Source organism: Melitaea cinxia, chromosome 1 (genome assembly GCF_905220565.1).
Source record: "Melitaea cinxia chromosome 1, ilMelCinx1.1, whole genome shotgun sequence".
In the NCBI taxonomy this organism is placed as follows: Eukaryota; Metazoa; Arthropoda; class Insecta; order Lepidoptera; family Nymphalidae; genus Melitaea; species Melitaea cinxia.
Genome location: NC_059394.1, coordinates 10,749,961 through 10,822,049, shown reverse-complemented (window position 1 = coordinate 10,822,049; position 72,089 = coordinate 10,749,961). Strand labels below are relative to the sequence as shown.

The window sequence follows — 72,089 nt, the reverse complement described above, 5'->3', positions numbered from 1 at the left end:
TTATGAGCATTTTTTCAGAATCTAATAATAAATGTTGAATTATAAAATACGGATTCTTAGTTAATAAGGTACTGTCTATGAGGAAGATTAGGTTTCTATAAAACGTTTGAGTCGCTAGTGTCAAAATACCCTAGCAGCATCGAAATCAGACACTGTCTGTCTGTCGCAGAAGTCTCCAGCCGAGCGCGGTCTGAGTGTTAGTCCCGTAAAGAAGCAGTGTTCATTATAAAGCTCACTTTTCACAATTACTTAACTTTTTTTTGTGAACTTTAATACAACGTTTCCTGTACATTTTTGTGTACGTATCTTTTTACATCACTTAATATTATTAAAAAAGCATGTTTTATATAATATGGTGTGCGTTATTTTTTACAATAGTTTAACTTCAGACCGGCAGTTCTAAAATGTCAAGAATTGCTACGATGGTCTGGGACTGATAGCTTTTCGTTGTTATAACGATATTAAATATGCAATAAATGTATCATACATATATTAAAAATATTCATATATTCATATGTGAAGCGAAAAATTTGTACCCCTTTTTACGAAAATTACGCGGACGGAGGAGTATGGAATTCGCACACTTATAGTTTATATAGAAAAGAGGTGCAGGATGCTATTTTATTTAAATTATACACAAAAAATACATTAAATCGATAAAAAAAGATTACACACACTACCATGTATTTGACACGCACATGCATATATCCTCTTTTGTTTAATATTCAAACTTATAATTTAAATTAGATGTGCCCGCGACTTCATCCGCGTGGAATTTAACAAAAAAGTTATTGTTCAGTTCGCAGCGTTATAAAATAAACAAATTTCTTAAATAAAAGTAGCAGTAAGTTCTTCTCTTTACTCCATCAGCTATCTGCCAGTGAAAGTCCCATCAAAATCGGTCCAGGCGTTTCAGAGATTAGCCGGAACAAACAGACAGACAAAAATTGTAAAAAAAATGTTATTTTGGTATATGTACCGTGTATACATTCATATGCATTTAGTAAAAAGCGGAAAAGTAATTTCACTTGAAACAAATTGGAAAAATTAAAACGTTCGAAAAATAGTTATTGTATGTTTGAGTGAAGTACACTTAAAAAACAGGTTTAGAGTGCGGCGTTACTTTAGTGAACTGTAACTATATCGGATATTTTGAGATAGATTTACTTGTGATATAAATGTATGGAAATATCTCACACTGATTTAACCCAGGAAAACCAGTCAAAACTTGACTAAAATTAAAGTAGATTCAAAAAAGGATATTGTTTGGTAAGGGTGATCGAAAGGTGCTGATGTCATCTACTACAGCTGTCCCACAGATTAACACCTTTTACACAATTTTGATAACTTTTTATTATAAAAATATATTTACATTACACGTCACGTTGTTTGTCCGCGACGGGCTCCTAAACTAATTAGCCGATTTTAATCAAATTTACACAGCGTGTGCACTTTGATCCAACTTGAAAGATAGGTTGTATTTTAGTTTGATAGATGTATGTAATTATTATGTTTAAGAAAAAAAAATAAGGCGGTACGAAGTTCATCAGGTCAGCTAGTAGTTTTATAAAATTCAAGACAAATGTAGAAATTAATATAATAATATTTTATAATGTAAGTAATATTTTCACTACTTACATTAGTCGGTATTAGTTTTAATTTTTATTATTGTAATTCGGTATGAAACAAATAATATTTCAACTACAAATCAAAAAACTAAATGTTCTAAAAAAGGACGTAATCAATTATTTTCTCGCACACTAACCTCAACTGTCACTAGACTAGTTTTTGCTTTGCTCGCGAAATATTAAGCTTCAAAGTGATTTTCAGTGTGTTCTCCTTTCTCTTATTTTACACGTCGATTAAAAGTGCTGATATTAAAAATTCCACACCAATTTTTGAACTTCATAAATAACGTACTGTCATCGTACCTTACGTTTCTGTATGAAGTAATTAAAAAAAAAAAACGAATTCATTTTAACTTAGAATTTTTTATCACACAAAAACGACTCATCACGAATATATTTCAATAAAAATGTAATTAATTACTCAAATAACATAAATTCCTCTCGTGGCCATGCATCGAACGAACCATGGTTGCTGTAAAGTATCCGAAATGTTAAATAGCATTAAAAAAAAAAAACTTAATAAACCGCGATAAAATCCAAAAAGTGGTTTCATTTTAATTTTGTAATAATTGTAAAGTTAATAATATAATAATTGGTAAATTGTGTAGCGAAGTATTAATATTAATTGTTTTAAGCTTTATGTATGTAACTGTTGTAAAGTTCACTTTACTCAAGCTGCTATAAAACATAATGTTTTAATAATATAACACGGTATAAAAAAGTAATTTAACAGACCCATAATAATTTCAAGTTATCCACTCTATGCAGCCGCACTGGCTCCACACGTATCGACTCGTCGTTCCTGTGGGCCTAGCCAGTGAGGTCGAGAGGGTGGCGCAGAGCTTAGGTAACTCTGCGTTTTCCTGAAGAGTATCCTAGGCAACACACTGTCTTTTTGATACTGTCTAAATCGTCTGCAATAGACGGATTAAGGCCAATGATGATGATGATGATGCTACAGACGAGAAAAATTCAATCTCAATGTGGCACGCAAAGAGGTATTTTTAAAATAGTAAAAGTAATTTAATAATAATCTTGATAATGCTAATTCCCATATACACGGATCTTTTTATTTGTCACAGCACTGGCTGTTGTGCTTGAGGTCGCCGGTTCGATCCGCGGTCATGACAAATATTTGTATAAATGTATGTCGTGGTCTGGGCGTTTGTGCTTGTGTATTGTATGTTTCCGGACCCCCAACATAGTAAAGCCTAGTAGGGGGCTAGGAGGTTTCCGTTGAGTTTGAGTGTTTATTTATTTATTCACAAATATATAAATAGAAATAGGGATTACTTGAAATTGTTGATGTATTATTTTATAACACAAGTTCTACATCATTTAGAAAAAATAATACTTATTATGTTGATAAGATTACGTATTAAGTTAAAGATTAAATTACAACCTAACACAGAATTAGGAAATGTTAGAAGTAACAATTGCGGGATCAGAGCTTTGTCGCAACGAGCGAACTATTGTTCCGCACTACAAGTTTTTAGAACTGTCTATTGTTGACAGTAATGAACGACTTTTCATGGAAACTGCTGTCTCAACACACATATATGTTCAGACTGTGGCTTTTATTTAAACATATTTCTAATTATTGAACGTACCTACTTGTACTTCTTAGAACACGTGAGCGTAGCACAAAGTGATACATATTTATAATATTTGTAACATAAAGGTACTAAGGAACAGTTTCGTGTAGCGCATTAGAGTGACATAAATAATACAAATCAGTCTGATACAGTCACTACATGTACTGAAACTTATACTTAACCGTGTGGTCTATTCACTTACCAATGACGTGTCAATAATCCAGCTAGAATAGTTTAGTATTTTTCCGAAATTAATCATTTTTTTATTATTATTTTTTATTTAAAAAGCTACTTCAGCAGGCTCATTTCTAGTTACACATTGTCTGTCATAAATTTTAAAATATACGTCTTAATTGTATACTTCATACATATAAAGTCGTAAGTATTTTTATGTAGTTCAGTTTTTTTTAAATTTCGAACTACTTAACATTTTTTAATATCATATCAATAATCGACCGTTCCAGCGAGGATCGAACCTGCATCTCCGACTGACCGACACGGTCGGATTGTTGATATGATATTAAAATATGTTTAGAATTTTCTAATGTGTGGGTAACACAAAAATAAAATCGTACAAATTCGAAGTACTTGTTGGACATACGCTTCAGCCTAATATCCCACTACTGAGCATAGGCCTCTTTCCCTATGTAGGAGAAGGATCAGAGCTTAATCCACCATGCTGCTCCAATGCGGGTCGGCGGATATATTCCCTACTATGAGTAACGATCGCTATCAGGTATACATACATGATAACAACCGGGACCGACGGCTTAACGTGCTCTCCGAGGCACGGTGGGGAGACCCACAAGGACTGCACAAACACCCAGACCACGGCAAACATCTGTATGACCAATACAAATGTTTGTCATGTGCGGGGATCGAACCCGCAACCGCTAGCGCAACAGGTACAATCCATGACTGTAACCGCTGCGCCAACGCGGCGTCCTGTTGGCCAGATATCAAATATCTTTTATACACTATAAGGTCAGTAAGAATAAGCTGTATGATATAAATTGATAAAAATATCCACCAATACAAAGACAATTAAAAAAAAAAGACTACTAATTGACAATCAATACTTTTATTAAATGTGTATGTGCATAAAATATTTAACCATAATTTACTATTTATCAGGCTTTTAATTGTTAGAAATAAATAACAAATACACATAATTTAAGAAGTGTATGTGCAGGCTGTATGAAACATTATAAAACCTTTTCTAAGTGTGATTGTGGTTACGATCTCCTTTTTTGTAGCAGCTCGGTCACTTTCGAGGTGCAGGCCGCAGGATTCGCCATTTATGCCGTTGTGTTGATCTAGCTTTGCTAGACTGATAAATTATAGAGATTAAAATACATATTTCGTATTTCTATTCTATATATTTCAGTGTACAAAATACATTTTTCGTCCGTTTAAAAAAATCTTCTTTTAAATTTACTGATAATATGACTATCGTTTTCCAAACTAAATAGATTATTAATAGAGCAATCTTGATTTTATTTTAATTGTCACTTACATATTTCATGTACTTAACGATATGATTATTTAGTTAGTGAATAAAATTATATTTTATTATATCCTTGATCTGATAGTTGCAAGCCCAAAAAAAACCCAACTCATTTGATATGTGTTTGTATTACATATCAATATATACATAGTGAAAGCTTGAGAAGGAGTAAGAGTAAGTAATATCCTTTAAAAAGCGGACACAGGTCAGTAAAATGAAGCATGCGAAGCACGTCTGGTAGCTCGCGTCTCACGTGACTGGTTGCTCTCAGTGCAGTTTCAGAATGCTTGTATACGTGTCCTTTGTGAGATTGTTGCTAAACTGCCCGCCTGGCTGGGGTATATAGTTATACATGAAGACGTTTGTAACTTCCTCCGATGTTTCCCTTTTGATATTGCTTTATGTACAAGAATGAAAAATTTAAAGAACCGTGATATTATCATTTTCCTATTATTATTTTTTTCTAAAAATCTAAACTTTATACTTATTATGAACATTAAAAATAACAAATAAAATCGTTGACATATTTAGATCTCAGAAAAGAATATTTTTGTAGCGATTGTGTCGGATACGGCGAGAACTACAAGCGGCTTATTGATGCATTTAAAAGGAAGGAAACTATTGAGGACCTAAGTATCTTTTTCTTTGTAATACTCGAAGTGTAACGAATCACTATTATAAGAGAAAATATAATCCGTAATAAAAGTAAAAAATAAACTGTAATAAGACGGACCATAATTTAATATAAATATCAAATAAAATAGAAGAATATTGTCCGTGTTTATTATACGAATCATCATTACAGCCTATACAGTCCACTGCTGGACATAGGCCTCCACAAGTTTACGCCAAAAATAACGTGAACTCATGTGTTTTGCCCATAGTCACCACGCTGGGCAGGCGGGTTGGTGACCGCAGTACTGGCTTTGTCGCACCGAAGACGCTGCTGCCCGTCTTCGACCTGTGTATTTCAAAGCCAGCAGTTGGATGGTTATCCCGCCATCGGTCGGCTTCTTAAGTTCCAAGGTGGTAGTGGAACTGTATTATCCCTTAGTCGCCTCTTACGACACCCACGGGAAGAGAGGGGGTGGCTAAATTCTTTAGTGCCGTAGCCACACAGCACGACGATTATACGAATAAGTATTGAGAAATGCTCTTAAATGATTAAGCATTCTTTATTAATACATTATAAAGTGATTGAAACAACGTATAAATCAAATTAATAAATTTTTACGACATGAAAGCTCATAATTTATTATGGGAATATAAAATTTCAATATTCATTTTACTTTACTCTTTTCATTTTTAATGTGAAATGGAGAACGGTGACGCTTTTCGCCATACCATTAAATGAACAGCACTTGAGTCTACAGTTCACCGGGTCCACAGTACTATCAGTTGATATGCATTTAATTTGCTCTGCCTTTATGCTGTTCCTATTAAACTTCCATTTTAGTCATGTTTTAATGCGCTCGGGTACTAAATAATGTTCAAAATTATATTTATTTTAAAATGAATTAAACAATGGTTACGATTTCTCAAGTTTTTATTTGCATGGCACCTTAGGCTTTCTACCATTTTATTTATTAGTATTTGGTTTTCAAGAATATGAAATAAGTTTCGAGTGGCGTATCATTTCTTTACAAAGAATCGATTTATTAATCAATTCCATCGATAGAGGGTATTACGAGTATAAAAGAAATTGTATTTTTGAAAATAATAACTTGATTAATTAATGTCAAATAAAATAAAGAATTCATATTACTCACTAAAGCCCATATTGATTTGGTTTATACAATACAACGCACAGGTACAACAGAATGATAGACGATGATATTCTCTCGCATTATTTCCCTCGGGCCATCAAGCCATTTTCGTTTCGCACCAGATTCTTTTAGTTATATTCAGCGGATTAAAGGTTATCTTTGATTTTAATAATAATTACATGAAAATTGTATTATAATGATAATAATAAGAAACTATTTTTACTATTCAAGTATAAAAGTCTAGATTGGTCTGATTTTGGACTATAAAATAGGTTCAAATTCTAATTATGGTGATTAAAAAAAAAAAAAAAACGCTCCATCTGAAACAACGTACGCACAAATACATTGCTTTTGAAAATATTGTAGATAGAAGAAAGGAATTGACCTACTTATGTTGCCCGATTTGCGATTTTATTAGGTATATATACAATGATATAATTAAACACCTTGTTAATTGGCACAAACGCACCAAGTAGCTGGACAAAGATCCACTCTCCTATGAATGAAGGTAGTCCGTCACACCTTTCTTCTGCATATTAGGAAATGTATATATTTCAGACTTTTATTTTACGCATAGAAAGTAAACCTGCAATGTCAGCCCTGATTTAAATTGTGTTTTGTACTCTAAATAATTTTCCGTTAATTTTTTAAATTAGTGGCTCGTGTTGTCGAAACAGTTATTTTTAAACGGTTTTATTTAGCTCACCCCGTTTGTTTTATTTTTTATTCTTGGGTCAAATTTAGTAATTCAAATTTCACCCTCTTCCTGTCAACCGATTAATCTGAAATTTTGTATACACTTTGGATTTTGGTGACAATACAATTATGTTTATTCATTATCATTATAAATTCAAGATGGCCGCCGCTACAAAATGGCGGATAATTTATGTTTTATTAATCCCATCAATATGGGTATCAAATGAAAGGGCTCAACAAGCAAAATACAATATACTATAAAAAATTGAAATCCAAGATGGCGGCCGCTACAAAATGGCGGATAACGTAGGTTTTATCAATCCCATCAATATGGGTATCAAATGAAAGGGCTCAACAAGCAGAATACAATATACTATAAAAAATTGAAATACAAGATGGCGGCCGCTACAAAATGGCGGATAACGTAGGTTTTATCGATCCCATCAATATAGGTATCAAATGAAAGGGCTCAACAAGCAGAATACAATATACTATAAAAAATTGAAATCTAAGCTGGCCGCCGCTACCAAATGTCTGATAACAATTTTTTATCAATCCCACCAATATGGGTATCAAATAAAAGGGCTTGACAAGAAGAATACAGTGCACTATACAACCTCAATATTTAAGATGGGCCTTGCAATAATGAAGCACTAAATGAATTAAACAGAATGCGAAATAAAAACTAAAAACTAGAAAATAAAAATAGGTAAAAAAACTTTTTAAGTTAAACGGTTTTATGTTAAACATACATTGCAATGTTTAAGATAAATGTACTAAAAACCAAAAAATAATAAAATAGATACAGTCGTGGGAATTATAAACATATGCATAGACTAGACTAAAATAAAACCGTGGGGCACGTCAATTGTCTACAAATTATCGACTTAATGTGCGATACAAGAATCGTTTAATTCGTCGTTAAAATAGGCAGTTGGCCCGCAGACGGTGAGGAAATTACTTACTATTTTCTTGCTCATGGAAATTCCAATAGTTATACACTCCATGTAAATAAAAGAGATGTTTCAACTAGTTTATCGTTGGACATTCACACTGCTGGCTGGCGAGGAATCGTTTCACTGCTCGTAGTTTGTCTTTAATCGACAAAACATATGATAAAAGTACTACTCGCTCACCACTATGAAACCCTAAAACTCGCTTATAATCGAGCTTGCTAGCTTGTTTCCACATTCTAGCCCTACTTAACTGAGGTAGGGCACAGCAGGAATTTCCTGCTCAAAATATGGAGCAGCCCGACTGGGGTAGTACCTCGACCTTACAGAAGATCACAGCAAAATAATACTGTTTTCAAGCAGTATTGTGTTCCTGTTGGTGAGTAAGGCGCTTGCGATGCTTCTGGTGTTGCAGGTGTCTATAAGCTACGGTAATCGCTTACCATCAGGTGAGCCGTACGCTTATTTGCCGACCTAGTGACATAAAAAAAAAAAAAAAAAAAAAAACTTATCACACGTCCATCGTTGTCGGTTGAACAACTGCCTAATTATAGTGTAACATTACAAAACAAACATTTTAATCAACGATTGTAGACAATTGACGTGCCCCACGGATTTATTTTAGTCTAGTCTATGCATATGTTTATAATTCCCACGACTGTATCTATTTTATTATTTTTTGGTTTTTAGTACATTTATCTTAAACATTGCAATGTATGTTTAACATAAAACCGTTTAACTTAAAAAGTTTTTTTACCTATTTTTATATTTATTTTTATTGATTAAACTTTATCTCATACACTAAAAAGAAGATACATTTTAGAACGATTAGATACAAAAACAAATAATGTATGCAAAGTTATTTTACTTATTTTATTTTGCGCTGTCTACAATATCTACCTTGCAATATATCTTTGACTTTATTTTATACTAGCAGCTTGCCCCGGCTTCGCACGGGTATTTAAAAAAAAAATTAATAAAATGCATATGGATGTATGTATACACGGTCATATCCCAAAATTATTATTTTTTTACAATTTTTGTCTGTCTGTATGTTACGGCTAATCTCCGAAACGGCTAGTATAAGAAGTAACTTAGACTACTTTTATATTAGAAATTTATTTATTTTATAACGCTGCGAACTGATAAATAACTTTTTTGTTAAATTCCACGCGGACGAAGTCGCGGGCACAGCTAGTATATATAAAGATTCACTTGAAGGAGTCCTACAATAGCTGTTAATCTGTTAATATAGAAGTCTTATAATTTATAACTATTAATCTAATATATAAAATTCTCGTGTCGCGGTGTTTGTAGTTAAACTCCTCCGAAACGGCTTGACCGATTCTCATGAAATTTTGTGTGCATATTGGGTAGGTCTGAGAATCAAAGAACATCTATTTTTCATCCCCCTAAATGTTAAGGGTAGTCCACCCCTAATATTTGTTTTTAATTTTTAAATAAATTATTTAATTTTAATTTTTTTGATACAACATTAAAAAATACATACGACCCTAAAATTTCAATCCTCTACAATCAACCCCTATTTTTAAATAGCGCTTAGCGGCAAGACAACGTTTGCCGAGTCAGCTAGTCTAATATATAAAATTCTCGTGTCGCGGTGTTTGTACCCGACTAGAAAAAAGGTCATGCTCAACCAGATCATGTATCTGGACCGGATCAGGATAGAATGAGGCATGCCAGATCCGGTAAGCTCTATCAGGACCAGGTCTGGTCCAGACAAGGATAGCCTGATGTAAAATATAATCAAGTATGCTAAGGCATACTGGATCAGGTCCTGGTCCGGTCCAGATCAGGATAGCCTGATGTAAAATATAATCAAGTATTTTAAGGCATACTGGATCAGGACCCGGTCAGGATAGCCTGAAAGAAATTACGCGAACTGACCCTGAATCGCGCTATTAATGTTTTTAAGCGCACTTAGTATATATACAGTTATCAGGACAGTCTAGCAGGGAGTCCATTTCTACACAGTAGAGCAGTCGTAAGTAATAGGAATAGTTAATTAGTAGTTAATTATTAGAAGTTAATAAATAAAATTTAATTAATTAATAACATGAAAATAATTAATATCTAAATTAAGAACATAAACAAATAGTACATAGGAAACAATAAACAAATAAATATCATAATAATTATGTTAAGTAACATATTTTTAATATCAATTCACTTGTTTTTTTTGTCAAACAGTTTTTTCAAGAATATACATTCATGATTTTAAAATAACTGGACTGGCTGATCAAGATGAGATGAGATTACCTGATCTGGACCCGATCAGGAAATCTCATCTCATCCTGATCAGGTCCAGACTAATCATCTGCGTTACATGCCTTATCTAGTCCTAATCAGGCATGCCTGGCACGGTCCTTCTAAGGAAGACGAAAAAATTTCTACTCAGGAAGGTGAAAAAAAAATTGTTATTATTATAATACTTTGTATTGTTAATAAAATATATAATTTTCTGAAAGCATTCACGTTCAGTTGACATTTTGATTCTTAGGTTACTAATTAATTTTTTTGAATGATATAGTTAGTGTAGATAATAGGCAAATATAGTCTAACAATAAATTATGCTATGAACTTATCTTAACAACCATAAACATGATAAGAAAATGCCTTTATTGACACATAAATTAACAAACTTTTTCACATAAAGATTCTCGAAACTATCAGAGGTCGTAAAAAGACAAAAATATTGACATAAATGAATAATCATTGTCACTCATATATATATATATATATATATATATATATATAAATGAATGTTGCTAAGCGCATAACTCGAGAATGACTCGACCAATTCGGTTAATTTATTTTTTTTGTATATTCCTGAAGGCCCATGTAAGGTTTTAATACAAAAAATTAAAAAAAGTTAATTTTTTTTTAATATTAACTTTTAACCGAACGAAGTCTGTCTGGGCAGCTAGTATATCAAAAAAATGCTAACGTAAATTGAAGGTTTCCAGATAATTTTATCATTACAGAACATAATAATTGTATTTGCTCGCAAACGAGAAAAAAAACCGACTTCAATTACATCGACAAGTAATACAATGCAGGTAGACGAAAAAATAGTCAAGTAAATACACGTTATCAAAGATTACTTAAAAAATTGTAATCAAATCTCAATGAAATTTAAATCTAACCACGTGGTAAACATCAGTTTTTGATTAAATTATATATCATCAAAATCGGTACACTCTGTTAAAAGTTATGCGGTATAATACGAAATAATTAAAAAAAAAATTGTCGTAATCGGTCCACCCAAAGTTCCGAAAGTTCTGAAGTAGCATACATAAAAAATACAATCGATTTGAGAAATTCCTCCTTTTTTTGAAGTCGGTTAAAAAGAATATTTTAAACAACAGTTTTTATACACAGCGGTGTCAGAGTGGATTTAAAGCAACACACTACAATAAAAAAATATTTTTACGCTACAAAATATATCAGTATAGCGATAAAGTTCAGTCTATAATTTTATTTCGATATTCAGTTTTCTAAATTTTATTTAAAATTACAAACACTTTACAGCAAATTACACTTACGACCGTGGTTTGTGTCCTCATAATTATGAAAAAGACCGATTTTCGATTAGTGCGTAAAGGTAAAAAGATTTCTCTTAAAATCTTTTAACTGTATTCTCTTTTTGTAATAACAAATTTCTGTATAAAAGCAATAGTGTGGTGATATGCACTTGTTTGACGTATTTTTATTCTATTCACTTACGTAATTCGTAGCATTATAATATAGTTTTAGCTGCCTGCGGTGTCTTTGTAAATTTTGCTACCTGCATTAGTTTGTTTCAATTAAGTTTACACGTCAGCACACACTTTACGAATATTTTATTTTGAAATTTGAAAAGTTACTTTATAAAAAGTTACGTCAACTGTCAATGTCAAATAATTTTCGATGTACCACAAATCTTAAATATCAATAAAAAATATCAATAATAATATAAAAATCTTAATTATCTTTTTTACTGATGAGCTTTCATTAAAATTTCTAATCAGGTTTTACTGATACATCAAGAACTTCCATATTGAACACAAAGAATCACAGCATTTGATTAAAAAAATCTTATGAAGAAGCGATTACAATATTATATTGTTTCATTACACATTCGTTGATATAAGTCTATTGTTTGATTCAGTATTACGTCATTGTGTCAGACAAGATGATCAATTACTGCAATTTGCGATTAATTATACTATCCACAAGTCACCGCAATTATATACCACCAATTAACATCACATTGTTGCTGTGTGGCTACGGCACTAAAGAATTTAGCCACCCCCTCTCTTCCCGTGGGTGTCGTAAGAGGCGACTAAGGGATAACAAGGTTCCACAACCACCTTGGAACTTAAGAAGCCGACCGATGGCGGGATAACCATCCAACTGCTGGCTTTGAAATACATAGGCCGAAGACGGGCAGCAGCGTCTTTGGTGCGACAAAGCCAGTACTGCGGTCACCAACCCGCCTGCCCAGCGTGGTGACTATGGGCAAAACACATGAGTTCACGTTATTTTTGGCGTAAACTTGTGGAGGCCTATGTCCAGCAGTGGACTGTATAGGCTGTAATGATGATGATGAATTAACATCACTATTACTAAGTAAACATGTAACAAAAGCCTAGACTTACTGTGTATAATCACACCCCTTATTTATTAATGTCCAATATAAAAACCTTATTTACATAATTAAATTTGAGTCGTTTGAGTAACATATACGTGTAGGTATATGTATAATTTCTAATTTTCACGTATAAAATCATTACGTTTTTTTAAATATCATCATTGATATTTTTAGGTATTAAGAAGCCTAAATGCAAACTATTTTTACAACGTCTGTTTTGAAACTTCTTTTACATTATCATTAAACAAATTTATAAATTAATGTAGTCAGTGGTTACATTTTAGTTATCTTTTATAAACCCTCTTAGGGTATAAAATATTTAAATATCCAAGTGCTCATTAACCTTTCATATCAAACTTCTATCCAATATTTAATACTTCAGAGCCTACCGACCAAGGCTGGCCTTTGTCAGAATCTGTGCTAAAATGGTTAAAAGAAAATTAATTAAAAAATAAAATGTACTGAAAAAAATAAAATCTATAAGCCCGTGCATACTGTGCTTGCAGTTACAGTGCTTTTTGCTCCACGAATGTTTGATTCGATTCTTACCCAGTCTAGGTGTAATATGTTTTTATTTGTATATCTATTAGTTACATGTAAATTTGTTTGGCTAGCCCATTGGCGCAGTTTATGCTCCCTGCTTTCTGTTCCGGGGGTTGTGGGTTCGATTCCCATCCCGAGTCTGGGTGTAATATATATTTATATATATATATATATATATACTCATTTTTATATGTATTATTTATATGTATTTTTATCGAAAAAAAATGTAGGTATACGCATTAAACATATATAAGCATTAAGTTGCTTACTTTAGGAACAGATGACTGTGTGTGTATGCTGTAAATATTTATTTATTTATTTAACTATATATACCAAAAATAATGTGGATTTATCAGTTGACTATTACCGAAAACAGGCGTTACACAGGCGAATCACATTCGTAATTGTGCCTAAGGACCAGACGACCGTGTGTACATTTAAAATATTTACTGATTTATTTTAAAGTGTGTAACTACGATAATCTCTTTCATTAAGTACGAGAAGTGCGTGGTGACACATAGCATATGGCGTTTATTCTCCCTTATTGAAAGGGCCGATATAATTGGAGACTCGTATAAAGACATTAATAACAAAACAGATGTACGAGGGAGACCGCCTGTTCAGAAAGTGAAATATATCCAGTATTTATTACAAAAACGTAACAGAAATGGTCAAATAAGATTTACGTTTCATAATTGTCAGACAATAATTACAAAAACATATTAACTGATTTACCGTAATTTATAAATTAAGAAAAAAAAACTACAAGATGATTTGTTTAAGACTTGGCTGCAAGATATTTTTCTTAAATAAAACTAAAGAAAATTTGAGAATAAATGAAATAAATTTTTAAAACAAATATTTTAACTACAATAATTAGAATAATCAATTTCTAAGGGGATACTCTCTCTCTCTTTCTATCTTCACTAACTTATATCTCCCTCTCAATTTTCGTTCGCATCGCCCGATCACACTTTTCGTATTGCTCTCGTCACGCATTCACCAGCTTACTCCCCAACTCAAGCGTGTGTGAAGAAGTTTTACTCAAAAATATTCGTAGAAAGAAAGAAAGGTCACACAGATCGAAGTTTTTAATCTCCAACGTATTTACGTCGACTCATAAGTGGGTACTGAGTAAAGTTAATTCGTAGTTTTAAAAATGAAATGAAAAAAATTATTCAATTTTTTACATAAAAATATCAAAGACTTCACGAATAGAATCTTAATCGATAAAGCTGAAACAATGAAATTATTTATTGCAAAATATTTTGTAAGGGGAGCAAAGGCTCGCTGTAATTGGATTAAAATTTTAGCACTCGTTGTGGCTGCGAACATTGATTTTTGATTTACTTTGTAGAACCTCAAAAATAAGGGTGAAATTTATAAAATTTTGTATTATATCGTGCTGTGTAAAAATTCTCAAAATAAATAGACATAATGACATAAATTGTAAAAATAATTAACAACACATTCATTCAGTGATGAAAAGTAGGTAGATAGAAATAAATAAAAAAAACTAAATAAATAAAGCGTGTGTGTGTGTAATTCACATAAGGCAGAAAGGAAACTTCTGAAAAGTCGTAGGAAGGTAGGCCGTTGCGGTTAGTTATATCAACGATGATCACAGTCTCGTGAAAAAGGTTGTAAGCGCCATGCGAAACGCGTCGCCTACGCGTATTAAGTAGTATTGTATTTTATATCATTCTCTCCCGTACATTTATGTGTTTGTTTCTTTATTGTGACGAATTATCGTTTCATCGAGTTTCAAATCACAACGATTCCAAAGAAGTTTCACTTCAAAAATATAAGAAAATTTTACTTTTCTACATTCAACTAAAATAATTATAATAGCGGTAGATTGCGGCCATATTGCGGCAGTTCGTTACAAGTTTGGTAGCTCGTGCCTAAAAAAAATTATTATCTAGTTGGCCGAAAATAATACTAACAGATAATAAAGTTTAGCTATAATTGTGCCTGATTTGACTTTATCACTTTTTAAAGATATTTTTCATACTTTCGTTATTTTAGTAAGTTTTTATAAGCAAACACTTGCTGCGCGTAGGCGTCTAAAATATCGAAAAATTGCGGGATCGGTTTCCGCTGGGATGTATATTTGTATTTAGCGATCGTTACTTATAGTCGGGAACATAACTGCCAACCCGCAGTGGAACAGCGTGTTGGATTAAGCTCCAATCCTTCTCCTACATAGAGAAAGAGGCCTATGCCCAGCATTGGGATGTTACAGGCTGAAACATTATAAGCAATGCTGCAGGATAACGTTAGGTAGCCTAGCATGTGTATCGAAGAGGAAGAACGAAATTCTTGTCTGGCTGAAGTACATTCACCGAGACTAAAGTAATGCAGTTTACGGTATAATAAAATAGAGTGTAAAGTTTCCCTTTCCTCAAAACTGCGACGGTAAATCGAGCTGTCGATATTCGTAGCTAGTGTGTGAGGCAGGCATTCTCGCCTGCTTTATTTGCACATGTTTTGAATGTCATTGTCAGGGTGCTAATTGCGACTGCACGCCCCAAGCGCTATAGCGAATTTGAATTTGCATTTGTAAATGTACTTGATAATGAATTCTGTGCTTTTAGACGAAATTTAATTTTCGGATTATAATATATGCACAATAAACATACTTTAATCATAACAATAATCTCTCATTATTATGTTTATTAACAACTCTTTTGCAAAACATTGTCGAAGATGTAACCCATTGTTGCATTGTTTTTGTTTTCATAATACCTGACTAGTGAGTAAAGGTTTGAAGTCAGATTGGCTGATTACAGGAAGATAGATCTTAAGCGTTATTTTAAACGTGCGATAATTTCGTTCGTTTAAAGTGAATAAGAGTGATCGTGAAAGGGTAAGGCTGGTGCGGCTCGGCGAGGGTCGCCCTCGTCTCTACGGCAGCTTCGAATTAATTTTTCCACGCAGTTGACTTCGAATGTGCTTCCGACTTGAGTTGCCTCAACTCGAAAGCAAACTTTTCGTGTTTACATTACTTTAAATTCTTTCAACTCTTACCTTTGCTCGTAGTACTTCTCTTAGTATCATTTGCAGTGTATATTTATTTCTTGTTTAAGGGAATGTTTTACCTTTTTACTTAAGGAAAATTGCACTTCAAACACTTGTTAAAATTCCCCGCGTACATATTTGCACCGTTAAAAAGATAGCGAAGTAAATATTAGTATTAAGATCACTTTCGTCGATCTGTATATACATACGTTTCTTGTGTTTATTGTTTTAAGAATTTTACAGTTAATGATACCTAATTTGTATTATTTAAGTATATATTTATTGAAACCTGGCACAAAGAGAACTTCGTTTCATTCCCGTTATTACTTGACTAAATTGCTTCCAACAGAGGAATCGTAGCAAATATGATTTAGAGACGAGCTAGGTATATCAAAGGCTAATTGCTTCACACTATGAATACCTACATCCTATTTAACCGATGTAAATTGCACGAAACTTACGAGTGCTTACTATTTATATCCTTGTGTATTTATGTTATGTACATTTGTAGAAATTTGTTATAGAATATTCTATTTTTATCATTGATTTTTTTATTTAAAATAAAAATTACTCGTTTTTTATTTTATTTTAAAATTGTGTGCTCTAATTAATTGGATTTAATTTAGTAGTAATAACAAAATATTATGATATTACTTCGAAATGGTTATAAAACTAAATATCTACGGCGAGTAAGCCCCGCTTAACTTAATATATGGCGACAGGCACTCAGCGTGATTACGGTTGAAGGTATCTATTTATCTCGGCATCTATATCTTACTAATCACTATCTACCGTGCATCGTGGCTACAAATCATATTAGGGTCGAAATATGACTGTAAGTGACTGGCTGTAGTAATGAATGATTTCATGGTCTTTGCAACTGAAAAGAGACATTTTAAAAAATATTTTTGAATTAAAAGTACTTAAGCAACATGTAATCTGATTATTCATCGATAACAAAATAAAACCTTGTAGTATATTGTAGTAGATTCTTATATAATTTGACATGGAAATAAAAATTTACCATGTACATATGTATAATCACGTAATTTTATAATTTAAAACAAACCAAATATTGCACATATTTGGTTTGTTTTAAATTATAAAATTATAAATAAATAATAATGCACAAATATGTGCATTAAGACGCGTGGAAAATGAACATACTATGTATTTCACTTCACACGTGAATTGGACGGCTTTGTCTCGTTGCTGTCTGATTTTACGCCTTTCAATTAACGAGTAATCATACACGCCCAGGGACCCTTTCATTGAACACTGGTAATGAGTTTTCACCCTTCGTCGAATAGTGGACATCGGTGTTTCAGAGCCCGCACCATTTTGGTCGTTTTTGCCGGCGCCGTCAAACTGGGCTCGAACGACGTTTATATTGAAAAAGAGGTTTTATTCGCTATCATTATGCATGTAACATGCATGCAATTTGTATGTTGCTAATGGGTAGCGTTCGTGCAAAAACACGTCTACGAGTGCAATTTGCGATATTATTTAGAGACGATAATTTATGATCGAAATTTATGTGCACTTTAAAGAATTATAATATTTGAGTTTCGATATTTAATGAAAATTTATTTATAGCTTAAATATTCGCTTCAGAATACTCGTTCTTCTTTTAGATTTGTTTATTTTAATTCAGCCTTATTTTGACTTTGTAATGAGGAAAATTTAAAACATGATTTCATTTAAACGCAATCGATCGGCAAATGTTTATAGGTAAAAGATTTGTTTGTGACGGTCCCAACGTGGTATTTCGACATCATTAGTGATAATAGCGGTCTCTCCGATTCGATATCCGAGACAGAATATCTTAATTAATGCGGAAGCTTCGGATCCTTTTCTATGAACGAAATAAATCGCCCTGGATAAAATTATTGAATTCGGAGAAATGAAAGAAAATGTATTATTTCCGAGAATATTATTTTATAAATAATTAAAGTAATTTAATCTTCGTATTTTATTTTATTTTAATACATAGGGAAGAGATTTCTTCGTATGGAAATTATTCAATGAAGTTATTATGATACGAGTAGTTTAACTAACAATTATTAAATTTTGTGTAAAAACGCCTGTTGAGAAATAGTACCAGATTGTGTGTACACATTGATTGATAACGTTTGCTGTAGTTATTTTAAAATATACTAAATAACATTTAGCTCTGTAGCTTTTATAAATTGATAGTTTTGTGTATTTATACACAGAAACACAAATGTCTGTGGTTTTTCCCAAGCGGATGAACCGTTTGTTATCGCATTTCTTTAAATTTAGTAAGGTAATTTAGCAAGGGATTCCTAGTTAATTTCAATCGTTTAATAAACAGTTATTGGCAATATGTGTCTGTAAATATTTGTGTGAATGTGTAAAACCAAGAAAAAAAAAATCAAAGAACAAATAATTTAATAAACAAAAATTCACATTGGGTGGTTGATCTTGTATAGTATGGCAATATTCCATTACCAATTTTGTTTTTCGTTTGTGTGTGTTAGTGTTTTAAACTGTATGAATGTGATTATAGTTTCGATTGAAGTTTGTCATTTTGTGTTACATAAATAATAACAAAGATAAAAATTATAATAAAATTTCCGGAACTTAAAAATATCGTTTAATCTTAAGATTTGTTTACTTATTTAGACATAAAAGTATTTAGATTAACAAGCTTACATTTTTGTTTCAGCAGCAAATTTATCTTTTCTCTTGCACAGTTTCTCTATAGAACATCTCACTTCCTATCATTTTTGTAGTGAAACTTCTTTAGCCGCATGAGGGTAAAATTTTTACGGCAACGTTTTGATGAAACGGCAACGTTTTTGTTGATGGGGTTAGAACGGAATAAACGTCTCACACACAACGGATCCTCCAGTAGGATTTTCTTCTGTGTTAGGGGTCCGGAAATACATACAATACACAAACACAACACCCAAACCACGACTAACATCTATATGGTCGATACAAATGTCTGTCGTGAGCGGGAATCGGACTCGCGACCGCCAGCGCAACAGCCAGTGCTATGACCGCTGCGCTGACGTGTCATCAAATATTTATATATTCGTCGTATAAACGAGACTTAAAAATTAGTTTGCCAAATAAGTTTCACTTCTGACATGTGTACTTTGTACTCACGCACACTTTTTAAATTTTTGATGACGTACAACAAAGAAATTTACCTGTCAATCTTTTGTTGTAAAATGTTCTTACAACAATGAATGCGACAAGTTTATATGAAGATTGTTATAGTGTTGTGCGAATATTTGTTTCGTGTCCGCTTGTATGCATCTAGGTTGAGTTTGGTTTCTCGTAAAGCCAATTATAGGTACATGTTTGGATTACGTTTATTATCATGTGCTTTAAGCAAAAATCGGAGAGCTATTAACCTCCATGTAGTGAGGGAGATAAAACCACAATCCTTCTCTAATATGGAGAAGTTGCTTTTGCCCAGCGTTGGGAAACTTACAGGCTGTTTTAGTTCATCCCACCTTTTCATATTATATACCCGTACCGTTGTCTGCTAATCTATTCGTGGCTTTGAGTACATTAAAATGAAAAGGCTCTTAGGACTATTACAGAGGATTTATGAATTGTAGTGTAGAGATTAATTAAATTTTTGTTACATTAATATATCCATTTAAAATTTAGTTTACTTAGTCACTCAGTGCAATCGGACAGAATTACCCAATCTTCTTCAAAATACCAATAAGCTGAGGAAAAAATTGATTTATAATACTCAATAAAGTCATAAATGTCGACTATATCGGTTATTGGATTGTGTTTCTGACATATACTAGATATTCTCAACGTAAATCGGATCTAAACACTTGCCAAAAAGACATTTCTGACAATAATACTTTAATCATATCGTATAAATAAGAGGTTAAAAAATAAAATTCAAAATAATTTCGATAATTTTCTTTAATACGAACAAGGGAAATAGTTCTGAAAAAATACAATATTATGTCGCAAATAGTAAAAATTTTCGGGTTATTGTAGAACATGAAAAATGTATCCATCAGTCTTCTGAATTATAAATTGACTGATAATTTAATCTATAGCTTACGGCTCTGTCTTATGTTAAAAATATTGAATATAATATTCTGAAAAACATTATAAATGTCAGATACATTACAAAATAAAAGTCGCGATACTAAATAACTTACAGTATATAAACAAGAACGCTATTTGATTACATTTTTCTTTTTATGAGTACCTAATTGAGTATTATTTTATTGTTCCTAAGCTACATAACAACTTTTTACACCTTATAAATTGTAGCTTTTAATGTTAGGTAAAATACAATTATACCCGTCCTTGGCATTAAAATAAATTACATTTTCTGCAAAAGCGAACAAAGCAACTGTTTTTCTTTTCATTTATATTTTTATTGCTAATGAATTTATCATTTTGAAAAAGAGTAATTTTTACAATACCTTGAAATAAATATATAGCTTTAGTTTTATAGATATTGAATAGAAGATTATGGTTGTTTGATCGCGAAGGTGTCGTGGAGCCTCATACCTTCTCCTTATGAAGATTCAAGGTATGTTGACGTATTTCAGCTAACGTTAATATCGTGTTACTTATAAGCGCTTATCACAGTGTCAGGAAGAGATTAATATACAGTCGTGTCAGTGCTTTGTCGACTATTGTGTTTCTTTTTGAATGGTGCATTGAAAATTTGTGAATAAGCTCACATTAACGATCATTTGCTTCAATTAGCTTCGACGAAAATTCAATTTCAAATTCATCGACGACCTTCAGCGCTGTAAGCGCAACTGTCTGTGATGACTTCAACGACACTTGTTAACGATTCGTTGCAATTGTAAATCGCGTAGAATGTCAACAGCGATTGATCGCCTCGGGAACGTTTAACGGCCGGTATCCAAAATGCCTATCAATTCTCAAACGACGGCTATGTAACAGCGGTGTCAACGACGATCAACTGTTTATTCTGATTGTTGTGGAACGTTATTTGTGATTCAATCAACTATCCTGCCTGTTAATAATCATTATTCAGTTACGACTTCGATCTATGTCACTGTCATGATATTGGTCGTTAAACTCTCTTAATTCTCGTGATTTTATATAATTTCAGTTTTTAAATTTTAATTGTATTTTATATTGGGACGTTCATTTTATTTATGCAACTATCAACCTTTCGTATTTCAGCAGCATTTAAAGTTTCTTTTCCAATGGCAATGAGATCTGCAGCACTGACTTACTGACTATCTCTCATGTAGGACACTTGTTTTTCAAAACGTCACATGATTAAACGTTAGAAACAATAATTCAATTGCTATATTTTTGAGAATGTATCACTGGTTGTAGACAAAAATTAATCCTGCACATAAGTTACGAATAAACTGAAACAGCAAGAGGTATAATAGGCCTTTAGGACTTGTTTCATATTATTTAAGAAACTAAAAATGTTAGATTTACAATTGTGAATAGAAATCTCTCATAAAGATGCCATATATAGTGGAATTACTTCCTACAGTGGCCCTTAATATGATGTGAAACATATCCGTCAACCCGCAGTAAAGCATTTGGTAGATTAAGTTCTGATCTTTTCCCTATATGGAGAAAGAGGGTTATGCCCAGCAGTGGGGTGTTATAAGCTGAATCAATCAATCAAAAATTATGTGAAACTATAAAATAGGAAATGAAAACATTACATAGGTACATATTGCAAAATATTATAATTTTTTGTGATTTACGATGAAGAAGTTTAATACATAAATATTTACCATATTTATTCGTTTTACCTAGCGGTATCATTTTTCACAAGTAAATACTCGGACTCATACACTACTAACGATAATTGAACAGTTACAAAACACCAACTGTTTCTCGAGATGTGAAATCCAAGTATGTCGGAAAAATGTTTGAAGCCGATAACTAGTTATTTTATCGATTTAAAAATTAATATAAAACTCTTTGAAACTGGCCGTAAATACTTACTTCACATTTCCGAGAGTAAGCCAATAAAAATTATATGTGATATTTACACGTTACACGATGCCGATTATTCTTTTTTATTTTATTTTAACTACGACTTGGCGAAAGAATTTGTTTATTTAAATATGCTTTTCACCGAAAATTAAAAAAAAAAAAGATATTTATGCATACATTTCCGTTTTATATACCATCACATTAAGACGTAAAAAAGAAAAGCTGTAAAACCACGAAGGTTTTAATATCTGAAAGGTACATACATATTTAACGCATTAAAAAAAACAGTATGAAATTATTTTGATTTGAGATGAGTATGACACAGATGTAAACAATATATTATAATATTTCTAGAAGTTCTTAAGGAAGATTTACCATGACACTACTAAATTTTATTTTGCAGGGTTTGATTTGTTATAGTTACCAATCATTTCAAAATAATTTGTGAAGTACCCAGTAAGGGTATTTTATCAAACTCTGTTTTACATCGCAATTTTCTTTGGCATAAAATGTATTCTTGCCGATTTCTTTTAACCATAGTGACATAATGAAGCTCTTATACAATATAATACTTATGAATACCACAATCACTATGTACAACTTTTTACAAATTACACTTTAGCCTTGCTTTTTACATAATATGCATATTTATTTATTTTTTGCATATCCGTAAACAAAATAAAATAAATGCTTTCAGTACAAAAATGTAAATATAATAATAATGTTTCAATGCTTTGTCTATAGTTCGGTGCTCATCTCGGCGCCTCCAGGAGATTTGCCCACTTTTCCGGTCTTGTTAAACGCATACTCAGAGTTACTGGAGCTTTTCGCCGGATTCAGTTGCTCTGCAACCTACATTATTAATAATAAACAATAAATAAAGTGTTTCATAAATGCTCCTAACGACAAATGTGATGTGTCAACATAAAATTATTCACAAAATAATGCACACAAATTTGTTATAAAAAAACAATACAATATATAATACAAACAAATAAATATGATACATAAATAAAGGTTAGTCAACGTTTGTTAATTAATACTTCCACCCCACGTGCCCAACAAAACAACATGCACAAACGAGATACAAACAGTGATGCCTCCGCGAGCAACCGGGAGGGGGTAACAAACCAATACGTGCAGCTACCTCATTCCGCTACGTGTTGCGACACAAATTGCTGAAACCTCCGTGCGAAGTTTACTTACTGCGTGCTTTCTATGAGAGGTTTTAAGATAATGTCGAGAGTGTTGTCGTGTCGCATGTGCGCGTGGTGCGCGTGGTGCGCGTGGTGCGCGAGCCGCACATGTGTCCGCGCCACGTTCGCGTTGTAGTCACGCGACTCTCTCGACGGCCGCATATACCGCCGCGCCAATGACCCGCTCTCGCCCACCATTATGTTGTTGTTGCTAGCATGTCTCTGCGTATCCCAATTACATATACGCTTATCAAGCTACCGGTGCATACCTTACTGTTTAACACCAACATACTTTCATAAGGATATTGTACAATTTATACATAACATATTTATTTCCCACAAGAATAAGGCATAGTTTTAAAGCACTGCAATTACAGATATGGGACTTATTAGAGTGAACGTAGAGATAATATCATCGTATCATAAAAGAATCCGGTAAACGTTTTTATCAGATATTTCTCAATTTATGTAGAATATTTCTCGCCGTTTTTTCTGCGTTCAAGCTAGTTATGGTATCTGTAATTTGCAATTGAAAGTTGTTTTTTTACTAATTTATATTCTTTATTGAAGCTGTTAAAGCAAGTGAAAGTAAAATATTTGAAAATATTAATGCCGTCAGTGAATTAGAATACAGCTAATCTACGCAAAAAACTACTTTATATCCTCTTTAAGATGTATTTTATATGTTATACTTTTATAATATAGTGTGATATTTAAAATTCTTGTACAATACTTTACATTAAAATGTGACCTGTACATAATTAAATCTTTAGCGACCCAGAAATCGGAGTTACGCTTTGTTTCAACTGTCCTGGAAATCCATTATTAACAAAATATAATGACGGTTTTAAATAGTTTTAATAATATATAATTCTATTAGGTTTGATTTTTTTAAATCTTTTAAAGTTAAAATTTTTATTATAACAAGAAAACAAAAGTATCATATAGAACAGTATTCATAGTTAAAATTCGCAAATCCTGCCTATCGGCAAAGTATTCTTTCGCGATGGGTTTCAAGGGCAACCGAATTGCGGAAGTATGTTAGGAAGCAAAGCCCCACTCACGAAAAGTGAAAAGCCACCGTCCGCGGGACTCGGATAACAGCGGGGCACGAGGTCGCGCGGGCGACGGGCTGTGGCGCTGTCGCTCGCGACCGAGAGCAGCGAGCGCTGCGAGCCCGAAGCGGTAAGGCGGGCGCGGCCGGGCGCCGCCGGCGGCCGGCGAGCCAGCGCCGCCGCGCCCGCCGCGACCCCGCCCCCGCCGCCCGCCCGCCACTGCCTACTCACTGGCGCTTGAGACCCGCCCGCGCCACACTTCGCGCTGTCGCTCGACCTGGTGACAAAATAACCGCTTACCTTCCGATTGCGAAGTGCCGATGTAAATGTTTTAAAGACTTTTTTCGTGTTTAAATATTAAAGCCATCAAACAATTTGATTAAATGAAATATGCACTTATGAAATAAGTAATGTATTAAGATGAATATGTAATTTATTTATGTTTTAAATTTCTTCAATTTATAACTCTGCACCAAACACTGGCGTTAATAATAACTGTTCCGTTTTCATAAAATGTAGCATGTTCGCTTTTTAAGCAATAATAACTTTAAAATCATGCTGACATGACCTGAGATTAGCGCAACTAACATGTAAATAAAAAAAATCTTTCGATTTATAATATTAGTTATGGATATGATGAATATAGGGAAAATATGATAAATACGTAATCAGGATCATATTAATAATAGGCTTAGTTTATCACTTTTATTAGACTAACACTTCTTGTTAATTATTAATGTATTGATTACCTCTCGGAAGAATACGCGTAATCCTGGTCAGCACCTAATCCAGAATCAGTGTGTTCATGCGATACTCTTGCACTTCCTGATATTAATTCACCACTTGAACTATTGCTATTGCTATTGGTTACTGGACTGTACGGGTTGTTATTGTTTGTCACCGGTGTAGCAGTACCTTTATACCCGTTATTCGTTAGAAAATCTTCCCCTGATCGTCCCACAGGTTCATCAAAACTCGGGTAAATACGCCTAAAAGACAGTTTAATGTTATTAGTTGCTAGTAGTCCCTTATAAATTCTACGAAAGTCATATTTATGGCAACTATTCTGCTATTAAAGATTCATATTTTTTAGCCTGTTTTTCTCGAGTTAGTTCCTCCGACTCTTGTTCGCGTAACCTAGTTCTACTTTTTTTTGTGACGGAAACATTATAGTCATATAATCAGGCACATTTCAAACAATGCTTTTTTTCACACAATTAGAGGGACGATCATGATGAAGAAACAAATAAATTTAATAATAAATTTGCGCTGGAAGAATTGTTGAAATCGGCTTAGTAGATTTAGACGTAATTGATTTCAAAGAAATAAATTAAAAAAAATGTCTATATCACTTATGATAATACATATAAATGAGTATTAAAGTGAAAGAGAAGAAAATTTAATGAACTAATGAAAAAAAAAAATGGATGAGATCTTCACGAATTGTGAAAGTACATAGTTAAATGTTAAAAGCATATAAATATAAGTACATGTAGTATTTTAATAAGCAAAATTTTAATTATCATACCTTCCATGTTTCTCATTGCTTGTTCTGTGTGTACTGAGAGTGCTCGAGCTCGATCTGAGAGATCCTTGATTGTGGTTGTCATGGTCACTTTTGTGAGACGAAGAGCTCTTCTCTCGTCTCGCAAGTGATCCGTGTTCAGTCCTACGTAATAATAAGATTGGAATAAGAACTTTTCGTTGAATTAAAACCATTACTATAACAACAAATTAATTATAATGAAATCACATCTCACATTACCGCCAATTTTGTTTCGTGAATATATCGTTTTTTTTTTTTGTGTCTTACATTATTGCCTGACTAAACGTCTTCAAAGTAGAATTTTTATTAAGAGTTGTAATGAAAAATGTTTAGTGTGTGGAGGTTTTGTCGCGGAGTGTAGACAGATTAAGCACTAAGATATTACACATATTGTGTACATTCGTACTAGTAATTGAAACTATCTATTACATTAGAATGCCACAAGGCTGTGACATAAAGTTAACTGATCTATCTGATACATATCTTAAAATGTCACTTACTGTTTATGTTTAGACGTAGTCCGTAGCTTAGTGTGACGTGCATGGCTGGTTTGTACCACAGTATACGGTATTTCTTTAAGCTGTTCCTCAGTCATTCCTGTAGTATCCACTAAAGAGAATTCGAGGTGTTGCTTTAGTTCACTCGGCAGCCACTTTTTTTCGTTCGGCGAACGAGACCGTGATCTGGTAATTAACGATTTAATTAACTAAACCATCATTTATGACAATCGAGAATTTCGTAAATGTAAAATTCAAGGAAATTAAAATAATTGATAATTATTTTCAAATATGTTCTAATTTCCACATTCACACCACCAACACAGTTTCCTGAAATTATGTTATATATACTATTTAACATTTTTATATTTTACTAAACTAATCGCATATATGTGTTATAATCATATATTTAAAAGTCTTAGATCTTATAATTGAGTTTATAACCTGTGTTTCTTATGTCTGCGCGTTCTGTGAGACGATCGATGTGTGCCCGTCTCAGGTTCCATTTGGGAACGACGCACGCTAGCTACCTGTATTAGAGAAATCATATTAAGAAAGTTAAATAAACCGAATGGCAAGTAAAGTGTACTCGTTTTAAAATATTGTATTTGTTTTTCTCCATGGAAGCGGCACTCACTTGGACGCTACCGCCAGCGGTTGTTTGCCTTAGTACTTCTTTCCATTGGGATTCGGAATCGACCAGCTCATACTCTCTGAAACATTTTAGCCATTAGAAACAGAAATTGAATCACTTTTATTGTTTTGAAATTATTTTTATCATGTGTATTTCAAAACTATTTATCATTGATTACGATTTAAAAGTGAGCAATTTGCGTAGAAGTACTTTTATCTATATTCGAAACAAAGCAGCAGACGATATATAAGTAACTTGTACGATTTTATTTTTGTGTTACCCACACATTAGGAATTCTAAACATTTTTGATAAGATATTCAAAAATATAAGTAATTTTTTTGTTTTAGTTAATTTTGATATCTAATGACAATTTATATAATAGTGTATTGAATAAAATACTGACTTATTGTTATCGGGCTGTGAGTCGTCTCTCTCGGAACCCGACTCGTGCTTATGTCTAGAGCGGTGTCGTCGGTGTCGCCGCCCGGAGCGACCTGAACCTCGAGACAATTCGCTCTCTGCATCCGACTGTTGTCTTCGAGAGCGATGCCTGTGTCTGAAATTTGATATGTTATGAACGAACTGCGAATCATTAAAAAAATAATATTCATTTGCAGTAGGTATTTAATATGAGTCACATATACAAAATTTCACAAGATTTCATGAAGGACAATGTGCACGATATATCATAGGTATGTATTTGTTTACTTTCGATTCGATCGTGAATCGTTAGAGCTCTGCGAGTCGACAGACGCTGAACGATGACGAGGTGCGGGCGGCGGTCTGTTTGTCGTTGGCGAGGCAGAGTAGAGTCCACGCCGCGTGGGGGCGGACCGCGTTGACCGCGGTGACCCTCCTGGCCCGCTGGGTGCCGTGATGGGAGTAGCTTCACCACTGATTCTATTACACACATTAAAGTGTTTATAAGTATTTAGACACAATATATATATATATATTCTTTATTGCACCATATAATTTTACTTATTTATTCTTCTTTTTATTTTTTAATTTAAACCCATAAATATATCGACCAGTGAGTCATACAGAGTCGCAACGTCCTAATAATATTTTCCATGTGATAAATGTCACACAATTTTTAATATAGTGTAAAACATTATTTACATATTAAGAAAGGGTTGTACTTATTAAGAAAAATTTACTCCAATTCAATTGTCAGAAAATGCAAATTCAAATAAAACTATCCCTTTCAAAATAATTTCATGTGTTAATAAAAAAAAAAAAAACGAAAAACCACAAAAATAATCCCCGAGGTAAGAAAAAGAAAAATCAGTAGGTAAAATAAAAGCATACTTACGAATTAGGCCGGTGTACTGAGGTAGGTTGTTTCATTTCAGGGCAGTCTTTTATTCTCAAGTCTTCTAACTTTGGCACTGTAATAAAAAGCTAAGTAAGTGTGCTTTAAAACAAAACGTGGTTGGATTATTTGAGATATACTTTTACAAAGGAATAAATATTTAGGATTAAAATTGATGGAATACATACTATAAATGACTTATTTGTATTCATGAGAAAATTATACTTTTAACTTCTGAAAATTATGAATGATAAATATATCGTAGGATATTTTTATATTGAAAATGTTTAAAATGTACGCAATTACTTAATCGATTATATTACATTATGAATAACTTAAGAAATTGATATACAGCAGTATGGACAACTTCAAATGACAAAAGAAAAAAGAGTACCATCATGAAATGAGGAATATGAATTTTGTGGACGGGCGATACGACGCGAGGGCGTTCGAGTGAACGTGGGCGGAGGGCGCAGCCTCGAACCCCGACCACTGTTGAAAGAATATTCTTGATTAAAATAAAGTACAAAGCAATTTTAATAGCTAGTACTTTATATTTCATTTCTTAATGTGATGGACGCATTTTGTATGAAAGTATGCAGTAAATGTTCCAACAAGTATTCCGACTATGACATGCCATCATGGTCCTTGCATACCTACAGCGTTAGAAGAGCAAAAGTGTTACATGCTAAAGCAGTACAATTAGTAAACTATTTTAATTATTTACCTATTCCTCAATCTCGAACCTAAAGCAAAAATGTCCGCAGATGCAGGTGACGTCTGTTGTAATCTAAAAAAAGTGTGGTGATCGGAACAGCAGCGCCATAAATGTCGACAAGCGGATCTGGTCGGAGACTCAAAACCGTAAGTAGATGTGTCGTTCTGAAACAAATATTAGGGATTTAACCACAGAACTGAAAGTCCCAGGCTCTTTAACTTTATTCCTCAAATTTAGTTTCCAACTCGGCGTCTTGTAAGGCTTTTACTAATTAAAGTTACATTCCGTTGTTAATGTTAAATCCACTTGTGGGACATTTGTAAAACCCTTTTCATTTAATTAGAATTCACGAAGAATTTATAAAACTAATAAAGAACGTAAGTAACTATTTGATATATACACAACGGTTTTTATTCAATTATAAAATACTTGATTATTTTTTTAAATCAATCAAGTAAGTTAATAAATAAAAATTGCGAATAAATTTCTTATAAATTTCTAATATAAAAAGCAAATTTTTTGTCTCCACCAACTTTGCCCGTACGTAATAAGAAAAGCCATTTTATAGTCTCTTTGATCATCGTTCATTTTGCGAGGAGAATGTATTTTAAGCCAATTTCGAAACCCTCCCTATTTTTTAAGACACTTCAAAGGCACACAAGTAAGCCGGTATCTCCAAGTCTGCGAGCAGTTCGCACGTGTTATCAGCATTCGCCCAGAACTCAGTAAATACTGCGCTCAGTTCTACGAGACTTATCTAAAATTGCCTGCCTACGAATGTCTTTTAAGAAAGCAGCGTAAGACGGACTCCATCTTACACTACTATTCAAAGTTCTCGTTATCATTAGAGACCAATCTGTCCTGAAAATGAGGTCACGTGTTTTTCTGACTTCATATTTTGTTATTGCAACACAAAGAAAAACTTGAAAATAAATAAAAATACTCACATTTTTATCAGCAACGCGAATCATAAAATATCGTCCCTTGTAATATAGCTTCGAGACACGAGGCCAATAATATGTAGCGACAGTATGTTTTCCACGTAAAAGCAACAGGCCACTTGGCGCTAGTCCCAAGAAATACTCTACGCTGTCTTCACCCTGTTTTCAATGAAATATTCTAGCATTGTTACTTATTCGAAATAAAATAGCGGTAAAATTTTAATCTTGAAATGGAACAAAATAATATTTACCAAAACAGGATGCAAATCGACACCGTACATATCGAGCCATTTCACTTTGTCTAAATAACTAAGTTCCGCTTGAGCTGGCGATATGCCTCTGCAATATAAATAAATTTATTAAGGTATAAAAAATGTTTTAGCGTGATTAATGTTACTTTTATTATGTTTCACGATGGCAATTAAAATATTATAAATAATACATAAAAGGCTAACTGTGAACAATCTCGCCCGGGCCAGGCGACAGCTCATTCTAAGTTAAGTAGGAAGGTACACATAATTTGCATGTAATTGAAGCTTTGCGTCTTGCCAACGGCGAGGACCGCAGATTGCATCTTTGCATAGTTAATTTTTTTTAATTAGGCGAGATAACGCGTAAACTTATACTTCTGGGTTTTCATATATTTCTCGTTCATTTTTAAATATGTTTGTTATTAATTAAATTAAAAACAAGACAATAATAATGTATTAGCCGGTTTATTGAGTTAAAACAGTTTAAATTAATATCAAAATATGTTGTTGAGTATGTAGACATTTTACGTAGCACTATATTTCGTAGATTATTAAATTCTTTGAGTTGAGTTTTCATTACTTTACTAAAGTATATACGTATGCATGAAATAAAGCTAACAAATGTATTTTTAATGTTGCTGACAAAAAATTGTATTATGTTGTTTTGTAAATTTTTATGTGAACTTACGTTAGTGTTCTGTGTATGTCTGCGGCTCTTGCTTCTAGCTCGGGAGTCTGGTGAGCAAGAAGTCTGAACTCAGACACGTAGTCCGGCATGTGTCTTCGATGATCGTAATCTCCAAGTTCAGCTGTTATGAAAAAAAACAAACAAGTTTTCGAAAAAGTAAATATAACATAATGTTTCAAATTAGATTCAAAGGAATAACAACAGATAGAGTTTTGTACAAACTTGCAACATAGGATATACTAAAAACGCTTTTTCTATTAAAATTAGAAAAAATGATATTTATAAATCAATTAAAAGTGAACGATTCATTATTTTAGTTATGAAAACCATTGTATCAATTTCTGTAATTGATGTAAATTTAAGGTGGTACACATAAAATAAATCCAATATTGTTTCGAGCTAGCATATTCTCATATTTAGTAAATCTATTGTAACGCCGACCCCGTGTTTGACAAATCGTAATTAATTTGATTAAAGCGGGTAAGTACGTATCCTAAATAAATACGCAGAATGACGTGTAAACACAGTTTGTAATAAGTTAATGGATATACATTATTATGTTTATTTAACACATTTGTTCATGTTAGATTTCATTAGGTAACTATATATGGATAAATAGGACGCTGGACTAATTATCGTTGACAACTAAGAAAAGAGAAAAGAAAATGTGCTACCATGTTTGGAACATAGAAAAAACTAAGAGTAGTGAACGGACCTGAAGCTCATTTCCTGTCGTATATCTTTTTTGTCCTCGGAAATAGCAACATCTGGTAAGCTCGTGGAAAACATGAACATGAACGAATATTCAACGCCTTACTTTATTAATTATTTTATCACGTATTTATTAAATAAATACATCACCACGATTCTCAATATGATATTTGTCAGCAACAAATATTACCCGTTTAATTAATATCACAAAGACACTTGATTAAGGCTTTTAGGTATATTTTTACATTTCGTTGTAGGGTGATCATTTTGTTGGGCGACCATAAATTCATAACGACTGTATTAATTCAAACACTTCAGCTTATGTTGCGAGCTGTTTAAAAAGAACAATACAGAATAATTTCATTATTAAATTGAAAATATGAGATAAATTTACGATACTTAAATAGTAAATATTTAATTTGACTAAGATGTAAAAAGTTCTCGTATCATTTAGGGTATTAAATATTTATCAGTGAATGGTTTTCATTATTTCCATGATTCGGTGAGTAATTTGGATTCTGTTTTGCGTCATTATTTGAGTGTAAACGATGTGTGGACAGGCTCACAGATCATGATGCATGGAAGCGTAAATTGAGCACTCTCGGAGATGTTGACATACGGTAAACTAGCTTCACAAATATTGTATTTATGTGTGATGAAACGTTAGAACAGTGTATGTGTTTATGTTACCGATATTTAACTGAAATACAAATATTGTTAAAACGTTACCTAAACTTTTGATGACTGATCTAACTCCATAACTAAGCGATCTACACAAATTGAAAAAATAATGTTGGTATTAATAATATTTGGAAACGTATCAAAATTTGGATTAACTCTGTATTTGAAGATGACTTGTTTTAGCTTCAATCTTAAACGGTGTGTTCAACAATTCAAAACAACGTGTCTTATTATTTTTAATATTTTTTTTTTTACTAATCAATTACATTAAACACATTAACACCAATAGCAAATATAACATTAATACGAATAATTACGCTATAGAGGAAAAATCAAACACAAAAATTAAATATGTATTATTTTTCATCAATTGTTTCATGTTCAAAACTGAATGATAAAGAATGTAGTAGTTTACGAAGTGTGGTTTTATCTGGCTAAGCAACCGGATGACAGGCGGTCGTGTTGATTAATGTAAGGAGTTCCTCCGGCCGGCTAACTTGTTGCCAACGATGGACCATTGTCTACATTCACGATACTTCTAAACAGAAAACGACTTTACCGAGAGCCGTCTTAAATAGATGGCCCCAAGCAGTGACAAATAGTATATCGTTGTTCACTCTTTCGAACTTTTTTGATTAAGTAAAGTTTTTAAGTAAAAACATTTTTCAGTCTCAGCCAAGCGAAATATATATTTAGTTTATATTGAGGATTTTTAACAGTCTTCATAAAACGAAAGTAATATTTAGATTTGTTAATTACTTAAATATTTAATATATTTTTATTAGTAGGATTTTCTTAACTAACATATTTTGTACGCTGTCATGTTATTATGGTATGTTGATGGAAGTAAAAGCTGAAACATTTTACATCACACGCCGCATAATCAAATATCAGGCTATCGGCCATCAGTTTTTGTCATATTTTAGCTTATTTGTGTAAAAATTAAGCAGTGTAAAAAAATAAAAAATAAAATAAAAGTGTAGCAACGCGCGCTGGGTACAGCTAGTAGGAAATAAAACTACATACATACTTACATATAATAAAAACGCTACTACGCTACTCCGATACTACACTGGTCCTAGTTGTTATAAATATCATTCCCTCGCAGTGTTTCGCTTCATAATGAAATATTTACATATGATATTGACTATCTTTACGAGCTTTATAAGTCAGACAGTATGTGGTAATTTCGTACGAAAAGTTTACGCAGTTCTCTGTTGATATGTGTCCCCTGGGGCCTCAGGGGCCTCCGATGTAGACGAGATTAGATGCAAACGATGCTTTGCCGCTGATGGCTCATTTACCTCTTGAATAACGCATTGATATTACTACACCCTATGTACCACCCTAACATAACTTTCCCTTTTCCTTTTGACTTTGATAAAATTTTCCTGAAAGGTACCTCTGTAATACCTTAAATATTACAGTATGGATGTAGCGAACTCAGACGCCTTCGCCACAAACAAAACAATGTTGAAATATAATTTATTTCGTAGGATTTTCAGGTGCTTAATTTTTATTTGTAATTTATTTCATGTTCAGCGGTAAAGGAAAACATGTTTATGTCAAAAGAAATCTGCCATCCCCAGCGGAGCGCTCTTGTGTATTAAAGTACAAATTTTTATTTTCAAGAGTGCCACAGATTTAACAGTAGGTACTGTGCATTTGATCACTTAATAAATAAAATATAAAGTGTGTTACAAAATCTCCAAGCGAGGTATATAAAAACAATAAAAATATTTTTTTTCTTTATATTTATTACTACTCCTTCGTAGTTTCCTTTATTATTTACTTATATTAATTAAGTATACAGAAAATCCGTATAATTAATATATAAATATTGATGAAAGTATTAGATTTGAGTGGTAATTAGCTGACGACGTGGATCTTCAAAGGTGAGGAAGACGTTAATTTCCTTTACGAGAATAAAAACAAAAATAGACAAACATGGCAAAGGAGAACACGGTAGATACCTTCTATAAATTTAAAATAGACATTTTATTTTAAAATAATTTAATAAAGATGATAAAGTTATCCAGGTGAACGTTATAAAAGTGTCGAGTCGAATACAATTTGGTTTTCCTAGGCATTAACGATTCTCTTAGTGCTTGTTAGATTGTAGGACATTTTAATATCAGGGTAACTGGTCATTTGGAAGTAGTGCCTCTGGCGAGAGTCAACGTCCTCACACTCAGCCGGGGGCACCACAGTTTTATTCGTTATTCTGTTGCGTGCACAGTACAATTATGACACGGAATGTTGAACAGATTGTTACACTATTTTTTTTTTTTTAGTTTCAAGATAACTCTACTGCACCGCACCGCAGAACACCGTTTCATGTAATAACGAAATGGTGTTTTGCGGCGGACAATGTTTGTCACTATTCTGTTTTAAGTTGACTTTGTGTCATATTCTATTGTAACTAAACGCATAAAAGTTTAATAACACAAATACACTTTCCGATAGTCGAATTACAATTCTGTAAAATTAGTCTTGTCATGTCAATGTCGGTTATTATCATATACACCTGATAGCGATCGTTACTCATAGTAGGGAATCGGGAGCAGCGTGGTGGATTAAGCTCTGATCCTTCTCCTACATGGGGAAAGAGGCCTATGCCCCTATGCCCAGTCGTGGGATATTACAGGCTGAAGCGTAAAAAAATCTTCCATAATTTTTTAATGAAGTTTTGTATGTACCAATGTATTCTTTATTTACATCAGTATACAAACTGAATAATGTAGGTAGACAATTTGAACTAGTTCAAAGTCACAAAGTTTGAACGTTGTATGGTGGTCCAGAGTGAAGAAGTACCACAAAAATAAAGTTTTAGAAGCAAGCACAGTGTGACCGATCAAATCGCTTTTCGATTTCATTCTATATCCATTAACCGGAAAAACATTTTAAGTTTTTTTTTGATCCTATGAAGTAAGTTCTTAAAAAAAAGGCCTTAAACATTTTAAGTTTACAAACTGCCGTTATAATAATCTCTGTACGCTAATTTTATGAAAATAATGTGAATACATTCATTAATGAATATATAATATTATGAATATTAAGCAATTTGATATTGTTAATTAATTAAACATATCTTATAAAATGTATTTGACATCTGACTACACTTTGCTTGTATATAATGTTATTAAAATAAGTAGAATTTGATATCAGAAAGCAATATCGATCATTTTAGTTAAAACATTGCTGGATAGTCTAGTCATGATGGGTACTATGAGCAAATTGGCCAATAAACTGATGCCGTCCAACACTTATCTGCTTATAACAATAGAGCACTAACTGTTTATCACACCTGCAATATACAGTTATTAAGCTCGTACCCCCAAACATCGGCATATTACTGTGAATAGGTTGGTTTGTAATAAATCTATTGCAAACCATTAAATTGTAAACGATTGCAAAATATATGTACATGAGATTACGTAATATATATAAATACTATCTGTGCCCGCGACTTCGTCTGCGTGGAATTAAAAAAAAATTTGTTCAGTTCGCAGAGATATAAAATAAATAATTTTCTCAAAAAAAAGTAGCATAAGTTACTACTTATTACATCAGCTATCTGCCAGTGAAAGTCCCGTTAAAATCAGTTCAGCCATTTCAGAGATTAGCCGGAACAAACAGACAGACAGACAGACAAAAACTGTACAAAAATGTTATTTTGGTATATGAACCGTGTATACATCCATATACATTTAGTAACGAGCGCTTGTTTTAATATTACAAACAGACACTCCAATTTTATTTATTTGTATAGATGTATAGATGAAATCATTTTCATCTGTTCACCTTAAAATCTGTAACCTGATTTAAATAATGTAACCTGATTTTTTTTGTTTGTTTGACTATTAGAGACGGTTCATAATATCACAGTTTGCAATAGGTGGGTATTTTTTATCTCAAACGTCAAGCCGTTTTACTTACAAAGCGTACAAGGATTAATATAAATGGATACATCCATACATTTGCATTATACAGACATATACTACACTTAAAAATGGTGACAAATAATTCTCCTACGGCAGTCTTTAAACAAAATCGTATTATCAAAATTGATATTTTTATAACGTAATTTTTTTCTAATATAAAACTTTGTGTTCATTGGAAGACAATGTAAACATCAGTCTGTTTATTTAATTAAAATATGGTATAATAAAAATGGTAATAATTCATTTATCTTATTAAAACATCATAATATTTTTTTATAGTTTTGAACATTACTAATTTATTATTGATTCAGTTTTTTATCGGAGAGAATGAAATATGTAAGTCTTACAATACAATAACAACAAAACTTGCCTGATGTTTCGACTGAATGTTTTGAATGAACGTAATTGATTGATTGATTGGTTTTAATGGCTTTCAGTTTTGCCAGTGAATGAACGTAATAAGCGATTGAATTAGAATGTCAAATCTATCAAAATCAACCCTTATGAAGCCAATGATCTGCTTTTGACATGAATGTAAAATTAAAGGGACTGGGAAACCATCCTTATATTTATAATTTGTGCGAATGTCACGGTCTAAGGAGTTTCAGGAGACGCCGCTCCAATTCTATAAGTGCGACCTCACTAAAGCGCATGGAAGCCCTAACTGAAGATGACATCGTATTTTAAATTCACGTATTCACACTAAAATTCTATCTATTAAAAACATGTGTAAGTTTATACATTTTTTTTTCTAAATAAAAATATTTTTTATACAAAAGTACAGGTACTTTTTTCTGTTATTTTATATTGAAATATCATGTATTTGAATTTTCTATACTGCTATTATAAAAAAGTAAAGGTTTGTAGGGACTAAACTCTTGTCCACTAACCGGATTCTAAGGATTCATTTCACTAGCAGAAAGTGCCAAATGCGATATTTTGTTTCTGTAGTAATAAGTTATCTTATATTAATCTCTGTAAGCCTTAGTACAGTATTTTGATTTAAAAATTTACTGAAATTTGAAAGTGATCTATTAGTACTTTTACTGAAATTTGAAAGTGATCTATTAGTACTTTTACTGAAATTTGAAAGTGATCTATTAGCACTTTCATCAAGTATGTATTATACCCACTAAGCGATTCGCTAGTACATTCTTGATCCGTACGGCCAAAAAATGGAACTCTCCACCAGCGTCTGTGTTTCCGGAAAACTATATATATATAAAATAGCTTACTTCTGTGTAAGCGTGCTCCATCTTAGATCGCATTTTCACTTATCATTAGGTGAAATAGTGATCAAATGCAAGCATATTATTGTACAAAAAAAGGTATATTAATTCTTGTGATTAAAACTTACTTCAGTATTACGACTATTGCATAAAGATAAAGTTTCTATTATGCCTTAATTAGTATGTTATTTAAGAGATAGGGGATAGTGAACATTATCGTGGGATACGCTGCCGCTGGGCGGAAACTATAGCAGTCAATAAACTTGGAGTAAACAGTAAAAGTTTGACGCCCAGCGAATTAGTCACGGGTCACCTAGTTCTAACTAAGATAAGTCAACGCTATTTTATTTTGTTACGATTTTTTCTTTTCATGAATTTTCTACCATCATAATAAAATATATAATAAGCTATGTCGCCGGTGAGCATGGCGTCTGTAATGTCGTCAGAATATCGGAAGAATCGCAGTAAATTCTATACAACTAAAAGTTTTGATATTATGACACGAAAACCTTAAATTGTAGGATAAATGTATAAAATAGATTAACACTTACATTGTAGCACGTATGCAGCGAGCTCTGCAGAAAGATCGAAGTTGACCGGGAGCCGACCCCGCAACACATCTTGTTTTAGTTGGAGAAAGAACTGGTACCTGTATAATTAAAATTTGTACGTATATGTTAGTTGAAAAATAAGTATTAAATTATTATTATAAGTATTCGTTTGAATACTATGTTGGACCCGAACGAATTAATACAATCTCAAATGGAGAAAATTATATTTATGTTAAAGCATGTTTTTATTAGCAGTAATTTAGACTGAGCGTAGGTCATTCACAAACGATACGAATTTGTTGTTTTTAGCAGCAATAAAATATAACGCGAAATCAATTAAAAATTTTGTCAGTAATTTTCCTTTAACGTATTAAAACTTATTGATAAATTTAATTTACTTAATAAATCCTATATTTGTTTCACATTTGTTTATTATTTATTAAACCTGATTGACGTCGATACTTATCAAATTAATTATTATCTTCGGAAAAATTGGTCGAATAATGAAAAAAGATTTCGAGGTAAATTTAAAATCTTTTTGCCTCTTGTTTTTTTTTTACTCGAAACAATACAATATAATTAAAAAAAAATCTATAATATCATAAATCCTTTTCATATTTCTCATTGTGAAAGCTTACTGAATAATTTATCCCACCAAAAACATTTTCATGTAAAATGTTGCCAAGACGAGATCATATGGCTCGCACTGTCAAAAAGTTATCAGATCTCATGTAGAGCCAAGCTTCTAACTCTACACGCCCTAACTCTACAAGCCCTAACTTCACAAACTCTACACCTTAGTCAAAATATGTGGCTTGGCCGTTTCGCTACCGTCACGTGGGCGTAAGGTGAAATTTTTTTTCACTGTTTTTTACTTTTCTGTCATACAATAGTTCTATTAAAGAAAAAATAAAAAGAAGAAGAATAATTGATATACATATAATACAAATAAAAATAAAAAGAGAAAATATATTTATATAAATGAGACAGGAAAGTCGTCATCTACAACATCGGCAGCCGGTAGTAACGAAACGGCCAAGCCACATATTTTGACTAAGGTGTAGAGTTTGTGAAGTTAGGGCTTGTAGAGTTAGGGCGTGTAGAGTTAGAAGCTTGGCTCTACATGAGATCTGATAACTTTTTGACAGTGCGAGCCATATGATCTCGTCTTGGCAACATTTTACATGAAAATGTTTTTGGTGGGATTTCACTTCTTTTTGTAAGTTGCTTATGACAATATTATAGTTGCATTTTACCTCCGACACATTTTATACCATAAATATCATCCAATCTTCACCATATTCGGTTTAAGCACGCTGTTTTTGATTTTATGTTGAACTGATATGCAAACGGTGATCTCCGCCAAAACTTAAATAACAAAATTACCAAATGTAAATTTTCGACATAAACTAATAACCGATTTTTATTTTTTTTATGTATTTTATTATTATTATTAATAACAAGGAGTCCCTATATCAATTTTCAGACCTCTAGCATCAAAATTTGCGGAAGTCTCATACAAACTTCAATCCCCTAGTTTAAGGGGTTGGGGGGTAAAAGTTCCAAGTTTTAGAATTTTGTTGTAGTTTGTGTACTAATACTAGCTTACATACCAAATTTCAGCTTTCTGGGACTTCAGGAAGTACTCTATGAATTTTGATGATCATCAGTGAGTGACGAAATCGGGGTTTTTTAGATATCAATAAAATCTAAAGTATAAGAGCTATGCAATTGAAACTTTATATGTTTAATAAGTTCACTATTGACATCATATCCCCAGAATTTTGTTTATCTAGTATAATCCAAACCCAAGTTATGAGGGTTCAAAAAAACGACGAAGCACTTCGAGAAAAGATAGGTAGTGCTTTTCGTTTTTTTTTTTTTTTTTTTTTTTTTGTTTCGTCTTGGCGGGGGCACTACCGTGCCCCCAGATAATTAAAATCTTTTTGCCTCTTGTTTTTTTTTTACTCGAAACAATACAATATAATTAAAAAAAATCTATAATATCATAAATCCTTTTCATATTTCTCATTGTGAAAGCTTACTGAATAATTTATAATTCCCCGAGGCTCTTTATTTCATTTTTTCCGAAACCATAAAGAATTATAAGATAAGTAAGAGCAGGGATATTAAATACTAAAAGACTATCAAAACAAAGATTTTTAAAAATATTACAAGTATTAAAATGCGCGTGAAGTGAAGACTGTTCGTATTCCTACGATGTAAGAAACAGAGAGTGACAAGGGGGGTGTCGTGTCATCATCGTCGCTATGACAAAATTTTAATAAAAAATTTGAATATTCTTTCTGCCAACTTTACTGTTGAGAGGTAAAAAATCCTTCTTAAATAATTTTCATTATCACTGTCATTTCTTTCCTTGACTTTGCTTGCCTTTATTACAAAATATTAAAAAAAAAAAGAAATTTAATGCAACAAAATTTGTAAGAACGACTTCCCGCCTAATTTATGTAGAAAGACGAAAGTGCATCTAATTATTTTTAATGAAAGAAACTGTGACTCTTTTTATTCACATAAAGCTATACTCTAAGTACTGTATTACCATTCCGTGGCGCATTCATTCACGCCATCATTGCTAGGCCTGTTTGCAGCCTCGACAGGTTAACTATGAGTGCTCTAGACCTTCTTTGTTCACCCTGTCTTAACTTTATTTTTAAGGACATCAAATTTAAAACAGCGAAATTTTGTAATGATACAGTGCTTTTGTAAGGTAAAACATAGGCTACCACGTACAAAATCAAATTCTATAATACCTTTGATTTAACAGACAAAAATTCTAATTAGGAAGGTTAAATGAAAGGGATACAATTGCATAAAAATTACGCCTAACTTATATATGAGGGTAACATATACAATTACTATAGTATTCTTAGTTTAATTGAGGTAGTTTTTATTCTACCTTCCTGTCTCGAAACATTTACCTATTCGATAAATGCAAACGAATACAGAAGTACAATTGTGTATCTACTTTAACAATGAAGTCTGTGACTTTAATAAGGATCTGTAACTTAAAAAATTGGCTTGATGCCTTCAAAAGGGGGAAATCCTTTGTGATAGAACAGGATTGTGTCCAAGTTTTGCGAGACATTTCCTTCGCTAAAGAAGTCTGCGTCTCAAGGGTCTATAATCTTATCTAACATTATTATTCTCCAGCACTTTATTAGCTTTTAACTCCCAATTGGTTTAATTAAATAATACAACGAGTAGATGTTTTGTTTTATTTTCATCGGATGTTTTATTTTTAAGGATTCAATAATAATAGACGTTGAAATTTATGGGTACCAGAATTATTTATACCACTTACTTTTTGATAATGTTGCTTTGAATTGCGAGACAATTACTAAAATAAGCTTAAAGGTTTTAGATTTTAGAGATTTTCGTTCGAAAAGCAAACATTTTTTTTCTTTCTATAATATTAGCAAAGATTGCAAGTGATTCAAGTCTAAAAATGTTTCGATGCTGACTTAGATCTCGGGATACGTACGAATACGTGAGAGCAGATGTTTTTTATTGTCCTATTACATTCACACATTTTGTCACGTCAGTAAGGGGGCAGTCTTGTCTTATTTCGTGTGATATATTTTTCAGCTTCTTTGTTTTTATAAGATTTTAAAAGTAAAAATTGTTATTTAAGATGTTTTTTTAATATCATTTTCATTGAAGTTCGTTAGTTAGTGCCATTGAATCGGACGGTTATAAAATATCATATATCAGTAAGTACTTACCAAATGGTTGATTTTATTATCACAAGTGCACATTTGAAGATAAATAAGCAGTATTATATTATAAGAAATAACGAATGATTGTAGAAATTGTACAAGGCGAACATATAGGAAATGGAAAAATGTATATGATAATTATTTTTGAAGATGGAACAAAAGACGAAGCGTTGCCGTAGCGGTTACAGCACTTTTTTTTTACGTGGGTAAAATCCATCATGGATTGGAACCCTCCAGTGCGGGGGCGCCAGCGGGTTATGTCAGATTCCTACTGACTAAAAAACCACCACGTGTGTGCAGTCGTCCGCCTGGGTGGGGCGAGATGGGGTCGCGCTAGCATTCGCCACCTCGCCCCCAGCGGTCACAGCACTAGCCGAACCCCTGTCACAGGAGATATTCGTAATAGAGGACGTTGAGTGTAAAGTGTTATTATTATTATAATATACGAATAATATGTTTTTTTTTATAAACTTCTCCCAGCACTTGATCTTTTTCTTCTCAAAGGCTGTGATCAAGACGTGATAAAGTTATATTTGGTTATATAGTTACGCAAGATGATGAGATCGACGATGTAGTGAGAAATTTGCGAGTGATTCTGCAAGTGCTTAGGATAGTCGCTTTTTGAATACTATGGAGTGTGTAATTCGTGAGCTGCAGGACATCTAAACTGAGTTTTATGCTTTTTTTTATTATTAAAGAACAAAGAAAGGAGTTAAAAGAAATAAATAAATACATGTAACACCAGTTTGAAAATAATTATATACTTACAATAAGAAAGTAAAATGGGAGTAAAAATTTTTAAGTTAGTTGTATCACTGTTGATTAAGAATAAATTATTGTACATATCGTCATTTTTTTAAAGATGCCTTAATTAATAATGTAAAATTGGGGTTAGAAAGTTTGTAAGGATATCCTAACATTTTTGAAGCTCAAATGAAGTAAAACCAGTACAAACTTATTAAAACTACTTTTTATTATGTATAAGTATGTCATAGGAAGTTTAAAATTTGTATAAATAATTTTTGAAACATGTTCACTGGCTAAAACCTCAATATTTCATTTACATTTCATGTACCGTAAAGTTAATGCGTTGTTTCAACATACCACAGCAGTAAATATTTAAACAAATTGCTATATTTTACATCTCATTAATACGCTTTACTCTTTAATTAGGTTATGTTTGGAATAAATTAAATTTAGATATTATAATTTATATTTTTCATTTCGTATCACAACACGCAAACGCTTTGATGTTTTACTTTCGATCACGTATCAATATTATTTATGCGAAATGAAACTAATTTCGTACTTCAAATTTAAGTTTAAATTATAAATACAAATGTAAGAATGAAAATTTCATTTATTTTGTTTATTTGATTTAACTTTTGTTCATTGTAATTGTTTGCTCACAAACAAAAAAAAATCGAATAGTATACATAGAAAAATATAATATACATTTCAAGGGTTGCCCTCGATGTCTCTAGGATTTCAACATCAGATCCTGGTTTCACCCATGGTTCACACCCTTGGGATATCTCCTTTCCAACAAAAAAAGAATTATCAAAATCAGTTCATAAACGACGGAGTTATCCCCGAACATACATAATTTATGTATACCGTCAAATTGAGTAACCTCCTCCTTTTATGAAATCGGTTAAAAAAGGACTGTGTCATCTAGGATAATGTTCTGAATGACTTTATTATAAAAATACCATAAATGTTTTTTATAACATTTTATTCATGAACCAAAAAATATAGTACTTATGAAATAATCACATTGTATGATTTACTAGTATAACAAAAATTTAAAAAAAAGTTCTGGTTATATTTTTTCGTAGATTTTTGGAATAATGACTTAATAATTTACGTAAAATTACGTATAACAAAATTGAAATTACAAAATCTATAATACTCGCCATTTTGTAGCCTAATTGGAAGTCCAGAAAGATTTAAATGTGTTTAAGAATTTTAAAACAGTGTTTGTAACGTTTATCCACACTGTTAATCCAGTTTAATCCTTAAATTACAAGTTTTACATAAAAACTACCATTTCATGTATCCTAAAATCTCCGCTTTAAAACTTTAATCATTTCAATTTGAGATTAATGTAAATGAAAACAATGACAGATAAAAACATTTTTTCTTTAATAATTTTATAATCAATTTTTATTTTCTATTACATTTATTTTATTTTAGAAACAAACAGATACACTTTTGGAAATAAAAAAAAAAAAAATTGCTCAGCAGATATAGGGAATCGACAAAATTACGTAGCAATTTAAATACAAATTACTTGGTTTCACTCTAATCGACAGTTTTTTTTCTAAAGTACAAATATGCGCTATGACCTGAGATGACGCGTCATAGATTTGTAATTTTAAATTTTATTAAATTTATGGTTAATTTTTTTAATTAAATCGACTTCAAAAAAGGAGGAGGTTACTCAATTTGACCGTATATATATATTTTTTGTTTATGTTTGTTGGGGATAACTTCGTCGTTTATAAACCGATTTTGATAATTCTTTTTTTGTTGGAAAGAAAATATCCCCGGTGTGGTACCATAATAAGGAAACCAGGATCTGATGATAGGACCCTAGAGAAATCGAGACAAACCCTCGAAAATCCGCATAACTTTTTACTGGGTGCACCGATTTTGATGATTTTTGATTTAATCGAAAGCCGATGTTTATCATGTTGTCACATTTAAATTTCATCGAGATCTGATTACACCTTTTGGAGTAATCTTTGATAATGCGTATTTACTTGACAAATTTTTCGTCTACCTACGTTTTATTACTTGTCGATATAATTGAAGTCGGTTTTTTTTCGTTTGCCTGCAAACACAAATTATTCAACTGTGCAATATAAGATTCGTAAAATCGGCTCCACGTAATTGTGCTGTAATTATAAATCTTATAAAGGAAGTATAATCGTGCTAACATTTTCGAAATCGCTTCCCACTCTTAACACGAAGCTAAGCATTGGGAATGCTTTAGCATTGATCAAATAGATAATTGTGTGACTTAAAAATTAATTTATTGCCAATGTAAAGCACCACACCCGTACCTATTACCATATTTTACCTTTTTTATAAAAGGCGAATGGACGATTTTGTTAAGAACTTTTTATTTTGTCTGATATTCTAACACGATTATATTGGAGTAGGTCAGAGTCACTGTTTAGGTGAAACTGTATAAATTAAGAAAATGTAAAGATTGGTGCAATAATATAATATTGCGTATAATAATTAAACTACCAAAAGTCGTATGATACATGAAAATAAAAAGGAAATTTGAAATAAACGCAAATCCTTCTAAGTGAGTAATCTCTAACATTAATTTCCATATATTGTATTCAGAATCTATTTACCTGGTTATCTCTTCCAATAATTTGCACGGGTCTGAAGCATAAAACTTAACTCCAAAGTAGAATGTGTGCGTATCGGAACCGCGGAGTTGGCGCCGCAATCTTTTGCCAGCATCGAGCCAGTGCTATTAAAATAAGTAATTTTGTTAAGTTAACTATACGTCGAGAATCAATGGTAGATATATTCATAGCATTTAAATTAATAGTAGACAAGGAACGAGTGTCTGAATTACATGCGGTACAGAACATTTTGTTTATATATTGTTAAAATAGTAATAAGAAAACAAACTGAAATGAATATATTATATGTTATTTATTACCCAAAAATTACCGTATAAAATATTTGTTTATGTTTTGTTTTGGAGTCGATAGAGAAAAACATGATTAAAATAACAAGTGTGAAACATGAATATTTACCCTAATAATAAATCCGATACACTTACCGTCTGATTATCTTGATCTACGTAGCGCAGGCCAAAGTAAGCAGTTTCTAGCAGATCTAAGTGCCTGAATACCACGTCGAGCAGCGCCTGACCCGTGCTATTATCCTGCGAAGAAGAAAATAACGTTGATTTATAACACTGACCTAATTAAAATACAAACTGAAAAAAATATAACTTTGATGTGAAATATACAATAAATTTCGTACCCTCCTTTGATATACGCGACCATAATCGGCTTTATTTTCGTAGCTTGTTACCGTTATATTGTTGTTTGTTGTCTTGTGATATTCTTAACTAAATTTAAAAGGAGCTATGTAAACAAAACATAAATAGTGACAGAGCGTCTAGCATGGGGCGAAATGGGAAACTAAAAATATAAATCGAAGAACAAAACGATTATTCTGATAGAAGTACATGTAAATAAACTGTGCTTTAAAGCACAGATAATTAAAAGAGTTATTAAAAGAACTATAGTTTCTTTGTTACTTTTGTTACACAGTTATGTTGTTGTATTAATTTTGTTTTGTAAAAATACTTAATGACAAGAAGCTTGTAGATTTTTGTTTGTATTAAAACATAATTGGTTTTGTCTTAAACTTTCGAGTCGACGTAGTCGTAGCTTCTATAAACCATATACCTAAATTATTGACAAAAATTAATGAAATTAATGTCAGTTTTTACACACCTAAATCTATTACATTATAAAACTCTGTTAGTGCTAAAAATATTACGTGTTATTTCTCATAGGAACAGAGTAGTAAAACATAAAAACATAGGTCTATAAAATCACATTAGCAAGTTGTCTCTTATTATCATACTATTATAATTTTTAGTATTATATATGATATTGATATTTTCAAATCTAATGTAATAATTTAATGTAATTCGGGGGACAGCTACTTGATTTCTCTAAATACAATTATTTTCTTTTTTTTCAAACAAAAAAAAAACACGTTTTAATTGTATTCGAAATGAATAAAATCGCTAAAGCAAATTGACCTACAAAATCATTAGGATTATTTCCATACATAAAAAGACCGATTTTTAAAACGGATGTGAATTATAAATAACGGAGCCTAAAGTAACAGCAATATAGTTTTATTTAAAAATCATCAGATATAAATCGATCTCCCACGATACAAACATTAACTATCTCCAATTAGCATTTCTCGCCGGCTTTCCACAATTAAGCCAATTTCCACGCAACTTGTAAGACCAGTAGTCAATGATGATGCTGGCACTGTAATGATGGGGCACGCATCCGAACTCTCACGCATTGAGGATACATTGGCGTGCAACGATCAATGTGCCACCAAAGCGGTCTTTAAAAATTATTTTGTTTAATTTTTTCTTATATTTTTCTATTCTTGTTAATTCGTTTCGTGCTGAACAGTTTATGTTTTTTCGTTTAATATAATAGTGTAATGTAAAAATATTTATCTGAAGCTATTTAATCTGGTTTTCGACATCGTTTTTATGTAGGCAACGCTAATCTACATATATAATAATGTAACTAAGCGGAAAGACTTCTTTTTGTCTCTTTGTTTGTTTGGATACAATAATTTCATAATTAACTTTGTATTGTTAAAAGTCATGTGAAGCTAAAATTCAGGTTACACCAAGCTACTTGCTAAGTTTTTTTTAAAATGAACACTGCCCTATGAGTTTCGATAGCATAATATATTATCACTTTTTGATATTGCACTGAAGATGTGAAACCCACAGAAGAAAAACATTTTTACAAAGTTTCTAAGTTGTTTTTATAGGAAAAGGCTTAGATTGTTTTATCAGAAATAGAACACGGGTTATATTCGGACCACTGAACTATTGTAAGCTTAATTGGTTGTCGGACCCTTTCTTTAAATGAAAAAATGAGACAATCTCTGAATAAGAGTAACGAAGATTAACATTATAATAACTATATTTATTATAATTAACTAGCGACCCGGCTTCGCACGGGTACAATGCTGATACTAAATATACTACAGAATGTCTTTATTTATAGTGTGAAGCTAGCTTATAGCATGGTTATTAACATAATAACAACAACATTCAAATATGCTGCGTTAGATTACACGTTGTTTCAGAATGTGTTGAACAAATAAAGGTTCACTGCTCGTTCCCCGTAGGTGATAGCGTAATAATACGTAGCCTATATGTTGATCCGACTTCTTAATAATATTCGTGTCAAATTTGAAGTAAATCCATGCAGTACTTTTTGAGTTTATCCCGGACATACATAGAGACAAACAGACAAAAATTCTAAAAACTATATTTTTGGCTCCGGTATCGATTGTAGATCACACCTCAAGTATTCTTAAAAAAAAATATTCAATGTACAGTTTTGTCTTTCCTACCATTTTATTATATGTATAGATTCATCGACGTATCTATAGTTAACATATTGACATTATATACAAAATTAATTTCCTTCCAATAATAACAATTTGACAAAATAAATTACAATTATGAGTCGGTTCATGTGTTCATACGATATATCGACGCAACTGTTTATTGTTAATTTATAATCATTCACAGACCATTCAACGTGTTTTCAATAACACAAACATTATAGGTTTCGGAACGGTTTGTGGGAAAATTGTGAAACGTTCACAAGTATGAATAATAAATGATTTAATAACAGAGTCTGTTTGTTCCGAACAGACCATGTTCAGATCAAAAAACAACAAACGATTTGAAAATCTGGCGGTGATGGCAGTAGGTAAGCGTGCACGCAATAGTAGCCGCGGGCCAGTCTCTCTGCCTTTATGGAACGACAAACAATTCACCGATGGCAGTATTTAATTTTCAAGCTTTTTGTGCCTTATTGCACGTTAATTAAGCCCTAAAGCAAGAATTCATTAATCGTAGTGTAGTTCTTGATTCGTACGTTGGATTACAATAACATAGATACATTATATTTTTATAAAAAGTTGATTTTATGTAGAATGGTAGTTAGTTTTATATAGTGTACCTAACAAAAATAATATATATACAAGGTTATTTGTAACAATATTTATTACTGTTTGAAATCTCGAGCTTCGTTAGATTATCGTGGGTAAGAACTATTTCGAGTAAACTATTTTTCTCAACTTTAATATCAACGTGAGCAACAGGCAATAAAGAAATTAATAAAACAGATACGAAGTATAACGAGATGCACTATGCATCAGACCGTGAAATGTGGTCGACTCAATTTGCAACTGCGACACGGCTCCTTACAGCCTTCACTCTTCTCTTCAGTCTTTAATTAGAGAATAATTATTTTCTTTACTAAGAAAATAGGTCAAATGACAACAACAAATAACAAAAAGTTTTTAAGGATTAATAGTTACAAATAATTAATCATACGAATTTCCTTACTTTTCGTCTTCATAAAAATATAATTTATTACTAATAAATTGAATGAAATGAATGAACGAAATGATGCCACGTTGGCGCAACGGTCAGATCCGTAGATTGTGCCAGTTGCGCTGGCGGTTGCGGGTTCAATCCCCGCACATGACAAACATTTGTATTGGCCAAACAGGTGTTTGCCGTGGTCTGGGTGTTTGTGCAGTCCTTGTTAGTCTCCCCACTGTGCCTCGGAGAGCACGTTAAGCCCTCGGTCCCGGTTGTTATCATGTACACCTGATAGCGATCGTTACTCATAGTAGGAAATATATCCGCCAACCCGCATTGGAGCAGCGTGGTAGATTAAGCTCTGATCCTTCTCCTACAAGGGGTAAGAGGCCTATGCTCAATAGTGGGATATTACAGGCTGAAGCGAAAATTGAATGTAACACAGAACGTTCAATTCTCAATTCTGTTGAAAGCATAAAAATCTCACCAACTATAGATCACTCAAATAAATTGATTCGTAAACATTGATAAGGTTCGCTTAATCACGCAATTTGTTATCGAGTGTAATCACTCTCGTCCCGGCGTGGAATGGCAGTAGTTAGAACAAATAAATCTTTATATATTTGGTAATGTGGAGGGAGAAAAGTTGTCACCGAATCCGCTCGAGACAAATGTCCCTTTGTAGATGGGGAAACTGGAGGAAAAGGACGCGATTTATCTAAAATAACCATACAATTTAGCAGAAACGTCGAACTGTCGTCGCTTCCACTTTACCCGAATTGAACGATTTCAACTCGACATATCTACCAAATTTGTTCGACGAACAAGTTTCCTTAATATTTCAAAGCAAAGTGTTTCTTAGTATCTTACCCTGTTGTCTACTTTATTATTTTTGTCAGTAAAAAGTAATAATATAGGCATATGTTACAAAATTATGGAGATTTTAACTTTCTTCATTTTCTATTGTTATATTTTTTCTCGTATATATCCCTGCTAGTTTATTGGACAAATTGTATTTCACTAATTATAATGCTATAACAAGTTACCAAATGTAATTAACACAAAACAATTACGAATTGATATGGAGGAAACAAATATTAACATACAATTAGGTTTTAACGAGTTGGTTATAGGCATTAATTATTTCTAAATCTATGTCAATTAGGTTCAACAACAAAACTGAGACTGTTCTGAGGGAAACTCTAAATTTATCAATATAGGGTTTAAAATAATTTAATGTCGTTAAACGAGTAGCAACATTACATTATTAAAGAGCCCGTTGGCGCAGTTTGTAGTGACCCTGCTTTCTGCTCCGAGGGTTGTGGGTTCGATTCCCACCCCGAGTCTGGGTGTAATATAAATATTTATTTATACATTTATATATGTATTATTTATAAGTATGTTTATCGAAAAAAAAATATGTAGCCATATACCAGTCGGCTGTTACCTATAACACAAGCATTAAGTTGCTTACTTTAGGAACAGACGACCGTGTGTGTATTGTGTAGATATTTATTTACTTATTATTATTAAAAAGTAGTTTATTTCTAATAGTGCTATTCTTTATCACGATTGTGAAATTATTCGGTGTGAAAGCTACGCAATGTTGTTTAGCGCGATTGACTGCTATATTCATAACATGTCACATATCTCTAAAAATACAAAATTTGCATGTTGAGTAAACAATAAATAAAATTTTTGGTGTTTGCCCGCGGTTAGTACTTCTATTTAATTGTCAATAATATTAAATTCAAAAGCAAAAACAACTTTATTCAAATAGGCCCCATGAGCATTGTAGAGTCATCATTTTACAAATTAAAACTTTAGAAATGATTATATAATAATAATAATACATAACATATACTCGTTTGTTTGTATGTGTTGAAGTCTGGAAGTCTTAAATGTAAAGTACAAAGTATATTTAGTTTAAAAAGTAAACACCTAATAATTTTGTGTTATATTTTTCTGTCTGTTCCAGACATTTTTAATAAATCGTTATTTCTGTGCTTGAAGGTTGCTTGGAAAGGTAAGAGCTAATGCAAATTGGTAAATTTTTATTCTCGATTTGTGCATAAGATACTGTTTCTGTTTTAATGTGTTATATAATAATAGTGAAAATTATCGAGGAAAGCACGCAGGATGCGGCGTACAACGTTTATGGACAACTCTCACATTCGTCATGCGGTGACAATGCCAGCCAAATAGAGTTTAATATTCATAGAGACGACGTACGATTCAGTGAATTCATCGCCCGCGCCTTGGACCCGAGCCCCGCATATAAAAGACCTTCCTTGAGCCCCTGGGTGTACTTCAAATAACTCGTCTCAGAATAGCTGCACTTCAAAAGTGCGGGAACAGAAACGGAAAAAATCCACGCGTTGTTTCATCATACGGCGAAATTGAAAATACCACACCGTCCGTCGGGACGTCCGTCGAAGCAACTAGGCTTTGATATAAGCTTTTCATTTTCTGATATAGGAAAGTATTAAAGAATTTATATGAAAGGTGTTTGGACGGATTTTCTTTACCGTTTTCAAAGTCTTATTTATGGTTGCTATTCTAAGTGCAAGTTTTGTACTCATTAACAACTTGACATCCGTTTGCTTTTCTCATATGAGTCCATAGTCTTATAACTAGTTTTTTGAATCTTAAAAAAATCTGAACCATACGTCACGAGAACGAACAAGCTACTTCTTCATTTTAAGAATAGGTGTTTGTATTGTATAGGTGGTACAGAATATTTGCATTTCCAAAAGATTTACGTTTGCTATGATTAATAATATTACCTGCATCTCATGAAGCAGTTCTCTGTCATCAAGCAGAACCACGCGACAAGCCAGTGTGCGCGGCGCTGGACAGAGGCATTCCATCATCTTGCCGACTTTTCAGCATCCGCTAGAAAAAAAATACAGTATTAGAAATTAGGATGCATTTTAGTCATGAAAAATACTAAACAAAAAATTTTTTGCCGTTTTTAACAAAATATAATTGATATAACATTTATAATTTATTTTAAATTTATGCTAAAGGCAGTTATAATATTTTGTACTCTGAGTAGATGTGATATTGTTATCTTATACGCAGATACTTCTATACATTGCTATTCACTCCACAAATCTAGAAGTTGTTTGGAGGCAATTACTGAGTTATTTGCAACGAGACTCTATAGCAAAATCACCAAAGGGTTTGTCGAAACCAAATATATCCTCGTTAAAAGTTAGTCCGGAGCGAGCGCAGTGCGTTCACTGTTTTAACAATTTTATTTTAATTAGTAACGCGCCCTCTCTAATAGGCGAATTTGATTTGACGGATTTTTGCCCACGCTTACAATTACGCTGCGCGTATTGACTGACTTCCATTCTACCGAGCCGCGGATTTCAAAGTTAAATCAACTTTTTTAAATTAACGCTTTACACGTGTGTCGTTCGATTGCTGATTTTGAGTTTCATTACTAGCAACCTCTTTGATAAACATATAAAGCATAAATACAATTAAAATATTTTATAATACACAAATAATACACAATATACTACGATTAGAACCATAAAATTTCTAATTAAATACGTAACAACAATATAAAGATTAAATATACGCCTAAATAAATAAAATGTCCATAAGTAGTTAAAAGATATATGGGCACAAGAAATCACCGTGAAAAGAATTTAGTGCATGGCTTAACTTCTAACGAGTAAAACTTAGAAACAAACAACAAAGACGCGATACGAACAATTAATCCAAACGACCCCGACGAAGATTAGTGCTCCATCTATTGACCCCACAAACACATAGAAAACATTTTCCCGTTTTTGTCCGATCGGAAAACAAAAAGAAGATTTGCGATTGACAACGTAACTTTTAGCCGGACGCTGATGTAGCCGGTCGGAGGTCACTATTTAATCACAGAGTGGATACGTCGGTGGCTCTGAAACTCTTAAATCCTTGTAACTAACGAACTAGTTTCGTTACAAAGAAATGATATTGTGTATTTTTTTATTATTATAAGAGAGTCTATTGTGTAGAAACAATTAAATTCATAGAAGATGCGCTGTTTTAGTTATAAGTATATACGGGAAGTCTGCGTTGATGAAACAATGCATCAGAAACAGAGTCTATCACATTAATACAGTTTAACAATTATCATTCACGTTCCCACGTACACGCCATGGGAAATAGCGTGTATCGGTAAAACGAACTCAATTTTAATGTTTCTTCAATAAACACACTGTAAATAATATGTGAACGAGTACAAAATTTCAGGCATGTGTTATTTAAATTTTGTTAAACTCTGTATTATATTCTAAAGTTTCATTCTTGAAGAAAAAAATATTTACGCATATAAGGATTTGCGTCTGATGTAAATTTGAAGCAACCTAGCGCAGAAAGTTTATCGATGCCAAAATCGTTGACTATTCGGTTTAGGTAATCTTTTTCAACATTAGGCCGTTTCGGCTAGGTTAGGATTTAAAAAGTATACTACTCAATTACAATCCCATTTGTATTTAGCATTCCTACTTACATGGATTATTTAACATGGATTTTATATCACGTTCATCGCATTCAGCCTGTAATATTCCACAGCTGGGCATAGGACCCTTTTTTTAGTAGGAGAAGAATTGGAGCTTAATGCACCATGCTGCTGACATATTTCTTACTATGAGTAACGATCGCTATCAGGTATTTATGATAACAACCGGGACCGACGGCTTAACGTGCTCTCCGAGGCACGGTGGGGAGATCCCAAAGGACAGACATCCAAACATTTAAATTTAATTTGAATTTTAATTTGAATATTTATACAAATACAAATATCATTCCCGAGCGGGAATCGAAACCGCATACCGTCGGCGATTTAGGCTACTAATCGCAAAACTACACCAGAGCGGTTGATTTTTAACCGACTTCAAAAAAGGAGGAGGTTACTCAATTCGACCGTATATATATTTTTTTATGTATGTTCGGGGATAACTTTGTCGTTTATGAACCGATTTTGATAATTCTTTTTTTGTTGGAAAGGAGATATCCCCGGTGTGGTACTATGATAAGGAAACCAGGATCTGATGATGGGATCCCAAAAAATCTCGATTTTTTTTCCTCGGGAAACTCTCGAAAATCTGCATTTTTACCGGGTGTACCGATTTTAATAATTTTTAATTTAATCGAAAGCCGATGTTTATCATGTGGTCACATTTAAATTTCATCGAGATCTGATTACAACTTTTGGAGTAATCTTTGATAATGCGCATTTGCTTGACTATTTTTTCATCTACCTACGTTGTATATTACTTGTCGATATAATTGAAGTCGGTTTTTTTTTCGTTTGCCTGCAAACACAATTATATATGTAAATGGTTTATTATTAGTTAAACGAAAACAGTAAACATTTTATTTTATCTTGTTGTAGAATTCTATTCTGTCATCTACTTAGAAGTAACGTTTTACGCAAAGAAAGCGTTGATTTATTGCTGGATATTTTAGGAGAAACATGGCCGTGTATGTTTGAGTTTATGGTTTGTCTTTAATGTTACACTCCTCACTAAAATAAAATTAACAAAACATCTTATTACTTTTCTCGCTTTTTCATATGATTATACCTATTATATAGTAAATATATTGATTATTTTTTGATTTATATATTAATAGTAATTTTTCCTTTCATTTTCGTTGGATTCTCTTCCTTTTCCAATGGGTTTCATCCTACTATTTTTTTTTCAATTTTTACCATTTTCAGAGGCTAATAGCATTGATCTATAGGTACTTCGACATCAATGAGGTCTTCTCTTCGTTTAAAATCGTAAACTGATTCTATTATAACCGATAAAGATGTTGTGCTAAATAGTACGGTATAATTTACCGTTATAACTATTTTTGTGTTTTTTAAATGTGTATAAATTAACTCTCTCGTTAAAATGCAGTAAATAGAAGAAAATAGTGTTATATTTTAAATGTTATTCAATTAAAAACTAGTTATGTATTTATTTTAAATAATTATATTTGTTTTGATTTTAGTATTATAAAGTTGTTGCTTGTATATATGTAATGTTGTTGTGTGTTTTTAGTTCTGTAGTAAGTTTCTTCTACGTGAGCAAAGATAGCGTGTTTTGTGTAAACAAAATGTGGGAAGCGATTTTTAAGCATTATGTGCATTTTATATAATGATAAATATGTAGAAAGGTAAGAACATAAACTAAATCTTATATAGTATATGGTTCGGACTTTTAGGTTAAGGGACACGGGAACATTAACGTAGGTTACATCGCCGGTGGACCGAATCTATAGAAGTCGATGCTACCCTACTCACCCGATAATTACTGGCCAACAAGAACTAAAATAAACATAAAAATAATCCTAAACAGTACTTAGAACCACATAAGGGCCATGTCATCACAAGCAAAAAAGGTAGAAGCCCAGCTAAATAGCTACAGGTTAGCTAGTAATAAAACAAAATAGGTAACATTCGCAGTGAACGGAATAAAGTTAACCTTAACGTTATAATTCAACCAAATCGAGCTGTAAAAAAATTCGTTTCATTAACCGTATCATCGAGTTACGTGCGTTACCGCTTTGATATTGATCAATAGTTCTTTGCAGATACAAAGTAAAATCTGCTTTTAATGTGTACAATCTAAACGCCTTATCGTTATTTTATTTAATTGATATTTAAACAATCTTTCGAATTGACGTTTTTCATTATTTAAACTACCACTAATAACATTAGTATTTTACACGCTAAATAATTGTAAAAATATGTACAGTTTCTAGAAAGGTAGATAAACTAAGAGAGTGAAAACTCTTTTTTCTTTTTACCAAGTTTTTACACTTTGAAGTGCGAATAATATTGAAAAAGCATTCTTAAAATTCCTCAATGTTTTTTCTTGTTTAAAATATTCAAAATTGTGCAAAATGTATGCAAACAACGTCAAAAACTGTTTTCATTCAAAATATGTTAAATAGTATTTAAATTCTAATATTCCAATTTGTTAGTATCTAGACGCTACTATTGTTTAAATTAACTCAATTTATATATTTTTAGAATAGCTGTATATATGATACTAGCTGTGCCCGCGGCTTCGCCCGCGTTGACATCGGTGTGTCACAAAGTTTTCCCGGCAAACTTCCTGCGAAGCTCTCATAAAAATCGGCTTAACCGTTCCGTAAACCTTCCTCTTGAAGCCGTCTCTCCATTGGTGAATTCGCATGAAAATCCGTTCAGTAGATTTTAAGGGAATCGATCACATACACTTTTGGGGACTTTGTTTTATAATACACTAACTGTTGCCCGCGATTACGTCCTCGTGGTTATGAAGATATGTATTACTATTAAGATGTTTAACGCAAATTATTTTTTTATTTCAGTCACTTGAAATGCTTATCAAACTGAGTAACTTTTTAAAAGGCACAATTTGGTATAATTTAATAGTTATTTTTATAGAACCTCTCTATACACCACATTTTTTGTTTTATTTTCAGGCTGTATATGTTTCATACAAACTATCAACCCCAATTAAACCCCCTTAGCGATGGAATATCGTAAAATCCGTTCTTAGCGGACGTCTGCTAACTATAATCTACATCCCTGCCAAACTTTATCTTTGTCCAACCTGGATGGATGGACCATCCAGCGGTTTTTGAGTTCTCGTGATGAGTGAGTCAGTGACCTTTCTCTTTTATATATATAGATTACGATGCCTTATTTTGACACCTCCTCACCATCTACAGAGCATACATATTAAATTTCAAGTCTCTTACTACAAAAACATAGGACTTTGGTACAAACTTCTAACCCCCGTTTTATCCCCTTAGGGGTCGAGTTTCGTAATATCTTCTTAGCAGATGTTTACGCCCTATAAGGAACCTACCTGCCAAATTTCAAGTTTGTAGCTGTTATAGTTTCGGAGATTTCTTGATGAGGGAGTCAACTTACCATCCCCCGTTTTAACCCCAAAAAGGAGTTGATTTCTAAAGATACATTATTTGGACACCTTCTCACCATCTAAAGAGCGTACATTTTAAAATTCAAGTCTCTTACTTCAAAAACATAGGACTTTCATACGAATTTCCAACACCCGTTTTACCCCCTTAGGGGTCGAATTTTGTAAAATCTGATCTTAGCAAACGTCTACGCTCTATAAGGAGCATATTTGTTAAATTTCAAGTTTGTCGGTGTTATAGTTTCGGAGATTTCGTGATGAGTGAGTAAACCTACCATCCCCCGTTTTAACCCCAAAAGGGAGTTGATTCCTAAAGATACATTATTTGGACACCTTCTCATCATCTATAGAGCAAACATTTTAAATTTCAAGTCTCTTACTTCAAAAACATGGGACTTTCACACAAACTTCCAACCCCCGTTTTACCCCTTTAGGGATTGAATTTCGTAAAATCCGTTCTTAGCGGATGTCTACGTCCTATAAGGAGCCTACTTGCCAAATTTCAAGTTTGTAGGTGTTATAGTTTCGGAGATTTCGTGATGAGTGAGTGACCTTTCGCTTTTATATATATTATAGATTATAGATTATAGATTATAGATTATAGATTATAGATTATAGATTATAGATTATAGATTATAGATTATAGATTATAGATTATAGATTATAGATTATAGATTATAGATTATAGATTATAGATTATAGATTATAGATTATCTATATTGTAATAGACAATCTACGCGGTTTCACTTGAGGTTACATTTATTTTATTTGTTATCTAAAATGAATTCAAAATGAGACCAGACTTAGAGTATTAGTGCATGTAAATAAACTTGTTTTTAAAAGGCTTTTATCTTCAGCGGCTTGAAATATGCCTTATTTAACGGTTTTTAGAATTTTGTGAAATTGTGTTGTATATGCACTGAAAATGATCTAATTTTTCAAATAAAATGTCATTTAGATTGTCACTATTTTTTTTACTTTAACGATAAAAGAATAATTTCCTCACTTGTTAATATTTACTTTAAAATATTTTTTAAAAATATTTAAAATAAATTACCTATTATTCTTTTGTATTAAATATAGTTTCTTTATGACTTACAATATGCATTATTATTGTTGATGGCTCACAAAAATATATAATATAAAAAAAAGAAAAAAAAAGAATAGAAAATAACACTTTCATTAATAATGCTTTTTCTGTTACTTCATTTTGGTAGAGACGTTGCTTGTAAAATAAATAGAGTACATCACGACCTCTATAAGTAAAACAAGATTTAACACGCAACTTTCACCGGAAGATAAAAATACATCATAACTAATGTTTTACCAATATCTCTCACCACACCACAAGAGTACTCGCAATACATCACATTAACCAACCGACAGTAATAAAAATGGTGTGAATGACTGACGATAATATTCCACAGATCATTACACCATGCAAATCACCATGACGAACTACGACTCCCACAGGAAGATTAAGATAAGATTTGTTCTTACAATGGCAGTACTATTATTAAAGTATAATTGTAGGAATTTTATATCTTATTAATGTTTGGAAAGTGAGAAGTCGCAATTATTCATAATAAAGATTTGATTGATCAACGGTTTCTTGAAATTATCGTATGAATGTAAAAAAATGTTTAAATTTACAAATTAAAAAAAAAAAAACAGTAAAAAACCAATTCAACTCACGTATCCGAAAAATATATACTGTTGTTGTTTATTTTATTTAATGAAAGAAAAAATATATTATGTTGTATATCTCCCTAGTACCTAATTATTTCATAAAAAAATTATAGAAATCTTGCTGATCCGGTGAACCTCGTTCCGTCATAGCTTATTATTTTGTAAACATGTCGATTTTTTTTAAATTTTCTTTTATACCACATACCACATGGTAAGCACGAGTTTTCGTTTTAAAAAATAATCATCAAAATTGGTAAACAGAGTAAAAAATACAGTAGATTTGAGTGCCTGCTTTTTCAAATCTGTTGAAAATTTGACATTTTTACCTGTTATTCAACGAATCAAGATGACGTGTTATCCAATTTTATATGCCTTTTATTTATAGTAATATTTAGGTGTAGACGAAGGCGCGAGCGGACGCTTTCGCATGCCGTCACGTGCTCACAGTGCGCATACTAATGTAGCATTCTACTTCGAAGACAAAACTCACCATTGTAAACTTTGTAAACTTACGTTCACCGGTCAAGAGTAATAGTTCACTTGACATGCTAATTAAACTAGCGGATTTTTGTGGATTTATTGTTAAATGTTTCTCTTTCGTTCTATTTTAGTTGCAGAATGAATAAAGTGATTCAATTGAAATTGATGTTTTAATATAATATACCAATACAATTTCGTGGACATAAATTAGTAATAAGTATAAAAATATGTTGTTAATTACGCATCGCATTCAGCATGTAACATCCCACAGCTGGGTATAAACATTTTTCTCCATGTAGGAGAAATATTGGAGCTTAATCCACCACACTGCTCCACTGCGGGTTGGCGGATATGCTACCTACTATGAGTAATATACCTATACGCTTTCAGGTATTTATGATAACAACTGGAACCGATAGCTTAACGTGTTCTCCAAAGCACGGTGGGGAGACCCACAAGGATAGACATCCAAAACCGAAAATAAATATTTGTATAAACACAAATATTTATCCCGAGCGGGAATCGAACCCGTAAATCGTCGGTGTTTTAAGCGACTACTAGCACCACTACACCAGAGCGGTTGTCAATTACTTTAATTTATTATGTATGTTAATAAACGTTTATGTCAAATTATGTGTTCGTAACATCTGCCTGTAATATAATAATACATAATGATGTCTCATTACAATGACTTGAAATGCGGATTTTGTACGCTGTCAATCAAAACCCGTTACAAGGCAATGACAAGTAAATACGTTGACGAATGCCAACATATACACCGTCATAATACTTGTCATGTTAAGTATTTGTTTATTAAGTTCTGTGGAAAAGCTGACTGTATTAAGAAATTTCGTCAGAATCAGATATAACGAATAACAGAGTTTTGTTAAAATTCGATAAACTCCGATTGATTTTTTTAGCTGCAAATGTCTAACGCAGGTGAAACTACGGTTGACTTTTAGCTTAATAACTAATAAGTTAATATAAATACATATATAAAACTTAACTGTGTTCATTATTTAGATAATTGTGACTAAAATAAAGTTAACTGTAACAATCTTAGATTTCGATATTGAAACTTTACTTGTCTTTAAACAAATAAATAAATAAAATGTGCGATTTTATACAATTAACTTAAAAAGTTATCAGCTACATATATGTAGTAAGGCAATTAATTTAGGAATTTCATCAATATCATCAAAGAATTAATTCACACTGTCGCTGTGAAAAAAACGAGTGTGCACACAAGACTGAAGTAAAATTTACGAAACGTAACTCTCTCTTTCTCTCTTTCTATCTTCATTAACTTATATCTCCCTCTCAACTTCCATTCGCCTCGCCCGATCACACTTTTTTTAATGCTCTTGTCACGCATTCAACAGCTTAGTCAAACGTGTGTAAAGAAATTTAACATCAAAAACATGATACAAAAACCGTTTCCTTGCAAAAGTGTACCTACTCAGTGCAAAGTAATAATTCTGGAGATGTTTCGAAGTAACGTAATTTTCGAGGCGTAAGATAAGTAAGTCCCTACGCAAAACAAAAGACAGAGTAAATACCTACACAGTTTGCGAGGCAAAGCTGGATCTCAATGAGCATCTCAGAAGTAATTCAAAATGAGCAACTTAATAAATGTACAGAATAATATATTTGTCATTGTGACTCACGTATTTTGTCGGTGTGCTTATCCCTAGAAGAGATTTCTTCCAGCATACCCGAATAGGAACTTATTTAACGTAAAGGTGATAAAGATATCGGATTTTGGAGCCTTTATTGTCTCGAATTATGAAATTGAACTGACTGCGACTGACTCAGCTCAAATTGTATAAAAGGTAATAAGTCGCGTGCAACATCGTGAGTGCCGTATACGACGTACCTATATTGTTAAAAAGGTGTACGTATACATTCACGCATAGACAGTATATTCTCGAGACAGACTGGGAGGTAAATGAATAAATGGATATACCTACGTTTAATTAGGTTCGTGGACACTAATGTTCCGACTTCGCAATTAAGTAGATTCGAAGAGAATTGTCTGATGTCTGTGTCTTTATTTAGTTTTGTTATATAATAAATTAATAATGTTTTTTTTATATATGAACTGAATAAATTTGGTAATACAATGGATATTTTTAAAACTCTAGTATTAAAGACAAGAGAAAAATGAAAAAAATAGGTACAGCCTATAAAAACACTGTTCCGTGAGGCCATAAGTCAACGGACGTGCGTTTTTTACCAACATAACAGAATTTTAACAACGTTTATTGTCTTATTTTAATTTTAAATACAGACTTCCTTCTGAGGAATACAGTAATATAAAAGTTAAAATATTTTTGTAGTACCAATATATAATTTTATCTTTATACAAAGTAAAAAGTTATGCTGGACATGTATTAAAACCAATATAGACCTTGAAATAAACTTAACAGATGACTCGGATAAAAGTGCTTACTTGGAAAAGATCCAAAAAGCAAAGCTTGCGAATTGCTTGCAAATTATATAATGTTGGCGACATATGTCGTACACTGTTAAACTACGAAAAGTGCCAAAGAATTTTAAAAAGGGAATGGAAAGACACTCGGGAACATTAAATTTAAGAGAAACACAGTCGAATGAGTCAGAAATAATGTATTCTGACTACAAAATCCTGACGGTTTCGACAAAGAGGTTAAGCATTTTGGTTCCCCAAATTATTAGGTACATTTATTATTAAGAGTAATTTCTCAAGTCTAAAATTACCTCAGGTAGCTCGCGGCGATCTCGCTCTCATAACAATCAGAGGAGCTGAGATCAAACGGAGCACGTGAAGGCTTACCTTCTCTGTTGCTACCACGCCCACTATTTAAAATTTTTCAACTCACCTGGGAATTAACTAGTCCGTTGCCTTATTCATTATAGAGTAGAGAAGTTATTCTATAATAATGAATTGAATTTTAATATATTTTGACGTCGAATATAATGAAATACTTTTCGTTTATTCCTTTATTATTAAATAAAAGTTCATTTTTTACCACTGAGATTTCATAAAAGTTTTATAAGTCGGATTTCATTTATTGATTATACTTACCAGTTTAATTAGAAGTTTAAACGATTGTAGAATAAAAGTCTATAGACTCTAGCGTTAAAATCGTTTTTAGGCTATTCACAGATAATTAATTTATAGGCTACAAATGAAATTTAAAAGCTGCTTTGCCGAGAGGATATATGATACTTCTCATTTGGGAGGTATTAATATGAGCGTTAATTAAAAAGTTGCAATTATAATATAAGGATTCTCAGTCGAGTACGTGTATAACGGCTGACGGCTCTAAATGGAATTTTAATAACGACCATTTTGCCGAGAGAACATTAGGATATGAACCGTGTACGAGCGTGAGATCTAAAGCACCCCACTGAAATCCCGTGTTCAAGATTAATTGTTTTTATTAGTTATGAATGGGCGTTCGTATTACACAGCGGAGCGACATTGATTTAAAGTTATTTTTAAATCAAGGAAATTTTAATTATAAGTTAGCAATACTTAGCTTGTTAATCAGGTAAATATTCTCAGGAAATATAAAATATTTTATTTTAGTTAAAGAAAGACTAAGTAAATTAAAATATATATACATTATAATACATACGACTGCTCAAAAACAAAATAACTTGTAATTGTAAAACATCCAATGCAAAGCGCTTCACCTGCGAGTGAGCAACTAACGAAGAACTCTCTAAAGCTGATCTGTATTCACTCCTTTGTGATATAAAAGCGTTCCTTTCACACCAAAATGCCTCTTAATTAAATGCGATCGTCGCAAATTCGCCTAAACTTTCGCGACAATGAGCAGAATATCGTTTCACTGAGTACAAATGCTACACCCATACAAGATTCTATTAAATAATGACTAAACTTTGAGAATCCGTGATGATTCTTAAAGCGTAGCGTGAAGCGGATGAAGAGATATTAGTTCGATTCCTATTCTAAGTTTCTGACCGCAACTGTTCGTGACGGTTCTCGACTGGGAAAGTGGGAACTAAGTATTGACTTAGTGGTCCAGTGTTGCGTGCAAGTCGGTTTAGACTTGCATTGTACTGAACGATCGGATAAAACAATTACAATACAGTTCACATTATATCGTCTCTTGCTATATTATATTCTTACATGTGTCTCCTATCTGACATCTTAATTCTGAACAATAATTGTGTTTACTCGTTAACGAAAATGAACCGACTCTAATTTCATCTAAAAAATAGTGAATTAAATATGCATTATTAGGAATAACTCAAAAAGTATTCGTTAGGTCTTGGTCAAATTTAAATAGAATCGTGCGACCAGCTTCAACTTTCGATTACAAAAAGAATCATCAAAATCGGTACCCATTAAAAAGTTATGAAGTAACACTCATAAAAAAATGCAGTCAAATTAAGAACCCCTTTTTTAAGTCGTAAATTGATTAGGTTTAATAGTTTTTACAATAGTTTATCCTCGTTGTCTTCCCGTGAAGTACTATACAGTATATATGTAACAACATACTCCGTGATTATTGGAACAGGAGCGCTTTGACGGCCACGATTCAATCTGGTAATCGGAAATGGGCATTGTGCAACAAAGGCTCCATTGTCCGCGACGGCCTCACCGCTCTGCGTGGCCGAATGGACGCGAATATTCATGACCAAGTACGAATCATTCACTCATACATACCCGTACGTTACTCGTAATTCGGTGCGTTGGATGCTGGTTACGATGCGACTAATCAATAAAGCGTTACATGAATTTGTAAATATATTTAATTGTATTCTTAGTTTAATATTTTTAAATATTTCAGTGCTCGGAAATCCAGTGTATATTTAGAACTAAGTTAAAAATAAAATGTATATTGAATCATCTTCATCATCAAAGTTAATGCCAATTCCACTGTTCGTGTTTATGTAGAATTATTAATTTGAAGTAAAAACGAAATAAAGGAAAACCCTAAAATAATAATGTCTATTAAATATTCTTTTTTAAAATAATTTATCTATACAAATAAATAAAATTGGAGTGTCTGTTTGTAATATTAAAATAACCGCTTTTTACTAAATGTATACACGGTACATATACCAAAATGACATTTTACGATTTTTGTCTGTCTTTCTGTCTGTCTGTTTGTTTGTTCCAGCTAATCTCTGAAACGGCTAGACCGATTTTGACGGCACTTTCATTGACATATAGCTGACGTAATAAGGAGTAACATATGATACTTTTATTTTAGAAATTTATTTATCTTAAAACTCTGCGAACTGAACAATAACTTTTGTGCTTTCGCGGGCACAGCTAGTTATGAATATAAATACAAACCGAAACAATAGAAAAAAATTTAATAGGTTTTTTTTTTATAATTAACTTCGTTACATACTTACATTAAGAATTTAACCTTATTATATTAATCATTAAGAGCATTACTTGTTTGTAATACACCCCTTTACCGATTTTCAATCATAAAATTAAGAACGGTACAAAACAAACATCTGTTGTGTCAAATTATTTTCATGTTGCTTCGTAATCCATCTTAAAAAGTCCACTAATAATACTTAAATAAAATAAAATAAAATCAAATCAAAAATAACTTTATTCAAATAGGCCCCAAGAGCACTTTCGTACCGTCATTTTACAAAAATTAAATTTTAAAGTGATTCATTCGTTTTTAAAAGTAAAGCTACCACCGATTCGGAATATAGATTCTGCAGAGAAGAATCGGCAAGCAAATCTGCAGTAACTCTTTTGAAAATAATACATAGACTGTGTTTAAGTACAAAATTAGTAATATCTTGCATGAAATACAGCGCCACTAATTCCACACATCAATCTAACATTTAGGTTACAAATATGAATTAGGTTAGGTCGTAATGTCTGTCTTTTGCCCACCAATAAAGGACGTTACGGATTGTAATAAATTAGAAACTGACGACATTCAAAATATAACGATGACATATGAAACGGTTGAATGTAGCATTTATTATTTATAAACAAAAAACTGAGTTAGGGTACAGTAGGAAATATCCTGCTCAAATCTGCAGTAGCCCGACTAGGCAATTACCTTGATCTTAGAGAAGATCACAGCCAAATAATACTTCTTTCAAGCAGTGCTATTTTCCTGTGGTCAGTAAGATGGCCAGAAAGAAAAAAACATTTGTAATATTGAAAACTATCTCACAAACACACAAGTTCAAAGAATATTTTTGCATTAAAGCAAAAGAAAATTAACATGAAAGTATTATAATACTTTCATATTTCACATTTTTGTCGACTTATGGCACTATTAATTTGCCTGCTATCCTTTAAATATTTCCTGAAAAGTTTTGCTTATTCTCTTGGACAAAAGAGTCAAGGAAAAACTTGAAGTGGTTGGTGCTCAGATCGAATTGCGGTTTTCGTCCTTATCGAGAATAAGAAGATACTTGACCGTAACTAAATTCGTCTAGCGCGAACCCTTAGATTATCGTAAATAACGAATTGTATGTTTCTTAATTTAATTGTGCGAGAACCATCCATCGTTTTTATTTTATTATAATTTTTTTAACAATCTAAGCAGACATTAAAATCACACAAAAGAAGTATACAGTAAACGATTTCAACAGAATGCAAAGGCGATCAACACTGATAGCGAATTCTTACAATTAATCCTTTAAGACGTAAAGTAAATATTGGTAACAGTACATGATATAACAATACAATTGACACGCACGAAAAACTTTAAGTATATTATAATACTAGTTTCTGCCCGTGACTTTGTCTGCGTGCAATAGGGACAATTCATGACATGACTGTTTACACAGCGCACGTAGCAGAAACTCTCAAAAGGAAAAAAGACCCCAATTTTGGAACATTCTTCATTGGTGCTTTGCTTCTATTAGTCTTAGCGTGATGATATATATAGCCTATAGCCTTCTTCAATAAATATCAAACACTGGAAGAATTTTACAAATCTGCAAACTATCCTCCTAAATTCACACATAACAATATTGTCTATGTCAAGGGCGATGATATATGTAACGCTTTAAACAAGTTTTTCGAAAGTGTTTTTTTAAGACCTCAGGGAGCAAACCTTACAACAGCTATTACCTTTACTAACTCTAGTAGTGACTGTTTGTCCAAAATTAATATTAACAAACATAATGTTTTGAAAATTTTACGAACTATAGACACAAGTAAAGGTGTAACGGTATCACGCCATTGTTTTTCGTTTCTTGTGCTGACAGCCTCTATTACCTTATTGCAATATTGTTTGACATGTCACTACAACAAGGAATTTTTCCTGATGCCTGGAAAAAAGCCCAAATTGTTCCCGCCCATAAAATGGGTTCCAAGTCCTTAATTTCTAACTATCGTCCAATATCCCTCAATACTATCGCTAAGTTATTTGAAAAAGTAGCGTATGAAGATATCTACTCAATTATTGCTAAGGTCATCCCACATACACAACACGGATTCATACGTGGTAGGTCAACCTCATCTAATTTAGCTATATTTTCTGATTTGGTTTTAAAAGCAATGGAGAAGGGTGGACACGTTGACGAGGTCTATACGGATTTTAAAAAAGCTTTCGACCGTGTAGACCATGACATCCTTCTGAAAAAGCTACACGGTTTCGGAATTATGGTGATTTGTTACGTTGGGTGCGGTCATATCTTACAAACCGTACGCAGACTGTTGTTCTTGGAGGTTATAGATCCGACTACATCCATGTACCCTCTGGAATACCCCAGGGATCTCACCTCGGCCCTCTTTTCTATAGCGCGTATATTTATGACATAAGTACGGTTCTTGTAAACTCAAAACACATACTCTATGCTGACGACAAAAAAGTATACATGAGCGTACGCACGGTTGATGATTGTAAGCAGTTACAACATGATCTTAACAACCTATTTGATTACTTTACAAAAACATAATATAAATGTTAAGTATATAGTTCATATAAATGTTAGTATTCAGAAATGTCAATGCATTAGTTTTACTCGTAAAAATAATCCTATTGTTTTTAAATATAATATTAATGGCGTTGAAATTGACAGAACAAATATGGTCCGTGATTTAGTTGTATATTTTGATAGCAAAATGTAAATGTCTTCTCATATTGATATAATTAGATCCAAAGCACTAAGAAATCTTGGTTTTGTCATACGAACCTGCAGTCCCTTTAAAGATCCTCTTAGCTTCAAAATAGTTTATTATGCATACATTAGAAGTATCTTAGAATACGCTGCTCCTATGTGGTCCCCACGATATGATGTTTATATAAAACGCATTGAAAGTGTACGAAAAAAATTTGTGCAGCACCTTAAATTTAAGTGTAGAAAAGCCGATGTAAGTGATGAAAACGTAGATATCTGCCGAGCTTATAACCTTCTGACGTTAACGGAACGCAGGGAGGTATTAGACATGGGGCTATTGTATGATATATTTCGTGGCCGCATCAACTGGCCGGATCTTGCTGAACGCATTATACTAAACAGCCCTTCACGGCGCACAAGACGCACTGCCTTATTTTATGTCCTGAACTGCTCCACCAACTATGTACAGAATTCTATACTTACAAGATTACCTAACTCATACAATTTGAAATTTCAAAACGTTGATATTTTCAATGGTTCAAAAAATATTTTTCAAAATAAAACAACAATTCTTTAAAAAAAAATAATCAAAAAAGAACTAAAATGTATATAATTTATATATATTTCATAAATATTTATACAATATTCACTATTATTATTATCATTATTATATATGTTATATTTTCTTCCATATACAGTTAATTGTTTTTACTTTATACTTCTTAAGGGAATTTATAGGTTTAATATGAAAATTAATTTGTTTTTTTTTTTTTTTTGTTAATGGTTTTGTTTTCCTTTTATTTTATTTTTTTGTTTTTTTGTTTTTCACGTTTGTTAATTTAAATTTTAAACGGATTGATGGTCGTAATTGGCTTTTTTGATTATATTTCATTCTTGTTTGTTTTATATTTTTTTCTGTGCTGTGTACCATTTCTTATAAATAAATAAATAAATCGGACCAGTAGTGTTTGTTTTCTTGAACGCGCTAATCTCTCCTGAGATTCAACAAACTCTTCAGATTTATAATATTAGTATGAAAATATTAATATGAAACTGTAGTATTTGCGTGATTTGCTCTAAGGTTGTTGGTTTGCTTACCGTCTAGAGTCTAGGTGTATTGTTTGTATTACTTCTATGTTCATTTTATTTACAAGAAGGATACAACTTATTGTTACAGTTACTTAAAACACGGGAAATAAGCGGTTGCAAATTTTACACACAAACAAAAAAGAAGAATTTAAACATATTTATTTTCATTGGTTTGAATGTGATGATTTTAGGATATATCTCGCTGAATTAAAAAAATGTTTTCGTGATAGAAAACATATCTTTTCGTAACGAGTAAATCCTAGTAATACGTGAAACAAACACGTTGCGACTCATGTTTGCGAAACAGTAACAATAAACAAGGAAGACGGCGTGCGCTCGTCTCTATAAGTGTAGTAAGGAAGAAGTCATTCGAGAGTAGATTCCTCATATACCTACCTACTCAATAAAACGACATATTATGACTACGCGTTTGCCTTTTTTTTTGTTTACAGAACAAATTCCGTTGTAGTTGTTTGTGTTGATCCTGCCTTATACTCTAGGGTTGTGGGTTTGATTTCCGCCAAGTATCTGGGTTTAACATAATTATACTGTCTATTGACTACACCATACCACGATCGTGCTTTGAACATATAATATTTGACGAGATAGGTGCTCTATGAAACTTTATAATGTCGAATGTAACAAATATTTCTACAATAATTAACCGTGTCGTCATAACGTTAAAAAAACGCGGATATTCTACGGTACATTCTGTAAAACTGTGTATAATCTCAATACGGTCAGTATCTACCAAACATTCCCATCGAGAATTCGTTGCCGATGTGGTCGCGACACGCTACGATGACGAATCGGTCTAGTGGGCATTGTTTCATATTAATTCATACAGAGATTTTTTTTCAATATAACGATGCAGCTACGCTTATAACACGGTCATTGTATGGAACAGTGTATTGCAGCAGCAGCAGAGTCCTTGGTGTGTCGCCAGTCAACTATGAATATATTTAAAATAAAAATGTACGAAGTTAGTCCAATTGATTATTGAAATTCGTAGAATCCTTAAAGTGAATGTTTTGTTTTAAATTAAAATAGCCAACTCTGATAGAAAAGGGACGTCGAAAATATATTATATATTTATATTAACACAAATTTATATTTTGAGAAATAACTTTTATTTGTGTAGTATTCTACGACTATATTCGATACTGATGAACAATACTAAATTTCATTTTTTTTTCTGTCCGTAATCTATCTTCGAATAACGTCAAAACTTTTGTAGTAATCTGAATGAAATTTGGCAAGATTTAATTCCATAATAGGAGCGAGAATACTTAATACCAAAAATCAGTACGATCCTTCGGGAAATAAGATGAAAGTTAGAAATGCGCAGTAAGCGTAAATCTGGGTGGGTAGATATTTATCGTCTATGATAATATAATTTAGCGGAAGATTAAATTTCTACGAAAAAAAAAGATCAACGGTTCAAATATAAAAACAAATATATTTGCATCAGAAAACCTGTTTACTAAGTGAAACCGGGAAGTCATCTAGTTTTATAGATAAAATGTAAAAGGAAAACTTTCACAAATATCCTAATTTTTTATCATAAATATTTATTACAATTTAACTCGTATAGCTAAGTTTTTAAAATTAATTTTAATTTTATTATTGAAATTCGTAGAATCCTTAAAATTACTATCACGAAATTTGAATGACACTTGAATAAGTAGACGGTGAGCTACTTAGTTATTCGAAATGGGTGCTCGAATAAAGGTTGTCGGCCACCAAGAACGAATGGAATTGAAAATATTTAAATGAAACACTAGGAAACATTACTGTCGTGTCAAAGTACTAAGAGCATCTCAGATGTTCTCAGTATGATCGCAACTTTATCTTCGATAAGCAAAATGAACAGTGCGTGCCCTTGTGGTTAAATTGGGTCTAATAGAATCATTACTGCTAAGGTGAGGTAATATTGTGGTCGGATGAGCGGTGACATCGGCCACGGTGGCGGGCGTTCAACTTAGCCATAGTTGACCACGACCGCTGCCAAGCCATTGCACTACAACACAACAATATCATCAGTACCCTGTTTATATTGCCTAATGCGCTTCGCTGAACGAAAAGATTGCCCGCGATGAACGCCCTACAAAAGCTTAAGATAATTAATGACAGCCACCTACTTACTTGATCAGAGAACAAAAACTCAGCTCCGTTTCACACTACTATCCATGCGAGAATAGTGAACATAGTTTATGACAATTTCGCATTCAAATTGTACTTGCGGACAGCGAAGTTGGTATTTTATGTACACTTTCACAACACTTTTATGTTAACATTTTAAAATATTATATTTTACGTATGCCAATTCGGAAGCAGTCTAAAAATTGACAAGTTATGGTGCACAACAAGTGTTATAAACAAAAGAGTGGGATACGCGAACGCAAGTAACTTACTTGTACGAGGGGCGCCGTGCCACCTGTCACCGCGGCGAACAAGTATGCACTGCCGGCCGGCGGCTGCGATCCGGCTGTGCTCCCGCGTTCACGACTTAGCTTGGGGCTAACATATCGAGGCTAACCTAAACAAAAACAAATATTATCTACTGTAATTACATTTTAATATTTTCACATGAATATTTTCTCTCTTAATATGATTACTTAGGAGCAATTATTTTACTTTTCAGTATAAATTTATAAATATCATAAAGATTTACGTTTTGAGCTTTCGAAAGTTCTAACAAGTCGGGAGTATCAGCAAGTTAATATTGTATACAAGCGCCATCTCGTAACATCTGTCCGAATTAAGTTGAAAGGAATAAACTTTTATCATATAAAGCTAAGCAAAAGCTATTCTACTTCATTGTAGAGTTAGAGCAATTCCTATATAGATGGCGCATTTTACAGCTTTTGTGTTGAATATACAACCTATTATCTTATATTATTTACTCGTTCTTATATTCTATGTATATATGTTAACTTATATTATGGCTAGTCTTTTATGAATGATCTGCCTTCCGTCTTATTTCAAAGAAATAAAATGCTCACATTAAACAAGGTAATTCCTTTACATTAAATTATGGAAAAGATTAAATTATTTACTTAAATATAAAAATAATAATTTTGGACTTATTGTATGCGTATTAGTAAACAATTGAATTTTACCTGAGCATGTGAAGCTTAACTATCGAATTAATAATCCCATTTGAAGATATAACTTCAACTGAAAACGTAATTTGTCATGTGTAATCATATTAGTCACATTTCATTGATATTCTGATGCTAACCCATGTTTAGTTTGTATGAATCATACGAAGATATTGGTAAGCAAACGTGATACAATTTAGTAAGAAAACTTTACTATAATTAAGACAATAAAAACATCTCAAATAAATTATTACTTTCTTCTACTAATAGTATAATTATACTTCTGTTATCATTGAGGAAATAAGAAAATATAAAATTAACAAAATTAAATCACACTGTACTTCTGCTTGGGTAAGTCAATACCTTATTGAAAGTGTAAAAAATTCATACCTGCTACGGAAAATATCGATTTATATTTTGAATTGGCGCAGTTTATAGTGATATTGCTTTTAGGGTTGTGGGTTCGATTCCCACTCCGAGTCTGGGTGTAATATAAATATTTATTTATATATGTATTATTTATAAGTATGTTTATCGAAAAAAACATATATATAGCT

General features: G+C 32.3%; 1 protein-coding gene across 1 annotated transcript; it reads right to left on the bottom strand.

Moving 5' to 3' along the window:
• Positions 1–22,487: 22,487 nt before the first annotated feature.
• LOC123669505 (band 4.1-like protein 4) lies at positions 22,488–52,042 on the bottom strand. The gene is made up of 20 exons (XM_045603114.1): positions 51,956–52,042; positions 45,828–45,932; positions 45,388–45,509; positions 38,280–38,377; positions 31,164–31,284; positions 30,476–30,563; positions 30,231–30,383; positions 29,293–29,447; positions 28,960–29,057; positions 28,566–28,641; positions 27,959–28,150; positions 27,654–27,806; positions 27,253–27,328; positions 27,060–27,145; positions 26,619–26,801; positions 26,101–26,241; positions 25,322–25,561; positions 24,582–24,849; positions 23,528–23,739; positions 22,488–23,173 (listed from the first exon to the last, which is right to left on the bottom strand). Exons 1-20 carry the CDS (start codon positions 52,040–52,042, stop codon positions 23,158–23,160), a joined length of 2,670 nt encoding a protein of 889 aa, XP_045459070.1. The 3' UTR covers positions 22,488–23,157.
• Between the last annotated feature and the right edge of the window lie 20,047 nt (positions 52,043–72,089).

What these genes read in the sequence shown, in the direction of transcription:
- LOC123669505 (XM_045603114.1), bottom strand. Translation starts at nt 52,042, where the DNA reads ATGATGGAATGCCTCTGTCCAGCGCCGCGCACACTGGCTTGTCGCGTG. An exon ending in GGTTCGAGATTGAGGAATAG is followed by an intron (nt 29,058 to 29,292) that starts GTAAATAATTAA and finishes TTCTTTCAACAG; the next exon opens with TGGTCGGGGTTCGAGGCTGC. An exon ending in TACGCGTATTCTTCCGAGAG is followed by an intron (nt 24,850 to 25,321) that starts GTAATCAATACA and finishes TTTTGTCACCAG; the next exon opens with GTCGAGCGACAGCGCGAAGT.